General features: G+C 36.7%; 1 protein-coding gene across 1 annotated transcript; it reads right to left on the bottom strand.

The window, feature by feature from the left end:
- Positions 1-8,451: 8,451 nt before the first annotated feature.
- Positions 8,452-51,680, bottom strand: CASD1 (CAS1 domain containing 1). The gene is made up of 18 exons (XM_070424279.1): positions 51,419-51,680; positions 44,244-44,340; positions 43,242-43,362; positions 38,521-38,565; positions 37,063-37,125; positions 33,830-33,874; positions 33,265-33,388; positions 30,540-30,754; positions 28,394-28,816; positions 27,315-27,404; positions 20,301-20,420; positions 19,136-19,292; positions 17,701-17,780; positions 15,381-15,482; positions 13,885-14,025; positions 13,302-13,379; positions 11,994-12,086; positions 8,452-9,914 (listed from the first exon to the last, which is right to left on the bottom strand). The coding sequence occupies exons 1-18, from the start codon at positions 51,549-51,551 to the stop codon at positions 9,648-9,650; spliced, it is 2,394 nt and encodes a 797-aa protein (XP_070280380.1). The 5' UTR covers positions 51,552-51,680; the 3' UTR covers positions 8,452-9,647.
- Positions 51,681-60,948: the final 9,268 nt, after the last annotated feature.

Here is a 60,948-nt window from a genome sequence, read left to right as displayed (position 1 = left end):
AAAGAGGGCTAAATATTTTTAAAAATTCCAGATATAGAATCAAACTTTGTTTTTATTGTATGATGGCATAAGCCTTTAATACAACATAAGCATTTATACTATTGGAAACATTTTAAATTAAAATTAAAAAATAAAGGAAAAATAAATTTAGTTATGACATTTTTTTCTTCTTGGTTTATATTAAATTTGGAATAAATGTCTCAATACAAGTTTTTTACTAAGATGTAAGATGGTTGATTTTTCATTGACATGTTCAGTACAATTTTATCTTTGAATCCTTTAAAGATAAGGGGCATTTGATTTGTTTTGTAGTCCCCAAAATTCTTCATAATTATTACTTTTGAACCTCGATAAAATACCAGAATAACAGTTTTTATATTTTAAGGCAACTATTCCTAACATATATGTAGAATTCAGGTATTCCAATTTTGCCATATTCAGGGTCTGGTACTATTATCTATGGCATTTCCACAACTGCTACTATTCATTTTTACTATCACTATTCATATGAAAAGGTAAAACAAACAGTGTTATTAATTTTTTGTAAGAATTAAAATCAAAAATCTTTTCTAGAATTCAGTCTTCAACCCCACAATTTTGAAATGTAGTTGATACCACTTTCTTTTCTGGAAACCATTTTTCCCATGAGAAAGATGAACCAAAATACACTTTGCCAAATAAGTTTTCCCAAATAACAATTATCCTGAGAATGAAGAACAAATTAGGTCATATATTTTATTCAGTCATTTTGAATGTCTTTACAGACAAATATTCAAACTGGTAAGATGGGGCGTATTTTCAGTCAAAATCAACTCTATTTCAGTCTTTGCAGTTAAGCTAACAAGGTCATTTTCTCTTGATAGATGTGAAAAATTCAATCTCTCTCTATAGTTTCAAAAATCTGTAGGTACGGTGCCACCGAATCTCCTATCATACAGCAGGCTCCCATGTGGCACATCTAAATCATCATACAAAACATTGACCTGTCTGTAATACATGCCATAGAACACATTCGGCTTGCATCAATGACTATATCCAGAATGCATTCTACTTTTAAAGTTTTATCATAAAGTTATTCCCAGGGAAGGAAATGAGTAGACTTGAGTTCCTTGTCCTTGTGAAAAATCACTAATTTCAGTTTCATTTTATAAGTCCAGGAATCATCACAATAGTCCTTTCTGTTATATTTATTAGTTATTAACTTTATTAATATTAATATTAGCCTATATCAAACTTTAAGATTTTCACAACCCAATCAATCAATAAACCATTTCCTTATAATGAACCTGTCATAAGTGTGTTTCTGAGTTACATTAGAATTCTAGCTAAAAGCCTAAATAAATTTAACTAGGTGTTATTGTTAATATCTGGGGTCCCACAAATTATACTTTTAAAGTTCTCAGCCATATCTCCATATACTAAGGGAGATAACAGTTTTCCCAATTAGCCTTCTATTTTCAAAAGATTATTTATTTTTGGCATGTAATTTCTGGATCAATGGATATGTTTTTAAAACTTACCATCTGTTAAATGTTTTTATGCATTTCTTCCACTTAATATATATCTAAATTTCACAGCATTATGATTTTTAAAAATTTATTTAAATTCAAGTCTTGTTGAAATTTCAGGCTTTCATTTAATACATTAATATGATTTTACATAGCCCTAACCAGTTTGGCTCAGTGGATGGAGTGTTGGCCTGCAGACTGAAGAGTCCCAGGTTCGATTCTGGTCAAGGGCATGTACCTTGGCTGCAGGCACATCCCCAGTGGGGGGTGTGCAGGAGGCAGCTAATCGATGTTTCTCGCTCATCGATGTTTTTAACTCTCCCTCTCCCTTCCTCTCTGTAAAAAATCAATAAAATATATTTAAAAATATGATTTTACATATACTGGCACTCACATCTACATTTCTATGTGTTTAATGGCAATTGTTTTTAGTGTTTATTTCACAGTGTCTTTTTTTAAAGTAGTATTCGTTGACATAGTCATACTTAGACTGTTGAACACACGAGTATTTTTTGATTTCCACTAAAAGTACAATCTTTCTTTTTAATATACATGGTTTTGTTGGTTTATCCTTTTATTTTCCTTATGATGGTGACATGAGCCCAAAAAAGTAATTCTCTACTATAAAAAAAATAATAGTGTAAATGCAATGACACTTTCTTGAATAGAGCAAGAAAATAAGTAATGATAGGACCCACAGTGAGTGAAAGACTTATGCTCTACTTGGTATGGCTGGAGCTCAGCTCTGCTGGTAGTTACTATCAAGAGAGAAAGACCATCACCCTGCTGAGAGCCACTATTTACCTGGCTACATAAGTGGGTTAAAATTTTTAAATAACATTATGTAAATTAACATCCTAAATACTAAATAAAGTATATCTTTAGCCTCTTGTCCAAATGGCTAAGGGAAAGGAAAAGTATTTTCCCAATTGCCTTCTCATTTGCAGGGCTGCCAAACTGCCTTGAATGGTGTTGGTATTTGACATTTTTTGCAGTATACATTAATTTATTCATTACAGCAAATAATCGAGGCATTGTTTTAGAAGCTGGGGATACCATAGTGAATAAAACAGAAAGATTATATTCTAATGGGGGAGAAGATGAAAGATAAAAAGTATGTAAGTAAAAGTATAAGTATGTCAGAACTATGGAGACAAATAAAGCTATTACAATAATGCAGGAAAGAGCTGGTAGTCTTTTAGAACAGGGTGATCACATTGGAGCTGTGAAAAATGGTTGAATTATTGAATTATGGCTATATTATGAAGTTGAAGCTGACAAGATTTACTAAAATATAAGATGTTGGTGTAAGATAAAAGAGTCAAATTTTTAAAATCTGAGCAACATGAAGGATGTAATTGCCATTTATGGAGGAGAGATTGTGGGTGTTCTCATTTGTTTTGGCCAGTAGTAAGAAAGCTTAGTTTTGGTTTAGACTTGTTAAATTTGAGTTGTCTTTTAAATAGTCAAATAGTGATGTAAAGTAGGCAGGTGGTTATCGGAGTTTGAACTGTAGGGGAGGGGTTCAGGCTGAAGATATAAATTTTGTAGTCATCAGCATAAAGTCATCTGATTATCCGTGGTTGGCAAACTGCGGCTCACGAGCCACATGCGGCTCTTTGGCCCCTTCAATGTGGCTCTTCCTAAGCCTTAATTAGGAGTACCCTAATTAATTTAATAACAACATACCTACCTATATAGTTTAAGCTTTAAAAATTTGGCTCTCAAAAGAAATTTCAATCGTTGTACTGTTGATATTTGGCTCTGTTGACTAATGAGTTTGCCGACCACTGGATACCATGTAAGGTGCAAGTGTAGAGGTCTGAAGACTGGGCTTTGGGAATTTGCAGTTTAGAGGCCAGGGTGGGAAAAAGACCCAGGAAACAAGATCTTGAAGAAATGGCTACGGAGGTAGGGAGAAAACAGGAAATGGTGATGTCGGGAAGCACAGTGGAGGATGGTTGAGAAAGGAGGTAGTAAATGAACTGTGTCAAATACTGCTCACAGGTCAAGTAGGGTGAAGACTGAGAACTGGTCATTGGATTTAGCAATGTGGAGATGCTTGCTGATCTTGACAAGAGCAGTTCAGGTATGTGGAAGATAAATGAGGCAGCAGCGAGGGAAAGGCAAGAGAGAGGAATTTTGTTTTTAAGATGGGAGAAATAAAGCCAGAACTTCTTAACTGATGGTCAAGCTTCTCTGTATGGACTCTGTGTATAGCACATTACTATATCCCCAAAAAATGCCATCTTGACCCTGGGGTTGCAATCTTAAATAACAAAATAACAAAATAGTGAGAACAGGTAATTACCATTAGAATAGTTTAAGAGGATTATAAAGTATTGGTTTCACAGAGAAGGTGGAGTTTAAATTCTACTTAAAAATATAAATTGGATTTAGGTAGATGAAAAGAAATGGGACAAAGGGAAAAAACAGTATGACATTTGAGGAACAGCAAGATTGGCCTGGCTGAAATTCAAATTAAAAAGAGATGGGTGATAGACCCCCAGCTAAGTTCTGCCTTTATTATTTTGGTAATGAAGATTAAGAGAGTTAAATAATCCCATCTGTGGTAGCTCTAGAATTAACAATTAAAATCTTGTTAATAGTTTTGTGATTATTTTTAGCAATTTTCATTAGAAAATTCTCTCAAATGTCTTTTCAATAAGCACCACTAGGTATTAGTGAAGTTAGAGCTAAAACAACTAGATGAATTTAAATATAGTTACTTTTAAGCATGAAAAAAAAAAAAAGGTTGCCCTACACATGACAGAAACACTTCTTAGGAACCACAAATTTTTTTTAAAATGTTGATTTTATCCCATTTTTTGTGTGCTCTGGAATGGTATTTTATAAATACAAGATTTAAGTTATTTCTAACTAATCTATTAGATATTTTATAGCTCATAATATCCTCAACTCTAATTTTGGAAAATAGTCTTTTGTTTATACTACTTTATGGATGTAACTTTTAAGGAAGTTTTATGATATTTCTAATTCATATGACACTAGAAGAGATTTCATGAAAAGCAAATATAAATTTAAAGTGCTTTTCAAATATGAGTATCTTAAAAAGTTCTCACCAATCCTCAAAATCATCCTAAATATTACCAAGCTTAATATTTAGAATTCTTAAAACAGTTGTCAAGATCATGCCCTAACGGGTTTGGCTCAGCGGATAGAGCATCGGCCTGTGGACTGAAAGGTCCCAGGTTCGATTCCGGCCAAGGGCATGTGCCTTGGTAGCGGGCACATCCCCAGTAGGAGGTGTGCAAGAGGCAGCTGATCGATGTTTCTAACTCCCTATCCCCTCTCCCTTCCTCCTTGTAAAAAATCAATAAAATATATTTTTTAAAAAAATAGTTGTCAGGATCAATCCTGCAGGTAACTAACCAAGTGTTTTTTTCAACAAGAGAAGCTGTTAGGTTGAGCCATCTGAGCTGCCAACATTTCTATCACGTGTAGGTAAAAAATGGTAGATATTAGCGATGTAATGCTGTTCAACATAAAAAATTCCAACTGGGCTCTCCCAGGGTTTTCTAGATTGGTGGAAGTTCCTATCTAAAGGGGGAGGAACAATCTAAAGGGAGTGGCATTCTCCTAGGAAGTGCACATTCTTTGACAAATTGGCTTTTATTAAGTATCTATTACATAGAGGTTCTATCCTAGGTCCTATGGTTTATTTATTTAGCCTTAATGGTTCACAATCTAGTAAAGATATGAATATACATATCATTAAAGTTAATTTTACCAAGCTTAAAAGTTCCCTATGCTAACATTTGAAATGTTAAGCTTATTTGTGGAGGAAAATAATCTCCCATCTTTAAAGTTATAACTGGTCAACTTATTTCACAATGGAATGGTAGGGTATAAAGGTTATTTTATACCAGCACTTAAAGCAAATAATAGGATCTAGTTTGTAGGTATAGTGAATGGTTTTAGATGAAGGCTTTGGATTTTTAATGCTATGTAGCCTATCTATAAAAATGGGAAGGTCTGTCAGAGGAAACAGGGAAGGATTGGGGTAAATTTGAGGCAGGTGAGTACCTTTTGGGGCCAATAGTAGAGTTCTCAATGTGATTTATATTATAGAAAATCTGAGTTTAGAGAACCTCTGTGGCTTTATGTCAATTTCAGCATATCTAAATATTCTGTTAAACATCTTTTCCTGAAGAATGGTATGACTGAGTAAAGCATCTAGTCAGTATCTGAGTCAGTGCAGAAAAAATATTAAAACATACACCATAGCCATATACAGATGTTATCATTTGGCAACTTCTACCATATTTATCTCTTATCCATAAAAACTCATAAAGAAAACAAATAAAACATATTTTAATTACAATTGCATTATATTTTAACTATTTTATATAACTACTAGAGGCCTGATGCACGAAGATTCGTGCAAGAATGGGCCTTCCTTCCCCTGGCTGCCGGCACCGCCTTCGCTCTGGCCTGGAGCCACCCTTCCACCTTCCCACGCTGCCCAGAGGCCCTGAGCCGCTGGGACGGTGCGAAACACCTGTGTAGTCACCATGGCGACCAAGTGTCCTGCCCCGCCCCCACCACTTGGTGTCTGCATATGCAAATTAACCAATCTTTGGTTAATTTGCATACTCGCTCCTGATTGGTTGGTGGGTATTGCAAAGGTACGATCAATTTGCATCTTTCTCTTTTATTAGTGTAGACTAGAGGCCCGGTGCACAAAAATTTGTGCACTCGGGGGGGGGGTGAGGAGGGGGGTCCCCCAGCCCGGCCTGTGCCCTCTCGCAGTCTGGGACCCCGCGGGAGATAATGACCTGCTGGCTTAGGCCTGCTCCCAGGTGGCAGAGGACAGGCCCAATCCCTAGGTGCAGCCCCTGGTCAGGCTCAGAGCAGGGCCGATTGGGGAGTTCGGGCGCCGCCCCGTCATGCACAGAGCAGGGCGGATCGGGAGGTTGCGATGCCACCCTCAGTCACACTCAGGGTAGGGCCGATTGGGGGGTTGGGGCACCGCCCCCTGTCACACTCAAGGCAGGGTTGATGGGGAGGTTGCCGCGCCACCCCGTCACGCACAGAGCGGGGCCGATCAGGGGGTTGGGGCGCTGCCCCCTGTCACTCACAGAGCAGGGCTGATCAGGGGGTTGGGGAGCTCCCCCCTGTCACCCACAGAGCAGGGCCCATCAGGGGGTTGAGGAGCTCCTCCCTGTCATGCACAGAGCAGGGCCGATCAGGGGGTTGGGGCGCTGCACCCTGTCACACTCAGGGCAGAGCCAATGGAGAGGTTATGGCTCTACCCTGTCACACACAGAGCAAGGCCCGTGGAGGGGGGTTGGGGCGCCACCCTCTATCACCCACAGAGCAGGGCTGATCAGGGGGTTGGGGCACCGCCACTGTCACACTCAGGGCAGGGCCGATGGAGAGGTTATGGCTCTACCCTGTCAAACACAGAGCAGGGCCTGTGGGGGGTGGGGGTGCGTTGGGGTCCCATACCCTGTCACACACAGAGCAGGGCTGATCAGGGGGTTGGTGCGCTGCACCCTGTCAAACAGAGCTGCAGGGCAATCAGGGGGTTTGGGCGCTGCCCTCTGTCACGCTGATCCCGGTGCCGGGAGCCTCGCTGCTCCACTGATCCCGGTGCCGGGAGGCATGTTACCCTTTTACTATATAGGATAGAGGCCTGGTGCATGGGTAGGGGCTGGCTGGTTTGCCCTGAAGGGTGTCCTGGATCAGGGTGGGGGTCCTCACTGGGGTGCCTGGCCAGTCTGGGTGAGGGGCTGAGGGCTGTTTTCCGGTTGGCAAGTGACTGAAGCTCCCAACCGCTCCTTGTTTTCTTTTCTTTTTTTTTTTTTTTTTATTCTGGGCCAGCTTTAGCTCTGAGGCCTCACTGCTGAAAACATCGATACAATGTTGCGGTCGGCTGGCTGAACCTGGCTGACTGACAGCCAGTTTCTGGGGTTTTGTTTAGCTTCTTATTTGCAACATAGTACATAGTTGCTTAGAGTTGCAGCTGAGAGGCCGGCAAGTTAGGTGGGGAACGTTGGCGTCTGCAGTCACTGGAGCAGGCAAGCCTCCCTGCTCGTTTCAGTGCATGGCTGCCGGCCGCCATCTTGGCTGACAGTTAATTTGCATAAGGATATGCTGATTAGCCAATGGGAAGGGTAGCAGTTGTACGCTAATTACCATGTTTCTCTTTTATTAGTGTAGATATACAAAATAAAGCAGTGGGGGATATTAAATAAGAGCATGTGATGAAGAAGCAGGGTTTACCAGTTAAGTTTTAGGCTTGAGTTCAAAAAGGAGAGAAAACATATTCACTTTTAGGTATCAGTGTTGGAGACAAAAGTGCTTCCAAAACCAGAAATACTGGTCATCTTTCTTCTTCAATTGTTTCCTTAGGAAGAATCTTTTTCAGGTGACAATACTTACAAGCTAAATTAAAATGCACTCTACTCATTGGCAAGCCACACCAGCAAGAATAATGTGATCACAGTACTTGGAAGTTTTTGATTTATAACTATACTATTCTCTACTTATAAGGCTGCAGTCTAGGAGGCAGAGCAATGAATCATTACAATTGTCTATCTGGGAAATGTCAAAGATTAAGTAAGGGCAGAAGAAAAGAGAAAAGGAAAGAACACACATTTCGGTCTTAGAAATAGTCCTCAATTAATGAGAAGATATCACTAGCACATAAATCCAATGTTAAAGAAATATTAAATTTTTAAAATCTTCAAGTAAAACTACTAATATATCATAATGCTTAAACTTCCTGAACAGATTATTCTCCAAAGCTCTGATAACTAAGTTATTCCTTTTTCAACTATCACAGTGATCTACACTAAGTTTGAAAAAGCAAATTTAATTTGAGAAAATGAATTAGACATTTAAACCAATCATTAATGGGTCCAGCTTTTTAAAAAAAGCACACACACAGTTTAATTGATACTTTGCCATACAAAAATAAGCATCCACAGAATGTTTATTTACTGTTTAAATTACTCCATATTTCACACATGATGAACAGAAAATATATTTTACCCCGCACATAAGAGCAAACAAGTGCAATCTTTCAAACATTAAAAGTCGTAATAAAATCTGTACAACAGATAAATAAACTTATACCTCTAACAGCTGTAACAATACCAAACCAAACCAATCCAAAAAAAAAACATATATTGTCCAAAGTCACCAGTTTACTTAAAATTCTACTGAAGGTCATACATCTCAATCGTAACAACTTGAATCTTTGCTAGACTGCACAAGTTTAGATTGATAAGTATTTTTTAAAAATAGGAGGGAGTAATAAGAAATAAAATGATTATAAAGAACTTTCCAAACATTGGAAATAATATACAAAATTAGTCAGGGGAAAACATATTAAATGAATCCACAGGGTAACTGGTATTACACTGATATAGCTTAAGGAAAAGAAACAGGTGAATGTTTGAGTTGGAAAGAAAATTTGGCCTTTTTATAAAAAGAAGTAATAGCATCAACAATGACAAAACCCTGTAATGGAGCCTAGAACAACTCTGTGAGACCAAGTGTACAAAGATTTAAGCTTGTACTAGTATATCTGAAAACCACAGTTAGAAAGAAAACCATGTCAGGAAACACAGCAACAGAACAAGAACACATAAATTAAAGGCATACTGTTCATCATTCCACACCATTGCACATCTGGCAAGAAAACAATACTGTAGTCATTCTTGAGAAAGTTTTCAATGAAGTAGGAATTACCATGATGAATATTGGTACAGACAATCTTATTATCACAAATTTAGTAAATATCAAAACAGTGTGACACTAAGCTAACTAAATTATCTATATTTTTTACTGGAAAGGCAATTATTTCCCTGCCTTCATATGTTAACTTAAAATCACTTATAAATGGAAATATAGATCCAGTAGAAAAGACTTTTCACATGCAATCCTCTACAATGCACTCTGCTTCATCAATTTTTTTCAGTATTTCACATCGGATATGTACATTTCCTATATATACAACCACACATGTTCAACAGACATCACTGAGCTGTCCTCTTACTGCACAAATTTTTATTTACCTATACAATTATATCTCAAGATAGATGCTTTTCTCCTCTAAGCAGGCAACAGTTAGCTTGAAGAGTTTAAGTTTTTTAGAATTTTAGCAACTTAATATCTTGATTTATCTTGAATTGATGATAAGATGAGGAGTCCACAAAAAAATGCAGCTATACATGCTAACCTTTTCAACAGAGATGAGTTATCTTTAGGAATAATGATCTGTGCAAGATCATTAGTGATCTGAGAAATTTCATGTGCCACACAAACGAATATGAAAGTGCTGACAATGATGTTGAGCATGGGGTTTCCAGGTATGAGTACTAAGATGCCCCTTGTGTCTGCTGCCAGCCATATGTGATATTGGCAAGTAAATAGCTAGGAGGAAAAATATTTCAAGTTAGATATGTACAGAAGGTCCATGAATATAAAAGTTTGTTCTAATTTAAACATCTGATAGCATAATTATATTAGCAGACTTTTCCAAAACCTTTTAATTCTGTTTCACTGCTGGTTCTGAAAAGCCTACTGCAGAGTCCACTCTCCAGAACCCCTATTTGCGGAAGCACTGATTCAAAGTCCTCAAGAAACAAACCACAGAGACCCTCTAACTTTATAAAATTCTTTGTATGAGACCTGTCTTTGCAAGACAGTTGACAGATATCTGGACTCCCGTATTCAGACCTCAAGTAAAGAATGACTCCGTGTGTGTGTGTGTGTGTGTGTGTGTGTGTGTGTATCCAGCTACAAAACTATGTGTGTACTATGTGTCCATATATATATATATATATATATATATATATATATTTATGAAATGTTTATGTAGGTATAAATTTTGAATGGAAATAGCATAGTGTTTAAGATGTCCCCATGTTTGTTATGTATGGCCAAATGCTTTAGACCACATTCACATGTTTCTGAAGTGTATTTCAAGTTCTATGGGTATATATATATATTTGACGACACCACTATTTATTTTTATTGTAATTACAAATGTGGTTCTTTCATCACATTGCTTCAAAATATCAGAGTAGAAATATGCTTAAGCTACTTCAACAAATATGAAGACTATGATATTTCTATATTTTTAATAGAAACACTAAATAGTAAATTAATTCAAAGTTTATAAAACTCTCATGCTTTAAATATTAAGGGGCATGCAAAATAAATATTCTTTAGTCCACTGAATGACTTGGTAAGTCTTTCATGATCAAGATTTTTAAATTCTATGTAATCTGAGACTTAAAAAATAATAGAACATTTATTCAAGAACTCAAAAGGGACATTTATTTCCCTATTTTATTTTAGTTAATCCTCACAGGAGGATATTTTTTATGTTGATTTTTAGAGATTGGAAGGGAGGGAGGGGGAGAAAGAGGCGAGAGAGAGACACAGGGAAATAGAGAGATGTGAGAAAGAGAGACAAATTGATTGGTTGCCTCCCACACATATTCTGACCAGGGCAGGGGATCAAACCTGCAACCCAGGTACATGCCCTTGACCTGGAATTGAACTCTCAACTCTTATGTGCTCGGGGCTGGTGCTCTAACCACTTAGCCATGGGCCAGGGCTTATTTCCCTATTATAAAGACAACTTAATAAATCTTATACTAAAAAATGTATCTTTTAAATAAATCATATGCTCTAAAATTTATCTTTTATGATTACAATATGAATTGTTTTAAAATAGTTTCAAATACAGCTCAGAATACTCAGAATGTATTTCAAAACCTACTTTAAACTGATTTTATAGATTAATTTCATATTAGTATTACACACAAAATGTACTGAGTTTTAAAATTTCCCCAAAATTTCTAATTATAAGGATACATTTTATTATGATAAGCATTATAACTATATTTAATTATGGAGATGAACAAATTAAAATCCCCTCAGCTGATTTCATTTATATCTACTAGTATTATATCTACTTTTTCTCTCCTGATCTCAGCATCTTGGTTGTCCTTAAAAGCTTAAGACAGTAAAAAGGACATTGTGAAAGTTATCTATGTCCAGTCATTTAAATAAAGCTGTAAAAAATTATATAATATGTTACTGCTTTTGAAAGTACTGAATTTCCCCCCTTTATAATTCCGTAAGTAACATAGCTTTGATTAAAAAAATGTCAGGTTGCCCTGGCTGGGCTGAAATATCCTCCGGTACACCAAAAAGGTTGAAGGTGTGATTCCCAATTAGGTGTGTATGGGAGGCAACCGAATGATGTTTCTCTCTCACATCGATGTTTCTCCCCTCCCCTCTCTCTCTCCCTTCCTCTCTCTAAAAATCACTAAAAACATATACTTGGGTGAGAATTAAAAAATAAAAATAAAAACATGTCAGGTTTACACACAAACACATATATATATAAACGTACACATACACATGTATATGCACACAAGCATATCTGTAACACTTGACTGTTACATATATGACAGAGCAAAATATTAATGTACCAACCTCTAATGAAATTTTTCCAAACCAAGCAAAAAATGAACTGTAAACAGAACGGGCATATCCAGGAATATTCCTTATTAGAATAAAGGCTAAAATCTAAAGAAAAAAACCACAAAGGTAAATATTAATAATCTGTTTATTAAAAGCATTTTTGCTTTCCTTCAAGTCATAATTTATTCTTTATATTCTTAAACTTGATACATACAAAATACTTTCCCCCCCAATTGATTAACAAGTTATTTTTGTTCTAGAGTGTATACAAATTCGATTTCTCAAACATGTGGTTTGTAGACTGCATACGAGTGCAGGTATTAGGTAGTACATGGTTGAGCAGTTTTAATTTATGCTTATTAGAAAAAATATAAACCCACTCTGAGGCTTCTTATGAAGAAAGAGATGATATCATATTTATGTGGCAAAATTTATAAAACCTCATGATATAGTTTTGCTTTTTCCATAAGGATCCTCTAGAAACTCTCCCTGCTGCTCTTTGCTGGGCTACTTGTTTTTCAGGCCTTGGCTTAGACACTATTTTCTCCAAGAACCTTGCTGTGACATCAAGATGGGTTAGGAAGAAGTTTTGTGTGTTTCCAAAGCACCCTATTCATCACACTACCCACAATGTCCTATGATTACCTGCAACCAGAGGTGTCTGCAAAAATGTAAATATGACCTGAGTTGCCTCTAGCCTCTGCCTACCTCCCAGTCTCCACCACACACTTACGAATGTGTTGTATGCTCCTTCCCACCATAGCCTGCCTTCTTGCTGCCTGCTGTGCCTTCATCCCTCCAAATCAGCGGAGATTTCTCAGGGAAATCATCCCTGACCTACACTCCAACCCCAACTAGGTAATATCCCCTCATGACGGTCTATTATTGCATCATGTACTTCTCTTTATAATTACATGGTAATTACATGATTACTATCTGTAATGGAAGAATGTAGGCTCGATAAGGATATAAAGTTCTGATTTGGTAATCACTATATCCTTCAGCATAATATCTAGTACATACTGGCATCAAATATTTGGTAAATGATTAAAAATTTCTTAAAAGCAAATATGAGAAGTACAATGAACATTTTCTAAGTGCCTAGTAAGTGACAAATACTGATCATTTCCATACATTTAATATAACAACCCTTTAAAAGAGATTTTAATATCCCTGTTACAATAAAGGAAAGTAGGACTTAGAAAGTTTAAGTAAAATAACTATATTTTAAATAGTTTGATCTCAAATTTCTTTGCCGCTAAAGATGGTGGTGTCCTTATCAAGAATTAAGAAACACTTTCTTTAAATCAAGGTAATTACCTGCACCACAGAAACAGATGGGTGGAGCTCATTGCACTCTGCTTTGTTCTTACAACTGCTAGCCCAGATGGAATAGGTCTAAAACAAAAAAATACGTGAATAGGTTCACAAACGCAGTTACGCCCTAAAGAGTCAGCATTCTCAGGAAATGTTGACGTTTTCTTTATTTATCACATTATACTTCATTATGTGATGTAAAAGCTTCAGTAAAACTTCCCACAGGTTTGCTCATCACCGGGTGTCTCCACTGCCCAGACATAAAGCACAGAGAGGGGCTTCGGTCCATGCTGCTCTGGGAACAGTGATCCTGAGGCAGTGATGGCTCTTCGTGTCAAACACCTTACGTTATGTTTCTTCCCAAATTTATTACAATTTTTAAAATTCCTATCACTTAGATTTCAGTTATTCTTCATATTTAACTTGTATATGTATTCACTTCAGAATTTATGTTCAATTGGAAAATTAAAAAAAGAATTTTAAAATATTTTATTAAAAATAATAGGTTCAATTCCTATCTCTTAAAGGAAATTTTGTATACCAATTAGGATGTTGGAAAATTAGAAGATTACATTTTGAAACTTACCAAGAAAGAAACTACTGAAATAAACAATAGAACATTTGAAATTTTGTTTGAAAAAAGAGGTTCACCCTTTCCTTCAGAAAGTATTTGACGCTTCTGTAAAGTCAGATAAGTGAAAGCAAACAACATTCCATGAAAGACTACCTGAAAAATAAAGAGAGAAAAATTTGTTTTAAACAGCGTCTTTCCAATAAATAGCAACAAATGTGGTAAATGATAAAAACATGTATAAAAGTAATTAAGTTAAAAGCTTACTCGTAGTTTCAGAGTTTCTAGGACTTAAACTTCAAGAGTAAAACTTCAAGCAATGAAATAAAGCCCATGATTGTTACAAACTATCAGCAATGGAAAAGCCGTCTCTTGTAACAAAATGAGACAAACTGGCTCAAACTGAAGAAATAATGCAAGTGAAGAAATAATGACAATTTAAAAATATTAATAAAAAACTATTCTGAAGGCACATAAAATTTAATTGTACTCATCCAAGATAAAACATCTTATATTGGTACTTCTTTTAATTGAATAAAGCACAGAATGATTACAAGACCAAGTTCATATTTTCAAATAGGAGTATATGCACTTAAAGAGTGGAAAACACATGGTGGACCAGAGAGCTTTCTTTTTAAATAAAGACTTGATGTGAACTACCATATCATAGTAGAATGCTCTAGTGAGAAAGTTGAGAATTTAAAATTATTTGATGACAAGACCTTTGCAAAGCTTTTTATTAATAATTAATACATGGTTTTGAAATGCAATGCATTCATTGGAAAATGCACAGGTAATGGGAACCAAGCACTGGCCCAGAAATAGGCACTAAGAAAACATTTGTTGAATGAAAAATGGGATAAGTGAAAGAAGGGAGGAAAAGGGAAAAGAGTAAAGAAGGGTAATTATGCAGTGCCTATTATTTAATGAATGCTGTGCTGGACATTTTACATTTTGTTGGTCAACTGAATGAATCTTAACCATCCTTCAATATTAAATTCATGAAATCACCCATGCATGACACCGCTCTATCTTCTTTTCAAATTTCTACCTCCAATTTCATACTGCATACCTAACACCCAATTATAAGTAGTAATCTTGGGTTTTAAACTAGATTTTAGTATTTAGAATCCTGGAGGTATGTCTTCTTTCTCTAATATGTCTTTTTTCTTCTTTCTCTTCATCACACCAACAATAAAGCATATATTGGGGCTCAATACATATTGTGCCGAATGGCTGAAGCATACAAAGTATATGATGGGTCACCTATAAGTCAAAATTATGACTCAAACAAAGGCCACTTTATAGACAACATTTTTACAGTATTTTTCTGCTGATATACAGGCATACCCTTTCTCTGCTATAGAAATGCAGAGAAATAGGGCTGCTTTGACTTAACATATCAACATGTGTCCTTATTCTAAAACTAAGTAAAAATAGATTTAAAATTTTCCAAATAATTTTTAAGAGTACAATATGAAATGGCAAAAGATCAGAAGGTAAATACATACGTAACGGTCTAACCTCCATCTGAACCACCATTCATATACATTTCCTTTCAGTTCAAAACACTTAGACAATGGCCAAAGAGAAAAGATCTTCTCAAATGCACCCTAAAAAAAGGAATCCAGAAAATAAATTAAAATGGTACAAGTAAATACTTGTCTTGCAATTCATTAAAAATAATAATTTTTTAAAGTTAGAATTATATAAGGATCACTCACAGTTTTTAGGTTCTCCTTATTTAACTTAAAAATATCACGTCATTTGATATTCATTTGAAAAGAAATTTATTTTACTGATGGCTAATAAAGATGACAAAACATTTTTGTTACTTTACTTTTACTGCACACGGAAGGCTACTGAGACTGAAAATTTTGAAAAGAATAAGCTGGTAATTGTAAAATTATTCCATTTAAAAATTTAAATCTAGTACACAAAACAGCTAATATTTACTGATCAAAACACAAAAATATAAAAGGCTTCAACCAATATGCTATAAATAACCTAAGAAATGATGGTTAAGGTTAAAATATAGTTCTTCTTTCTCTAAATGTCCTTAATAATCTATAATTAACCAGTTGAGTTAAAAGAATCCTCTGAATTAGTCACCTTAATCAATCAACCGGCAAGTGCCATTACTAGTTTTTGAAACAAAGTTTACAATTTTATTCTGGTGAAGTTAGTGAATTGTGCCCCTTTATTAACCTGACAGCCTTGAAAATCTGAGAATGTAGAGGCAGAAGTCTTGCGCACATTCCTGCACATTAATGAAGTCTTTCAAAGAAGAGAACAAAAACCTCAATTTCCAGACCAAAGAATGACGACAAACTCTATTAAGGAAAACTCCATTACTAGACCTAATTCCACAGCATAAAAATGTCTAACATCACAATTTTTTAAAAGGCTAATAAAAATTAAGAAAAATATGGAAACAGTATTGTATTTTAGGTAATGCTGAATGCTTAGGTCAGAAAAACTTTATTATTTTAATAAAATGTAATATTCTCCTTTTAATGACAGATTTTAAAATGCTTATAGCTTGTTAAAAATAGGTCCTATTTATGCCTCAGAATATTAAGGATGATTCTTAACAAAATTTTCAATATAAAGTACTTATATATCATATATGCAAATTATATGAAATACAGAAATATGACTTAATAGGTATATAGCTATTAGATATGATCATATGTATCACATATATGATATATTTGTAATGTACAACTTTATTTCTGATTAAAATTTTGTTTCTTATGTGATCAACAAACAAGTGTTTATTGAGCATCCATTATGTGAAAGACACTGGGCTATATTGGACTATGTACTTTTTTTCTTGTGTAGTAGTAAACACTAATCCAGGGCAGGGGAAACCTCCTTAGTTCCTCTATTGAACCTCTGGTCCACCTTCCTTTCTCTTCCCCAGATGCACCACGAGAGTGTTGGGAATTTTAATGAATGACCATCAAGTAGTTGTTGCAATTACTTGGCTTATTTCTGTACACATTTGCCAGTCGTTTCTTTATTATTTCATAGATCTTCTGCAAAAAACCTTAGAGGTGGAGCAGTAATATAAATGCTTTATTTCTAAGTATGAAAATAAGTATGAAAGCCTACGAAACAAACAAGCCAGAAACCAGCTTTATAGAGAAACACACACACACACACACACACACACACACAGCTTATATGACATTTGTACCTGATGTGACCAGGTACAAGACAGAGAGTTTGGGAGACAGGAGCAAGTTGTACAGAATATGTCACAACTACAGGCATTCAAATTAAAATATTTTGTTTATTGTACTGCCTAAATGATATGTCGGTCTCATGGACTGACCAGCAGGTAGCTGAGAGAAAATGACTAAACTTTTAATTAAATTAAATGTACTACATATGTACAAATCCCGTTGCTCCTAAGTTGGTTTTACTAACTGCCAAAATTTTACTCTGCAGTTATGGAAAAATCAAGTAACATTTTGATGCAATGAATAATGCACAAACCAAGTTGCAAATTCTGTCAAGAGAATTTTGATCTCCACTTAGAGTAGTGTCTTAAAGAGGCATTCAATAAATGTTTGATTGATCAAGTAAAATGGGTTCTGAACAATTGCCAGAGGAAGAGCTTTAAATTGCTCTTACAACAAAACAGGGGTAACAAAAGTGGGTCTCAAAAGATCTACACTGAGTAGTCAACTACCGAGTGACACTTTTATTACAGTCATTAAAAAATGAAGCTAAAGAAAAGCTCTGAATCTTCTCACATACTTTAATAGATTTGAACTCTAAAATAAAATAGAACAAAATATAAACTAAAAAGACTGTACAAACCTGAGAATATGCCAAAAAACATATACATAACAGCAAGAAGGCTAGTTTCAAGAGTAAACCAAAATGCCAGAAACAACTTCCTAAGAGAGAAAATATTTAATTTATTAAAAATTGTGAATTTACATAAGAAAATATTAGATACTATTTAAAGTATTAATACCCTGCATAGTTCTTAACATAATTTAAGGCTGCTTTTAAGTTACACAAACTACATCTAAGCAGTGTAAGTTACAAGTAGAAAAAAAGGTAGAGGGTCCTTACTAGGAATGAGGCTACAACATATACCTGATAGCCTATATACCCGCTATTCATCCACTACAAATATATTTGAAAACTACTCCTGAATTCAATTATACTTATTCATTATTGAAAGTTACAACAAAATTTGGAACAATATGTTCAATGTAATTTTAACAAACATGTTGAATCTAACTTAGACTGCTTAAACATTAAACTTCTAAAGAGAAAGCTTAAGAACTCTCTAATGGACTAGGATTTAACCATAAAATATATTTTACATATACATGTTTTAAGTTATGTGCTCCCAGTTTATACACATTAATTATTCATTTGATTAATATTTTGAGTTTATGTCAAGCAGTTAAACTACAGAGGTGTCCAAAGACACTAATAGATTTTACTAAAGGCTGGAACTCAACTCTTTCCCTGAAAAATTATTCGATATTATAATGAAAGGCAACAGAAAATATTTTTGATATACAATACTTGGTTAAGTTAAATAATTAAAAATTTTAAATTATTTTTCCATAAAGGAAAAATATTTTAATTCTATGATCTTAAGGGTGAGGGGAAGCATTAAGGTAATGTCTGTGGCCTCACTTTGAACACTATAAGTGACTGGCTGTGTGAAATTTGAAGATGACAACCTTTTGGACACTTAGGTTTCCTTATATGTAAAACAGGTTGATAATAACTGCTTAAAGGGTTGTCTAGAAGATAAATTATATTAGCACTTTTTAAAATTGTCTGACATAGAAAGCCTTTTTTGCAAATAAATGTTTATTAAAAATCTCAATATATATAAGAAATCAATAAAGCAGAGTTATCAGGACTGAAGCAGGATGTAAGGGACAGGAGCCCTATTTGGCTTTCCTTTCTCATAGCTCTCTGCATTCTGGCTTTGTACTCTTTGAAACTGTTGCATTAGTTAATAGGTAAAATGGCTTTAAAAAATTTAAATGTAAAAAGAAAAGACATAATATAGATAAAACTATTATTCTGCACTATTATTTCATTTCAACTATTTATCTGCAACATTTTAGAAACAGTTTTTAAGACCAAACTTTCAAAATGTCAATACTACACATAAATTTTAACTGTTTACATGTCTCAAAAAATAGCCTTTACCAACTAAAAAGAAATTTAGTACATTGAAAGAACATATTTATTAACATAAATAAGAGAGTATATTTACCGTTTGCTTTTTTTTGGATTATTTGAGGCCATAGTGCTAAAGTAACATATATGACCATGAACCATACCGTGACCAAGGGGACAAAGTAATAGAATTGATAAGGTCGATCCATTACTATACATAACACCACTACCAGGAAATTGAGACGAAATAAGACCTATTAAAAAGGAGAAGAAAATGGTTTTCATTCAAGATACTCATGAACAGCAAAGACAGATTCTTTCTGACAAAGTATAAATGTTTGACACTAGAATAACAAATATACACGCATGTTTTACTAATCCCTAAAATTATATTTGTTCTACAGTCATTGTAAAGAGTTGGATATAAAATATTTATGCATCATTATATTAACTAAATCACAACAAAGCACAAGCCTGAGCTGTCCTCTGGCTGCAATTGCCATCGTGTTAAATGTAGGGAAAAATATCATAAATCTCCTTCCTAGAGCTCCAGTTTATAAGAGGAGATTAGATTACCTCAAGAAAAAGTATCCATTTCATCTCTATTTGATGTTGATTTACCCCATTTGGGATTAAATTGAGAGTTGTCATAGATACAAAATGATATTACTCAAATTAAAAAGTATCTTTGGGACTTATGTAACAGTCATTTCAGACAGTGTGATGTCATTCAAAGAACAAAGAATTTGAGAGGTTGATATTAGAGCTGCAGCACTTACTATGTTACTACAGGCAAATTATTTAACCTCTCTGAGCCTCAGTGTCCTTGTTTGTACATGAGAAGATCACAACTCAGGTTTGTAATGAGAGATAAGTAAAATAATGTTCATAAATTGCCTAGAATAAGGTAGAAACTTAATAAATATTAATCTCTTCTTAGAGAGAGAAAACAGGCTATAATAATAATTCCAGGTAACTATACATTTCTACAAAACTAAAGTAAACCAGCAATGTTTTCCCTTGTGTACCAGTGCTTTTATTATACATTCATCTAAATTATATTTCCCTTCCCTCAGTAATAAATTATTTATCTCTTAATTATTAATCATAGAACATAGAAATAACACAATTTTAAAGTGCTGTTTCAAAACTCAAATTATTCATGGTCTTATAATGACAATATTTATATTTTATTAACAGTTAGGCACAAAAGCATGTTGAAATGAAGAAAAAAAAAAGAAAAGAACTGAATGCATTCCTACCTGACATACTCTATGGATTCCAAAGTCTCCCTTGACCCAAAAATATGAGAAATGCCCATAGCCCGTCTGAAATAGATATGCAGCAACCAGAACTCGAACGTGCATGTACACAGGCAAAAACTGTTGACAAAAACAGATATGTAAAATATATGTTGGCACTAACTATACCTTGAATTGCCATAACCAGCACTTTTAACCAAGATAGTGGATCATCATTATCATTTGGCATTATCTCAATGAAAAGATTTATTCTCAAAAGTTACACATTATAGCAGGAGTTAAAAAATGTAGACTTTGGAATCAGATAGACCTAGATTCAAATTCTGGTTTCTGCCACTTACTAGTTATGTGACTTAAGTCAGAGTTTTCTAAACTGCAAAGTGTTTTTGTGAGGAATGCATAATTAATATAAAAGCACTTTGTATATTTCTTCCAGTTAGAACTAAATATATGATATCAAATTATTAATCACCACTATGGATTTCACATTTTCCCAATGATAAAAAACAAAATTTCCTAAATTTTTGGCCATGTTAAATATATTAGACCTGTAAATAAAATGGTCACATGACTACTTACAATATTAAACAAAACATACGTATTTAAAAATATATACAAACATATTTTAGAAATATTATTTCCCTACACTCTTATCTTATAGAATTTTATTTTATATGCCCACATAAACTGTTTCATTATGACTAAGATGCTTAGAATCACTTGCCATGGTTTTTCAGAGCATCACATCTTCACTTTAAGGTTGAATAAAAATACCGTATTTCTAATATATATTTTAGGGTGTCACTGGAAATATGATCTCATTTACAAAGTCCTGATTCTCATAAAACACTATCATTCCACTTATCCATTAACCATTAGTCCTTTAGATGCATATTCATGATCTCTACAATAGAACTAGTACAGTTTTAAAAAATTACCTTTTCAAGGCTTGTTCAATGACATTCAACACTTGCAATTACATTCTTTTAGGGCTAATTACTAAATCTACATAGATATTTTAAAAAATGTTTTATTGATTTCAGAGAGAGGAAGGGAGAGGAGGAGAGGGATAGAAACATCAATGATGAGAGAGAATCATCGATTGGAGAATGTTGCATGCCCCACACTGGGGATCAAGCCTGGAACCCAGGCATATGCCCTTCATTATTATTTTTAAATGTCTTATCCTTAGGTCAGAAATTTTTAATGAAGGTATAACATATTTGAATCACAGGGATGAAGGTGGAAAAGGTACTACTGAAATAACCTCAAGATTTATCTAATCTAAATCTGTGCTCTTACTTCATTCTTGAATGGTCTCTAAAATGTTCCCTTCAAATATCTGAGCACCTTTTTAGTAGCAGAAAACAACAAATTCCAAAGGCAGTCCATTCCATTTTCAGATGGTCCTTAACTGCTATTAAGCTGCTTTTCATGAAAAGTTGAAATCTAACTTTATGTACAACTACCAACTTCAGCGCTCTAGGGCAGTGCTGTGCAATAGAAATAAGAGTGAGCCACACAGTAAATTTTTAATGTGGCCACCAGAACATTTAAAAAAATTAAAAGAAACAAGTGAAACTAATTTTAATCAGTATATTTTATTTTTTACTCAATATATCTAAAATATTATCATTCCAAGATATAATTAGATATTTTACATTATTTTCATACTAAGTTTTTGAAGTTAGCATGCATTTATCATAATTAGTCATACTTAATATGGTTCGTGTTTTACTTTATGTAGTATAGCACATCTTAATTCTGACTGACTACATTTCAAGTGCTCAACAGTTACCTGTGGTAGTGGTTACCATAATGAAGAGTCTAGTTCTGGAGCCATATGCACAGGCTTAATCACTCTTACATCTAATAGTTCTAAAAGTATTTTAAAAAAACAGATGTCAAACCTAGGCTAACCATTACTAATTACTTTAACCACTCTCCATAAAATATCCTTTCAAGTCCCTTCAAGACTGGGGCTAGGCCTACAAAGTTGGGACTTGGTTCTTATACTTCAACAGCAAAAACTATTCATTTAAATGGTATTAAACACTATCACAACAATTTGCCACGTTCCAGATAATGCTAGATTATTACAAATTTCATGTAATAATTCTCTGAACTTTTTAAGATATTTTATACCAAGAGAAAAGTTGCGAGAATAGTACAATGTATATCTATATACATATTATGCTAAGCCATTTTTTAAAATTTCTTTCTTTATTGATTAAAGTACTACATATGTGTCCTTATCCTCCCACTGCCCCCCCTCCCCACTCATGCCTTCACCCCCCTGGTGTCTGTGTCCATTGATTAGGCTTATATGCATGCATCCAAGTCCTTTGGTTGATCTCTCCCCCTTACCCCCACCCTCCCCTACCTTCCCTCTGAGGTTTGACGGTCTGCTAAGTCATTTTAAAAGTATATTGCAACTCATACAACTTAACAAAAGGAAGATAAACAATCCAATAAAAAAATGGGCAAAGGACCTAAATGAACACTTTTCGAAAAAGGACATACCAGAAGGCCCAGAGACATATGAAAACATGCTCAAAGTCACTAATCATCTGAGAGATGCAAATCAAAACAACAATGAGGTACCATCTCACACCTGTCAGAATAGCTATCATCAACAAATCAACAAATAACAAGTGCTGGCAAGGAAGCTGAGAAAAAGGAACCCTTGTGTACTGCTGGTGGGAATGCAGACTGGTGTAGCCACTGTGGAGAACAGTATGGAGTTTCCTCAAAAATTTAAAAATGGAACTCCCATTTGACCCAGTCATTCCACTTCTAGGAATATATCCCAAGAAACTAGAAATACCAAGGACATGTGCATCCCTATGTTCATAGCAGCATAATTTACCATAGCTAAGATTTGGAAACAGACTAAGTGCCCATCAGCAGATGAGTGGATTAAAAAACTGTGGTACATCTACACAATGGAATACTACGCTGCTATAAAAAAGAAGGAAATTTTACCATTTGCCACAGCATGGATGGACCTGGAGAGCATTATGCTAAGTGAAGTAAGCCAGTCAGAGAAAGATAAATACACATGATCTCACTCATATGTGGGATATAATGAACATAAACTGATTAACAAAAATAGATCTAGAGACAAGGTAACACTGAACAGACCATCCAACCTCAGAGAGAAGATGGGGGGGGGGGGGGCGGTTTAGAGATCAACCAAAGGACTTGTATGCATGCATTTTAGCATAACAAATGGACACAGACACTGGGGCGGTGGGGGCTTGTCCTAGGGTGTGGGGTGGCCGGGGTGGAGTGGGAAGTCAATCGGGGAAAAAGGAGACATAGGTAATACTTTAAACCAGGGGTCGCCAACCTTTTGCACCTTATGGACCACCACTGCTTTAAACAATGAAATTTTTAAAAAAAATTTAAAAAGTATATTGCAGACCACATGACATCATCCCTACATATTTTAGTATCTTCTAAGCAGAAAAAATACCTGACCATATTTTATTATCATACGCAAGAAGTTTAATATGTGTATAACAGTATCTGCTGTACAATGTATAATCAAATTTCCCTGATTGTCCCAGTAATATTCCTTATGTTTAAAAAAATTTTTTTTTTTAAATTTAGAACCTGAATCAATGATCACACATGGCACTTAGTTATCATTCTTTTTTAGTCTCTTTTAATTTAAATTATTTCTTTTTTGTCTTTCATGAGTCAAATCTATATATATATATAAAAGGCTAATATGCTAAGTGTCCAACTGGCCGACCAGTTGCTATTACTCGCACTGACCACCAGGGGGCAGAAGCTCAACACAGGAGCTGCCGAGCTGCAGTGACTTGGCAGCGGCAGTTCTAGGGTGACGCACCCCAAAACCAGAGAGGAGGGAGCCCAATTCCTTGTGGGGCGCATGATTCTACCTTTGGCCATGGATTATGTTGTTGCTGGGGCACTGTCAGCAGCGAATCTGGTTTACTGCATAGTTGCATTTGCGTTCCACACCCTGTACGGCAGCAACTTTGCAGAGTGTCCTCTCTTACCCTGGGACCCCTTTGGGGGATATTGGAGAGCTGGTTTTGGCCTGATCCCCACAGGCCAGGCCGAGGGACCCCACCTGCCGGAGGGACTCTGCTCACTCCACAGATGCTGGGGAGGGACCGAGGGAGGTTGGCTCCAGGGCGTGTCTGGCCCGTCTTGCCCAGTCCTGCCCTGCCGGCCACCTTCTACTTAATTTCCTTTCAATGTGCACAAACCCGTGCATTGGTTCACTAGTATTATAATAAAATTTTAGTCATAAAAATATATTTTAAATTCCAACTACATTAAAATTAGTAGCTAAGCTGGGCTGACTTCTGGTTATTTTCTTTCTCTAGTCCCACAAATTTTCCCTCTAGACCTTTGATTCAGGTGTAACTACCATGCTATACCTTTTCATATTAAATTCATAGTATTTTATCCCTTAGATATAAATTATGTCTTAAAAGAATGTTTATACCAAGAATTGCAATCTACCAGACCATCTGTATTATTTTTAAATTTTTCCATTAATTTTTGATGTGGTATCTATCTATCTATCTATCCATCCATCCATCCATCCATCCTGGTATAAAAAAGCCTAAGCGACCATTACAACAGGTCAACCGAACAACCGGTAGCTATGATGAGCACTGACCACCAGGGGGCAGATGCTCAACACAGCAGTTGCCTCCTGGTGGTCAGTGCACTCCCACAGCCAACCTCCCATGGTCCCTCCCCCTGACCCAGCTGAGCTGGGCGAGATGGCCCTGATTGGCCCCGATCCCTGGCCAGGCAGAGGGACCCCCCCCACCTGTGCACGAATTTGTGCACAGAGCCTCTAGGTTTTAGTATAAAACATGGCACAACTAAAATTTTATATATTTTACTCAAAATAGAAAACATTAAGATTAGGTAATTAAAATCATTATGGCAGTTAAAAGGAGTTTTTAATTAAGTGAATCTCTTAAATATCCAAGAATCAAGTCCCCAAGTATGTTATAACCCATGCTAATAGTTCTTTGCTGGTGTAGATATAGGCAATTTCTAACTGCAAAAGCCTATAGTATAAAGCACAGGGATATGGTAATTAATCAGAACAAGTGATCTGTTAATGAAAAGTATGCCCTTCCAGAACAAGGATTTTTTTTTTAATTGTCATTTAGGATGTATTAGAATGTAGTCTAAGATGTATTAGAATGCTAGTTTGGCAAATGATTATAACAGAATGCCAAATTGCCTGCATCCATTTATGATCCAAGTCCTTTCTGGAATCACTAAATTGAGGAACTTAATCTGCCATTAATTCTTTCTATCTGACTTTTTTTTTACACTATTATCACCCTTTAATATGTCAGCAATTAATTATGTCCCTAAGTGGCATTTTCTTAACACCCTTTTTTCCTCTCAAATTAATTTAATCTTTATTCATATGTCAGAGATATTTTTAAGATTCAAGATGCATCTCCAGTTACTTTTTTAGAGAATTTGCCAAATTCATCCTATAAATTCTGAAATGGGCTTATAAACTAAGTTTAACTATCTTCGTCTCTCCTTGCTCAGGTCTCTGACTGTCCTGGCTCTCCCACGGCTATGTGATTTCAATTGGTCCCTTCAGCTGCAATGTCACAGGAATTTCACTGCTGCCACGAATAAACGTACCATAGTCACATAACTTCAGCAAAAATAATACTTCATTCCTCTGCCTTTTACTCTTCAAACAAATCATCCATAAAATTTTTGAAAAATAATAGACTTTATGAAGAATAACATTATTTTCAAAATGTTAGAGATATCTGAAAACCCCCAGTATTATTTACCTTAACTGCTATGAAAATTTTAAAACACTCCGTCCTGAGCAACAGTCTCCTGTCATCTTAATTTATCATTGATTCAAATACTGTTTAAAGATGTGCACTTTATATAATTAACACAATTAGAAAAACAGTTCAGTAGTTCCCAAATTTGAATGTTTCTTAAATTTTTAAAACATATTTTATAAAAGTCAGTTTGTATCTTCAGTATAAAAACTTATGTGAAAAGTGACAGACACTTAGGTTTACCCTCAAAAGTCTGTTTTAACTGTAATGTAGCTAAAGTGTTATAACTGATTTTTTTTTCCATCCTTGCCAAAACCAAGATGTCGTCAGACCACAAGAATCCTAGGGAGAAGGAAAAAATGATTTTGTCCAGGTAGAGGAGGCACTGAGTGAGCAAAGGAAGGGTCCCCATCTCACGGAGAAGGTATTACTTAGGAAGTATTGCATATCCCACATGGTCTACAGTCCATCAGTACCTGAGCTCTGAACACTGGAGCAAGAGAGTTTCAAGTTTTTTAAACTTTAGAAGTGTAAAAACAGTTGGTCAAACTCCCAAACTTCCTAAAATATGGTGATGGATAGAATATAAAATATAATCATCTAATTTGATTTCCTTTGATAGTCACTTGCCTATTCCAAATCTTTTATAATTAAGTGTCATCTACAAAGAGTTTTGATAACTTTAAATTAGTTGTTCAATAGGATGACATGAAATAATGCCCTTAGATTATCAGCTGCTTCTACTGCATTAAAATTAAGGCCAAGAAAATACAAATAACTTATTGCTCTCTTTTCAGAACAATGGATTTTGCTTTTAAAACTACACATTCTCAAAGTCAAATGGTAGGAGAAGAATGGGAAGGCAGAAAGATTGGGTTGAAAATAAATGACAGAGAATATAACACAAAAGAGTCCATGCCCTTAAAAAAACATTAAAGTGACGTTATTTCCTACTAGAGGCCTGGTGCACAAAATTTGTGCATGGGTGGGGTCCCTAGGCCTGGCCTGCGATCAGGACCTTCTGGCTGCTGGCCGGGGCCTTCCTTCGTTCCGCGCTGCTCCCTGGTGGTCAGCACACGTCGTAGTGAGCAATTGAACTCCCGGTCTCCTGGTCAAACTCCCAAGGGGACACTTTGCCTTTTATATATATAGAAGATAGAAGATATTTTCTGAATTTCAATATACTTACAGTACTTGCTCCAGAGATATGATAAATCAAAATCACAAGTTGCATCCAGCCTTTCCATTCATCTGTTTGTTCTCTATTTAATACTTTAGTCTGTGTAAAGAACCAAAATCTGTTTCAAATTTCACCATGAAGCTATTATTTGGACAATTTATACTAAGTATGTTAAAATTATTCTTATAGGATATAAAGCTAATGCTTTTGTTAAAAGAATTTGTGGGGGGAAATTAAAAATAGTCATTTTATTTCTTGATAAAAGATAGAATATGAATTTGAAAACTAATATAAACTAACAGATTTTAAATAGTGTTTAAGTTGATACCTATGGTTTTATATTAAGAGTACATTAAACTATGACAATGGTTTATAAATCTAAAAAATAGCATTTTCTAATTTTAAGAAAGTCTTAAGATTTCAGTTAAAAAATATCTTACAGTTCTCTTACACTTTAATGGGGGGGGGGGGGGGGAGAATATTCCCTTAGAATATTCTCACTGGAGATGAAGAACCGATTAATCATTCTCATATGAGTTATTTCTTACAATAGAATTTATTAATTCAAATAAATAATGTCTTATAATGGAATTATACTAACATTCTGAGCAACTACAGAAATGCTAAAATAGGTACTTCAGATATTATAAACATTTGCCCACATTATGTAAGTTCTAATTTGTGTGTACATGTCTGATTGTATTAATATAAAATGTTTGTGCATATAGGCATTTATTAATAAAATTATATATTTTTGCTCTGATGTATCATGTTTGAAGACCATTATAAAATTGGAAGCAGCTGCACTTTCTCCATCCCCATGCAGGCAAAATAACACAAAGTCATGACATTTTTTCACAGGTCATTATTTCTAACTTCTTAACAATCTTCACGAAACTCTTTGAACTTCCTCCAAAATGTTTCAAAAAGCAACAGAGTCTGCTAAGTGAAGTATAACCACAACATTCATTTATCCTCTCCAATATACATGCTTGTATATTTTGGCATGATAAATGGTATTTTTTTTTTAAATCTAGAGTTTATAATGAAATAAGGATAACATGAGCTAAAAAGAAAACAACTCTTACCTCTTTAGTGTTTTCATTGTAAAATACTCCCAAAACCAAGATATAGATAATTGGAATAAAGAAAGTTGAATGTGTATAAAATTTGTTTTCCTTCATAAATAGATTTGCACGGTCACACATATAGAAATAAGCCATAATCAGGCCAAGTTTGCACAAAGATTGTAAAAGTATTTCTAATGGAGACACGGGGGTATTGATAATATTTTTCTTTTCCTCTCCACTTTCCAAATCAGTACATGGCTTATTCTTCCGATGAGCATTACGATAAATTATATAAAAAATTAAATATCCGACAATAGATAAGGTGAAAAAACAAGCAGCTAGCTTCTGCATGAGAGTCAGAGGAGGCCGAGGCTGACAACAGGAACCATCTACAGGCTTCAGTATCTTATTGCAATACACGTTCATAAGGATCATTGCACTCTGTGAACAAATCAAGTTATTTGGTTATTATCTTGTCAGTAATATATTTCACATTAGATTTTCTCCTGTGAATACTACTGATTTTTCAGCACTGAAACCAAAAATGCTTTTGTACTTTTTACTACCATTTCCCAACCACTCATGCAAATAATGCTATTCCTTCAATCTGTAATAGCTAGTACAGGGCTTTTCAAACTTCTGGGGCTATGGTCTGTAATGAAAAATTCATTTTATAATATGATCCAGACACATATACGGAAACAATACCTACCCTTACTACTTATAATGCACTCTTACATTTTTGTATTATTTTTTCTTATGAACAATAAAAACACAAAAAACTAATTTCATGACTGCTAATGGGTTGTGGCTTTTACAATAGTGTGTTGAAGGCCTGGGGTGGGCTAGAAGGGGCAATGGGGGGGGAAAGAGGGACATATGTAATACTTCCAACAATAAAGATTAAAAAAAATAATGACTAATGTCAAAAATCAAAGAATTTTAATTATCAGCCTTTCAATATAGAAGATACCAGGACACTTAATATAGAGTTCCAGTTTTTAGATGTAAAAAAAAAAAAGAATGTAAAATAACTGTCACAAAAATAATTCTTAGCAAACAATATTTGTAATATGCCTTTCATTTGGTTTACAGTTTATGGGCCACTTAGGATTCTACAGTTTTAAGATTTCTAATGTTAAATAACATGTGGCATCTTGAACATGGTTTCGTTATAATAGAAATATTCTAGGCAAGCTATCAAGATCCTGTCTAGTTGAAGGTTCAGTCAAATATAGTTTTTAAAAAACTTTATAGTTTAGACATAATTGGAACTCTAAGATGATTATATTATTTAAGCCTAAGCATTCAAACTACTCAACTACATAGGAAATATCACCCTTTTAGCCCTGGGTTTTGTGCCTGGTACTCTTGCAGATACTAGCCTATGAACTCCATCCCGAAGTTCTTAACCAGTTCTAGGCGGTTCAAAAGCCCCTTAAAAGTATATGGAGAATCGTGTGTATATATACAAACATGCATTTTTCTGCAGGAGAGGAATGTAACCATTGCTTTTTACTGAACACTCAAAGGGGTTATGTGATCCTCAAAAAGGTTAAGCATCACTGCTTTATAAGAAAACAATAACTAAATAATATCTGTTGTACTAATTATGAAAATTCATAATTATCAGTTCTCTTTCATATTGAACTTAACAACCCTTTACATCTGTCAATCTGGATTTTTTTCAGTGTTTACTATGTACATTGAATAGTGTTTAGGGCATCAAAGGAAATCTGATTTATTTATAAGGAAATAAATCAAAACTATTCTACATATTAAAAAATGTACTCTTCATAGAGGCTTAATCTTGTTAGTTTAAGGCAGGACCATTAAGCTGTAGTTTTCAAACATGAGTATTCTACAAACTTATAAGCTTCTTGATTAGACAAAGTATAGTAAGAGTGACTAGCACTTAATAAATGAAGTTTCATTTCTTCCTCCCCGTAGCTTCTTTCCCTTTCAGAGTACACAAAAACTCTCATTTTATACACAGCTAGGTGATGAAATCAAAATTATTTCTAGATGTATGTTTAGGTAGAATAATTACAAGTAATTAAGACTGCAATAAAATAAATTATTTATTACCATTTATAGTGACATACAGTTACTATACAATTAGATATTATAGTCTCTATTTACTGATGGATATAAGAATTCTTACAGTTTCTCTGCTTGATTCTGGAAGATGTAAGCCATCCAAAGATTCCATGATAGTTTCTTGAGCAATTAATTTGGAAACACTGAACATCTTAACATGTGATTTAGAATTTCTGGTGCTACTATTCAAAACACTGACTGCAGCTTCATTGTAAGCATCTATCTTCTCATTAGTGATCATTTTCCTATTTTCACTTAATAGATCTTCATAAACAGGATCTGCACATGAAACACATTATTAAAAACACAAATGTTGGAAATACTGGACAGATATGTGCAAATAAATGAAATTAGACCAACTTCTTATACCATACACAGAATAAACTCAAAATGGATCAAATACTTAAATGATAAACTTAAAACCATAACAATCCTAGAAAAAAACATAGGCAGTAAAAATCTCAGACATTTCTCATAGCAATATTTTTTTTTTCTGATATATCACCTTGGGGGAAGGGAAACAAAAGAAAAAATAAACACATGGGACTACATCAAACTAAAAAGTTTTTGCACAGCTAAGGAAACCATCAACAAAATGAAAAGACAAAACACTGCACAGGAGAACATATTCGCAATGATATAATAAGAGATAAGGGGTTAATAGCCAAAATTTATAAAGAACTTAAATTCAACACCACACAAATAAACAATACAACTAAAAATGGGCAGAGGACACGAATAGACACTTCTCCAGAAGACATACAAATGGCTAGTAGACGTATGAAAAGATGCTCAACATCACTAATCATCAGAGAAATGCAAATTAAAACCGAAAAGAAATGTCACCTCACACCAGTCAGAATGGCTATCAATAAATCAACAAACAATAAGAGCTGGCAAGGATGTAGAGAAAGGGAACCCTCCTGCAGTGTTGGAGGGAATGCAGATTGGTGCAGCCACTGTGGAAAGCAGTATAAAGTTACCTGAAAAACTTAAAAATGGAACTGCCTTATGACCCAGTGGTTCTACTTCTGGGAATTTATCTGAATAAACCCGAGACATTAATTCGAAAAAATATATGCACCCCTATGTTCATAGCAGTGTTGTTTACAATAGCCAAGATTTGGAAGCAGCCCAATTGTCCATCCAGTAGATGAGTGGATAAAAAAGCTGTGGTACATTTACACAGCGGAATATTACTTGGCTGTAAAAAAGAAGGAAATCTTACCCTTTGCAACAACATGGATGGACCTGGAGAGCATTATGCTAAGTGAAATAAGCCAGTTAGAAAAAGACAAGTACCATATAATTTCACTCATAAGTGGAATCTAATGAACAAAATGAACTAACAAGCAAGATAGAGAGACTCATAGACAGAGAGCAGGCTGACAGCTATCAGGGAGGGAGCTGCTGGGGGCTGGAAGGATTGAGCAAAAAAGAAAAAAGAAAAACTCATGGACACAGATAACAGTATGGTGAATGCTGGGGGAAAGAGTAGTGGGGAGAGAAGAGAATATTGGGGGGATAAATAAATGGTGATGGAGGAGACTTGACTGGGGATGGTGAACACACAATACAGTGTACAGATGATGTGCTGTAGAATTGTGCACCTGAAATCTATATAATTTTGTTAACCAGTGTCACCCCAATAAATTCAATAAAAAAGAAAAAAAAAACACATTAAAAAAATCTTGTAGAAATTGTGATCATGCAAGTTAGCTGATTATATTTCATGTTTTGTTGTTAAAGTTCAGAGGATTCCAGGCATCTAGTAATTTATTTTAAAGTAAAGTTGGCCAATATTTGCAATAGACTTATCTTACATTCAGTTTTTAAATTAATCAGTCAATGTCTTCCTCATTTTATGTTCTGGCATGTCTTAGGAGTTTAAAGTTTTGGAATACTGGGTTATATTGGGTAATGGGAATTTAAAACTGGGTTGTAGAAAACTGCCTAATGAAGAATAGCAGACCGTCTTTTATTTCTTCTGTCACTGCTTAATTTGTAAATTTTGTTCACACAATTAAGAGGTTATATTATTGAAGATCAAGTTCTCATAAATAATTTAAATTTAACTTTTTTTTCATTTTGGTGAGAGAAAGGTTAACAATGAGGCTGTAAATAGAGATTGTGAAACAGATTATCACCAGCCCTTTTATTCTTCTCAGCTTGACATTCAACTTGGAAATAATCATAAGAGTTTCTGACAAACAACTTGAATTGCTAAAAAACCCAAGGCATTTCATATTGTGCTAGGCATTAAATAATGGACATTCAATAAACTCCTGAAATGAGTTGATCTAATGTCAATTTTCTCTTAAAGAATTTCATTACCAAGCATAACCTAGATGGTATGAATTTAAATATATTCTGTCAATTCCAAAGAGTATTTACGTACAATGACTCAATATTATGAAACAGACTTATTAGTAAATTTTTTCTTATATTTCCCAATCACAATAAATATACTTTGTAAGAAGTAAAAAATCAGAGGCAAACTTCTCATTTGCCTTTAGAATGTATTCTTTTTGTTATATTCACAGCCATTCTGCCTGCTGTGGCTCCTTGGAGAGTATTTTTATTTATTATTTTTTTTACTTATATTTATTAGTCTGTTCCTTAAGTTCAAAAGAGGAAAGCAAATAACTCAAATTTATTCTAATTTTGCAAATCTTATTTCAAACTTCATTCCCATAAAGCAATAATTTTGCTTCTTGAAATAGGAGATAATAAAAACCCATGACTCAAAATATATACAAAATGACATTTTTTCATTACTCATCCCTTACCTTGTAAGACCCAATAAACATCACTAGTCTTTGCCAATTTTTCTAGAAGTGGTGCTATGGAGGTAATGTTCATTTTATATTGAGACAGTGCTTCGTTGCTGCCATTGTGAATCTTGATAGACCACTAAAATGAAGTAAAAATTAAGCATTAATTCATTACTTATCACTGAAAAATTAAAGTATATAATTTACTCTATTGTAACAAAGGTTATTATTTTAAGATAATTTCCATTTTTATTCAATATCGGAATAAATTATGGTCACATTATTTCATGAAATATATGAAGGCAGTTAGAAAAAGTGGACATAAAATTAGACTTTCAATGTATTACATTCAAGAAGAATATCTTTTTAGATATAAAATAGTATTGACATTTAACACTAAGTTCTCTAAGTTCATCCATATCTTTTCATTAAAATTCATCAGTCTCATTAATTAGAATAGAAATAGGAATTAAAATTTAAGTACAATCAAGAATTTTATTTAACATAAGTTAACTTTTTCTTAGTATGTCCTTAAGTACGAAATGAAAACCATTATATAAGAACATAGATAATAACTTACTGTGGCAGCTCCTGCTACAATCACATGGGGCTTTGCAACAGAATCCTACAGAAAAAAAAAAATCTTTATAATAGTGTTATAGTTAGTTCAGAGAATACAACTAACATCACTTAATTCTTTTCCTTAAATTTAAGAAATTCTTTCTTCTAAATGCATTTTAATTTTCTAGAGTTTCTTACTGAATTCTTATTATAACAAGACTAGAGGCCTGGTGCACAAAATTTGTGCAGTGTGTGTGTGTGTGTGTGTGTGTGTGCGCGCGCATCCCTCAGCCCAGCCTGCGCCCTCTCGCAGTCCGGGACATCCCTCTCACAGTCTGGGGCTCTCAGTCTGGGACCCCTCGCTCCTTACTGCATGCCAGCAGCGGAGGCGGGAGAGGCTCCCATCACTGCTGCTGCACTCACCAGCCGTGAGCCTGGCTTCTGGCTGAGTGGCACTCCCCCTGCGGGAGTGCACTGACCACCAGGGGGGCAGCTCCTGTGTTGAGCATCTGCCCCCCTGGTGGTCAGTGCACGCCATAGCGACCAGTCATTCCACAGGTCGTCCCGCAGTTTGGTCAATTTGCATATTAGAGTTTTATTATATAGGATGGATTACCAATGCCTTTTATATAGGATGGCATGAGGCTTTTATGGATAATTCTTTGGTGTTCCTTACAAAAACACAAAAAATGCTACTGATATCTAATATGGTCTAATATTATTCTGAATAGTGAGTAAATTGCTCAAGAGTAAAGCTCTAGTATATTATGTCAGTCAATTAAAAAATATTCATGAAATACAGTTTAAATCTTAAATAAAATAAGATCAGTGTCCTAAAGAATCAATATTTTGGGGAAGCCAAATCCAATAAATATTTAACAAAATAAACTGGTGATTATTATAGACCACAATGTGGGGGGTGGCGGGGGGGGGAGAGGAGAAATTGGGTAGAAATCTTTACCAAATGCAAATTGTACTCTTAATAAACTACCAACTATGTAGTACTTTCTCTTAAATTAGTTCTTTTTAATATAGATTCTTGCTACCTGTGAGATAATGCAGGAATATATTATACAGATCTTATAAAACAAGAGTACTGACTCAGAAAGGTTTATAGGGTATTGCTGAAGCTTGACAGGACAAAGCCAGAACTTAAGTCTTTTGACTCCTGAGTTCAATGCACTTCCCAAAATATAAAAGACTTGATATTACAACCATGTGCACAAGAAACAATTAAAAATAAGAAATTAGAAACACATCTGACACAAATATAAAAATGAGTTAGTGTCTCATTATAAAGATAATACATACTTTCATAGAAAACTATGAAAGCAGAGAAAAATAACAAAATTAACCTATTTCCCTTCAGAGATATTTGTTTCCGGTCTAGCACCCTTAACCAACCTTTCTGAGTAAGTACCTTTGTTTTACAAGATATGTATAATGTCTTCCAGCCTATCTGACTGGTGGCAAGAATCTATATTAAACTGTGCTAACTTAGAGAAAAGAACATAGTGCTTCATTTTACCATGTTATTTTACTGAAACTTTTCCCTCATCTCTAGGTGGCTCCTTTTCTCGTTGTTCACAGTGGTAATCCCAAATCTTACTTGCCTTATACAGGTCCCTCTTATCATCCTCTTCACTTTCCAAATAAAGTCTAATTCTCAAATTCTGAAGAGAAAATAGACTTCATCTAGCTGTATGTTCTTGCCTTTCTCCATTTTTACAACTTCATCCATATACTCACCCAGCCTATCTTCCTCTGACAAGAGAGTAAAGAAAATCTGCCCAATTCCTTCTAATGGCTAACCTTTACTCTGTCTCTATCCCCTTCCTTTTTACTTCTGGGACTGTATCCATGTATTACTTCCTTTAACTCTCCTATTATAAGTTTCATCCCCTTTCTCCACTCTTCTGCCTTCTCTCAATCTCTAAATTATCATTCTCAGAAAAGATTTTTCCTTCAACCTTATCTCATTCTCAAATTCTTCCCCCTCCCACCCTTAACCAACAGATTACTTGAAAGAGCATTATGCCTTCACTATGCCGATTTCTTTCTCTCTCATTTATGCCTCAATTTATCATGTTTTGATTTGGGGCTTCACCATCCATTAAAACTGCCCTAAGAGTCCATTAATGAACTCTGGATTGCCAAGTCCTAAAGTGACACCACTGACCATCCACTTCTTAAAACTCTTTCCTGTGTTACATGACAGTTATTCTTCTCCTGCTTTTCCTCTTACCCCTTTCACTCCCCCTTCTCAGAATCTTTTGTACAGTTGTTCTTAAACTCTCTTCGTTAATTTCTAAATTCTCTGCCTATTCAATTTCTTCCAATACCACCTCACTCCATAGCAAAACTCTCCAAATCGATCTAAATAGCTCAGACTTCTTAATGACTACCATTCACCTATAGAATTCACTTTAAATTGCTGGTTTCTTCACAATTTAGTCTCATTTCCCACTGCTACCCCACTATATTTTCATGCCTGCCTTTACATCTAATTCACCTCTGAGCATACTAGGCTTGACTTTTGGGTCACAAATGTAATGATAAAAGGGAAGAAAACAGCCTATTGACATATTTGGGCATGAGTTTAAAGGAAAAAGTGGAAAAACGCTCAAAGGGATGTGCATTGTGATAGAAAGATTACCTGGATTTGAATTAACTGAGCTACAGCAGTTACTGCCTTAGGGTTAGAATGGTGATAGAAGAGATACTACATCAAAATACTTTCTTTTCTCAGTTAAGTAAGAGAAGCAATCCAGCACAGCTTAGTTGCTATCAACAAGGTTGTATAAAGTATAGGAGAGTGGGACAGCTGAGTAAGGGGAGAAAACAATGGATGCTCATGAACTTTAAAAATTTGGTTGTGCAAGCTGATTGATGTTGAGCTCTCACATCCATGCTTCTCTTTCTCTCCTCCTTTCTCTCTAAAAATCAATAAACTATTCTTTCTTTTTTATAAATATATTTTATTGATTTTTTACAGAGAGGAAGGGATAGGGATAGAGAGTTAGAAACATCGATGAGAGAGAAACATCGATCAGCTGCCTCCTGCACATCCCCCACCGGGGATGTGCCCACAACCCAGGTACATGCCCTTGACCGGAATCGAACCTGGGACCTTTCAGTCCGCAGGCCGACGCTCTATCCACTGAGCCAAACCGGTTTCGGCAATAAACTATTCTTTAAAAAATAAAATTTTGTTGTTCAAAACTAGAAAGAGCTACATTTTCAAATACAGACCTCAGCCCACACTTTGATACACTGTTTCATAGAACCATTAACTTCTGGATGCCACAGAAAATCCTAAGAGAAATGTAAGAAAAGAGAAAGTTAAAGAAATGTTATACCCACCATTCAAAATAAGGATTAACATATCTCTTACAAGGTATTTAAAAGTAAAACACCACCTTGTTGGTTTAAGAAGTACCAAATAGTCATGGATATAAATACAGCATATGAAACATAGGCAACAATACTGTAATAATTATGTATAGTGCTAGGTGGGTATTGGGAATATTGGGAGAACACAATGTAAAGTATATGACTGTCTAACCACTATGTTGTATACCTGAAACCAACACAAAATAATCTTGACAGTAAACTGTAATAGAAAAAAAATTACTAAAAACTTCTTAAAATAAATGTACCGTAAGACAAAGCTCAAAAACTAAAGCCAAATGGACTTTATTTAAAAGATGTGTACAACACATGTAATTCATTTCCTTATTAAATCTATCTCCAGCTACAAAAAAACCCAAAAACCAAAAACACCACCTTGTCTATGACATCTTCATCTCCCATATCAATCTGGCAAGAGTTTTACACAGATTTCCCTGTATTCACTGTTGCTTTTCTCCGAACTATTTTCCACATTTTAGTGAGAGTAATCTTTTGAAAATTTAAAATGTGATCTTGCCCCATTCCTGCTTAAATATTCCAGGAATTTCAACTGGCTTCAAAATAAATTTAAGTCCTTAAAGTAGGTAAGAAAGTACAAAATCTGGCCTCTGCCTAGACATTGTGCCTTTTCTCTTGCTACCTTCCCCCTGGTTCTACATACCCTTTTAGCTCTCATTCAGCTCCTGGAGTGCTCTCCGTGCTCACTTTCTCCAGGTCTTTGCACATACAGTTCCTTCTGCCTAAAAGGTGCATAAACTCTTCCACTGAGCTTCACACGCTCTTACTAATCTTTGAGGCCTCAGTTAAAATATCACTTCCTCAAAAAGAAAAACTACTTTTAACTTCTTGCTCTATACATTACTAATGTCCCACTTTTTCCTTTTTGACATCCTTGTCCCACATTTATTTGTATGTAAAGAACTATAATTGTTTGCAAGTCCCACTGGTCTAGGTCCTAGGATATTGTTTTCTTGATCCTCATTATATTTTCAATATCTAGGAGTCACTGTGACTGGAAATTCAGAAAATTCACATATATTCTTTGATGGACATTAATCTTGAACACATACTGATTTCAAATTAATGTATAAGATTATTTTTTTTTCCTGGATAAAAATCTGAAAGACCAAATTTTCTATTTTATTACACAAAACAGTACACATAAACATTTACTCAATTATGTTATCTACTCTCAATAGACTAAAATAGTATGTACAAAGTATTAGCTGCTGTAAATAAATTAACCAACGAATACAGTTTTGACATTATAACATTTACCTTACTATTATATGAACTTACCACTTTAACTGATGCAATCTTGTCTTCAAAAGGAATGTTTTCATGCTGCCATAAAAAAGGAGACAATAAAGCAATACTAATGTAGAAATTTTATGTAAATAATTCTCCCTTCAACTGTTTTTGTTGATTTACTTATGCATCACATCTCAATTCTCTATATTCAACCTCAAGGGGAAAAGATCTCATAGAATACAAAAAAGTAAGTGACACTAGCTAAATTGTTTATATGTGATTTTCCACATCAAAGATGTAGTTCAAAGATAAAACTTAACTACAAACAAGCAACATATATATGAACATGCTTATATACATTATCTTTTGCCAAGCTTGCCATGATTCCAATTTAGTCCTAGTACTATCTATGCCAGAGACAGACTGGTAGTGAGGGAAGTTGTGCATATAGGGAGCCTGAAACCTGGGCATGTGCCCTGACCAGGAATCCAACCAGCGACCTCTTAGTACATGGATGACACCCACACAACTCAGCCACACCTGCCAGGACACTGTATTTCTATTCTTAAGTGAGTTCTTAGAAAGTCCTTCAGCTAAATAGAGCATGTAGTTATAATTTTCATTTAAGAAATTAAGAAGATTCATCCACTATGAAAATACAAAATAATTTTTCAATGCTTTATGTAAATGATTATTCTACCAGTCTAATAGTGCATGTAATATATTTTAAATAATGTTTTTGAACTCTATATTCCTGACAAGTTGATATAAAATTTACAGCTTCTTCACATATAGATTTTTCATATACATATAATATATATAAACACAAACTTTTGCATGTACATCTAAATTTTTTGTATATCTATGTACATGTACAATTATATATGTATGTACAGTGGGGCTTTGACTTATGAGTGTCCCAACTAACGAGGTTTTTGAGATACCAGCTGTCTCTCGGCTGATTTTTTGCATTGAGTTGATAGAGTAATTTGAGTTAACAAGCTCCTTAACGAGCTCTTTAACGAGCTCGGTCTCGGAACGAATTAAACTCGTAAGGCAAGGCCCCACTGTATGTATAAAACACATTTGGCACATTAGATAAGTTTGGTTTGGTTTAGTTTTTCTTCTGCTGGTTTGGAATTTATACATCCTAATTCTATCCTTTTAATCTTTGCTCTTAAAGTTTTACTATTTATCTTTAAGTTAAGTTCTACCATAAGATAATAACTTAAAGAGTAAAGAGGACATTAGAATATTTTGCTTGTGATAATCTCCCTCTGGCTTATAAACGATTATTGGCCAATTCTTTAATACCTTCTTTTTATAGACATTATTATTTTATACAGGCACTATTTGAGTAAGCTTACACGTATGTTTAATTTTTCTTTAAGTACTGTTTCTTATATTTCACATCATTTAAAAAAATGTATTTCCATCCTCCCGAAGTTTATCCTTTAGAAAATTTTTAGACAAACCCTCACAGTTTTTATGTATCTGATAATGTCCTATATTTCAACAACAGAAAAATCTGTATGATAGGTATACAATTCTACATTGAAACTTATTTTCTCTCAGAATATTAAAGCTATTATTCCACTGTTCTCTGGCTTCCAATATTAATACTGAGAAATATGTTGGCCCAAAGCTTAGTGTTCTGCATACTGGGCATTGCAGCTACTGGCATCTGTCTTCAGGGTAATCCAAGTCTCTATTGAGTGCCTACTGTTATTGTTCCCATCTCTGGTTTTGCCTCATATGTGTTCCTTTTGGGGGAGTGTCTTCCATTTCTTCAAATCTAGAAATACAACACCAGTGGGGTTTTTTTAAATCTAGGATTTAGTTGGTTTGAGGTAGAAGGGGCCCCCAGTACCTAGCTGCCAGCTGGAAGGAATGCAAGCAGTTTTCTTTACTGTAAGACTTCTCAAGCTTTTAATATCCTCACCTAAATTAAAACCATCTAAGAGGGGGATATGATACCCAGCTCTGTCCAAACTTATTTGACCGGAGCGCCTTAAAGAATTTATCTTCCGCCAAAACCGGTTTGGCTCAGTGGATGGAGCGTCGGCCTGAGGACTGAAAGGTCCCGGGTTCGATTCCGGTCAAGGGCATGTACCTGGGTTGCGGGCACATCCCCAGTAGGAGGTGTGCAGGAGACAGCTAATCGATGTTTCTCTCTCATTGATATTTCTAACTCTCTATCTCTCTCCCTTCCTCTCTGTAAAAAATCGGTAAAATATATTTAAAAAAAAAAAAGAATTTATCTTCCACAAAATATAATTTGATAAAAGTCCTGCTCTATAAAGTTTCTTTTAAAAAAATTATTTTTCTCAACACAGAAAAGAAACATATTCAAAGAATTATCTTCAACACTCCTACTCTACCCAAACCCATACCAAAGCTAAAATAATGATGATGATAATCAGCTTTTATAATATGCCAGGATGTGCTAGGCACAAGAACTTTAAAAAATAATGATCTCTGTCTTCAAGTTGTCAGAGACCAGTGAACTAAGTGAAACACAATTTGGCAAATGCTCCACTAGCAGTTTGAACTAAATAGTTTCTTAATAGCTGCCTCTTTAAGACTGTGACAAACTGTCTTTTTTTTTAATGCATATAAATTTAAATATATCTTGCTTGAGAATTGTGAGATAACAATGTGCCTTAGAAAATAAAAATTGGAAACCTAGGTGTTATAACTAGGGCTCAGAAGAAATGTACCATATTGTACCTACTTTTGGCTATCCAGTGGTTGCCAACTGGTGGTCTGCAGACCACTGGTGGTCCTTGACATCAGAAAGGTTGGCGACCATTGGTTTAAGGAAACCTTTGGAGCAGCGGTCGCCAACTAAACCATTAGAGAGTTTTTCAATTAACTGTTGCCAAATCCATTATTCCAGTTTTCAGAAAGTCACAATATACTAAGCCTAGAAATATTAAAACTGTTTCTCTGAAATCAGAAATCTCTCTACTTTTAAAAAATATTTTTTTTATTGATTTCAAAGAGCAAGGAAAAAGATAGAAACATCAATGATGAGAGAGAATCATCAATTAGTTGCCTCCTGCAAGCCCCCTACTGGGGACTGAGCCAGTAACCCTTACCAGGAATCTAACCCTGATCTCCTGGTTCTTGGATCGGCCCTCAATTGGTCAAGCGGAATCTCTCTACTTTTTATAAGTTTACCAAAGTGTTTTTAGTTTAAACTGTGATAATCTCATGTCATTAAATAGTTCTAATTCTTCTGTATAATTTTGTGTGTATAAACACAAAAGGAGGCTACATTTATAGATACCAAATAAAATGAAAAGTTGACTTTATAATTTTCTATTATTCAGCTTTAAAATCTCTACTAGTCTTTTTTGGTGGACAAAACCTCTAATAGCCTAAGGATTCTTCTCATAAGAAATTGTTCCTAAAATTTAGTATCTACTACCATCATCACTATGTGTCTCTAGCTACTTGGGAAGTCCCTAATTTTTCAACTCCATAACACAGGGCAAGTTGATGTATACAGGCAGATTTTCATCATAAATTCATAAGATATTTCCCCTGTAATTCTGAACTTTCTTGTACTTCACTTTTCTCTCCTTGCCATTCCCCACTCCCAATCATATGCAGTTGAAGATAGGGATTAGAACCTTGGATCACTTAAAAATGGATAAACAAAATAACATGATGAGATAGTTAACAAAAAATTAATTAATTATTAACAAACATAAAGAGAGTTGTTCATACTTGTTAGTTTTCAGAGACACACACATACATATTCTCCTGCCTACATATTCTATTTTAAAAATAAGACTTTTTTAATATAAAGATCATGAATTTGTTGTTACATTGTTGTTTTAGTTATACATTGCTTATGTTATAAACTGAAAGAGTTTAACAATATAATCAATAATTTTTAAAGTATTGATATTCTTTAACCTAATATTTGCATGACAGAGATCCTATCCTAAGGAAATAAATTAAAAAGCAAAGTTTTCACATAAAGATTTAATTTAAAATGTCCTTCTTTAAAATTGCAAAATAAAAAATAGAAAACTACAAAAAAGTTAAGGAAAGGGAGGATTATATAAATATGCATTATATCCACTCAATAATTTGTTCACACTATGAAGATACTTATATTGATTATATAATAATATGGTGAATTATGACAAGTGGTGGGGAAAGAAGTGAGACATAACACTGTACATGCTAGATTACAATTATGTTTTAAAAAAGAGACTGAATCTCAGAGGGAATGTGGGGGTGGGTGGGATGTGATCAACCAAAGAACTTGTATGCATTATATGCATAACCCATGGACACAGATAACAGTGTGGTGAAGGTCTGGATGGGGGGCTGTGAGGGTTAGAAGGAGTCAATGGTGAAAAAAGGAGGACATATGTAATACTTTCAACAATAAATATGTGTGTGTTGTTTTTTAAAGAGACGGAAAGAAATATGGCAAATATTAAAAGGAGAATAAGGATATTTTCTTTGTTTTCCTTCTAAGAAATTTTGAAAATTTTTTTCCATGGAAAGACTTTATTTCTGAAAACTAAAAATTTAAGTTAATGAAAGGCTTGCCAATACCCACCACTTCTTTTTCTTATGCTGCCCATTATAGCAAATCATCATTTCTTTTTCCTTTACCTTTCCAAAACCAAAGTAAAGCTTTTATAGTTCCTTGCATTAATGTGGAGAGGTACATTCTTCCTAAAACTATTCAGTTGGTTAACTTCTAACACAATACCCTAATGAAGAGAACAGACAATTTTTACCTTATTGCCTTCTTCTTTGAACTGAGGATTAATTATTTTTACAAATGAATAAAACAATTGACGAATTCTGGAATCTCCAATAAATGCAATATGTTTATCTATAAGGCAGTTCTTTGCTTCACTGAAATCAACAAAGAAACATTAATTAAAATAAATAAAATCAGCATATTGGCACTTCAAAGCACATAGTTTGTGAAGAAAGTAGTACAGGATTGTTATACATATAATTACTACTTTGCTTTTAAAATAGGTGGCCATGTTTGTTTAACCTACCAGTTCCTGTATGATCAACTAACTCTCAATAATAACAGCCCCAATTTATTAAGTGTTTAAGATGAACTCTAACCATATTTAGAGTTTTATATCCATTATTTGAGAACTAGAGGCCGGGTGCACGAAATTCGTGCACAGGTAGGTTCCCTAGGCCTGGCCAGCGATCAGGGCAAATCTGTGGGGTGATTGTGGGGCTGGCACCCACTTTGGCTGGCCTGGCGCCACACACTTGCTGTCCCTGCCCCCTGCCGCTGCCCTGTCCCTCTGCAGGGTGACCAGCAGGGCAAATAGGGGGATCTCCTGCTGGCACAGGCCTTGGCTGGCCTGGGGCCTGCGGGCAGCTCCTGCAATGAGTGTCTGCCCCTTGGTGGTCAGTGCATGTCATAGCAACTGGTCGTTCCGCTGTTCAGTCGATTTGCATATTAGGTTTTTATTATATACGATAAGTCTATGCGGTAGCTATCCAACTCCCAAAGCAAAAGTTCTTTTCTCCAGGGCTATTGCCTTGGGTCTGCTTATCTCTTACCTGAGATAAAGCAGCTTGGCCAAAGCTCTCTCTTGGGGAGGAATCTTCATTTGGACTCTCACTTCTACTCCTACCCTCCTTTAGCAATTCTTACCATCATATATAGAAGTACCATATAGTACTTTCTTTGTTTCACCAACCCTTGTCCATTAAATATTACAACCCATAATAGGAAAAAAAACAACAAAATGGAGAAATCTTACTTGTATTTATATTTATGCATCATACAACTGTGAGGCTGCCAAACTTTCTCTCCAAGAAATCTGCCACTTGAAAGAAGGTACTCACATGAATCATTGCCTATGAAACACAACAGTATTGGAAACAATAGTTAAATTTTTATATGTTGGTTATCTGACCCCATGTAAGCTCTTTGAGATGAGAAAATACAGTCTTTATGCCTCGCTATACATTCTAGGTGCATATTACTCACCCACAAGAAACATAATAAATATCGAGACTCCCTAACTCCTAAATGCTACATTCACTGCTTTGGCAGTTCCTTCTGCTTCAGGTTTTCTTTGTGGGGACATCACCTCAGTCACAAACCAGCCTTTGTATCTGTTTATCACTCCTACTTCTAATAGGGAAAGAAAAGTTTAAGAAATAAAAGAGAAGACTTTAGAAATGACTTTCTACTACTCGACTATTATAATACATAGTGCATTAGCATATTTGGAAACCTAGTTAATATCGAGAAATATTATAAATCTACTCTCTGATTTCCACAACTTCCCTGTGAGTATGCTACCCCTATTCTGTAAAGGTGTGAACAGAGAAAGAGACATATTCAGGAACCTCTTAAAAAGCTTACTAAAACTTTTACAATCTTACAAAGATAAGACTTAAAACTAGCCACATCAGTATCAGTAACACATTGCAGTTTTAACTGTTATTAACATTCAGCCTCTCCACTTCTCTTGATATCTCTTGCTTTCCTTTAGGATGACCAACCAATTCCTCCCAGTAGGGTTGAGACTGTGAGTTTTACACAGAAAGTTCCACAACTGGGAAATCCTCCAGTCCTATGTAAACTGGGACAGGTAGTCACTCTTCTTCCTTTGGCCATTTTACTGTACATTAATTTAAATGAGTGAAGGAGTTAATAAGGGGGTTGGAGGCATTTAAAAAGTTCAAATATGTCAAATGGATGAGGGAAAAATGAGATGTTTAGATTAACTGTGGGGTTATAATAAAATATATGTATTATTTAATTTAATTTTGAGTTCTTTATTAATAGTCAACAGCACACTATTTGTTTTACAAACAGTTAAGTTCAGGACAAGGCATCTGATAAGAGGAATATCACAGAACAAGAATTGTACTAAACCATTCAGACTGGAGATAGGGAAAACCAAAGGTATTTAAATAGAACACATCTTTTTTCTCTCTCAATCCAGTTACCTATTTTTTTGGCCTACATATAGATAAAAGGAAATACAAATGCAAGATAGGTATATATAAATAATGAAAGTGTTGTTACGTCAGTGTCATAAATTTTAAAATAGAACAGGAAGAAAAAGTGAAAATACTGCACTACTGTGTCAGTGGAACACTGGATAAGGAAAGCAGAATATCAATTATTAAAATTTTGCAATTATATATGTAGTCTGTGTAGGTTTTCTGTATTTCAAAGACACCTCTTTTTTAAATAACACCTCTTTAAGGAAACTATAATCAGTTCTTAATTCTTTCCAATTATTAAAAACGAGTTCTAGTTCCAAAAAACAAAATTAAGCTATATAAATAATCCAGGAGTAAAGAAAGGACTTTAGGAACACATAATTATTTTCCTAAAAACAGCATTCTTTTATAATGGCCATACAGCAAAATCATAGTAAATGTTTAAAATTAGGATGAAAATTCCATATTTATAGCATTTCTACCTCTTCAGATACATCTATTAAACTAAGTAAAAAGTTAGCAACACATTTAATTTCTTAGAAAATTATAAGTTGCAAATAACTAGGTATTAATTCTGTGGAGTTTTCCTTTCCTCCTCCTTTTTATAAAGTTATTTGATTTTTGTTTTTTTAATAGAAACCTAAACAGAAATACACCTTGATCAATATTCACTGTGTGGAATTATGTTATTTGATAACCATCAATACGATTTTCTGAAGATAGATGTACCATAACCAGTCTTTCCCTATACCAGAAATTGTGTTTAAAAATGTGAAGTTCTTGGTTTCCTCTTCAAAACTACTACTCGCACATTCTTTTTCAGTAGTTCAGTTAATAGGAAACAATGGCTCTAATTTGATGAACCCATATCAAAAAAGCTCCACAGAAAAACAAATTTGAAGTTATCACTAACTAAAAAGCACTGTAAACTCAGAATTTTGAGACTACTGGTCTTTCCAGGGAAGTTCTTTCTTTCTTTTTTAAAAAGTATCTTTTTACTGATTTCAGAGAGGAAGGGAGAGGGAGAAAGAGATAGAAACATCAATGATGAGAGAGAATCATTGATTGGCCGCCTCCTGCATGCCCTCCATTGGGGATGGGGCCAGCAACCTGGGCAAGTGCCCTGACTGGGAATTGAACCCTGACCTCCTGGTTCATGGGTTGGTGCTCAACCACTGCGCCACACTGGTCCAGCAGGGAAGAAATGCTTAGTTTGCTAATGAATGCTAGTTGATGATGATTCTTCTTAAAATATTTTATGATGCAAAGTGTTTTTTTTATAAGCCTGTATCTGAACTTAATAGTCTCTGCATATCAGTTAAAGTCCTGTCAAATACAGAAACTATACAAGCTGTACTGATAGAGATAATGTAAAGTAACATGAAGAATTGTTAGAAAAGTAAAAGAACTGCTAACTAGACAACTGAAAAGATGAGATTGGCTTTTTATATTTCTCAGCAGAATAAGTTAACCTGATCTAGAAAGGAAAACTTTACAAAATTCCATACTGTAAAAGTTCTTTTTCTGGCGGGAAAAAATTTTTTTTTTGGGGGGGGGGGATCAAATCAGTAAATATAAACCTAGATGTAAAATAAGTTAATTTGACTTTTTAAATTATATGTATTACATATGTGTGTGTATATGCATATATATATTTGTGTGTGTGTGTGTGTATATATATATATATATATATATATATATATATATATGCTGGTGGCGTATTTTCCTTTCAAAATTTACTCAGAAAAATCCCAAACAAAAATACACAACAAAACCAGTCATTATTTTCATCTGCCTCATATAATTCTGATAAGCACTTTATAATACAACAAGCGTGAGATGAAAGATGCTCAGATAAATCAAGCTACACACACACACACACACACACACACACAAAATACCGAGCTACTAAAGGGACAGAATGATCTGCTTCAGCTATCTCCAATACTAAGGTTATCTTCTTGAATGGTTGTCTCACTCTTCATTCTGTTATCTTGAGCAAGCTTTCTGGTTTGCCAATCTAAAATTGCAGGTTTTTATGCATGACTTTTCTATAATAGAAAGACACTAAAAGCAAGCAAAATAAGTAAAAAGATAAACATGTTTTGAAAAAGCTGAAAAACAATATGTAACTACTGAAGAAAACATCTGCTTTGCTAAGTAAAGCACAGTTGATACTTTCTTTTGGATAGAATGCCTCTGGCACACTGCACACATTTAGTCGAGTCACCCTACTACCAAAGTTGTGTGTTTCTTACCACTAACCATGAAAATTGCAGATCATAAAGTTTACAGTATGATCTGTTAGTAATACTTTGTTTGCTTAAAATTCAGCAAGTTGTATTTTAGTTTGTGCTGAAAAATCACCATTTACATTTTTCTTTAGACAAGCTAGGAGAGCCTCGTTCCAAGTGGTGTCATACAGATCAGGATTTCCTAGCAGTCAAAGAAAGAAAAGGCTAAGAAATCTAGGGCTACTTCTTTCTTGCTTTGATTTCTGAAGCCTTGAGCTTAGTTTTCTCCAAAACATGTGCTATCTAACATTTGCATTTAGTACTCCTATTGATAGAAAGAATTCGGATTTCAACAAAATTAAAGCATTTGTAGCAACTTTATCAATTAAAAAACTGAAATATATCCAGATTGGAACTACTCTTAGGGCATTAGATACTGGCCTTTTGTCACAGAAATATTATTTTAAATTTGTAATCACAATATTATTAGAGATTGATAAAATTTTGAAAAAATAGTTAAAAGTTCAATTATTTAAAAAATGTCATTCTACTATATTATGTGAAATAATATTAATGCAAAAAAACCCCCTACTTTCTAAAATTGAGATCAGAACATGAAATTCAATTAAAAGCAGAAGAACCAAATGCAAGGAGGAAAATAGTAGGAAAAAGAACTCTAAAAATCTAATTATCTCTTAATTATTTATGAGGTTAAGCTCTGTGTGTTAAGTTTTGATGATTTAAAGGTAAATGAAATACTCATGGAAGCTCAAGGATGTTTTGTGGGGGGGGGAGACAGGTAAAAATTATTATAATACAACATGGTAAGTATGCACTAATTGCTGTAAAAACATTGAACTCCTAATTCTGACCTCTGTAGTAGTGACATCTGAACCAGGCCTTGAAGGAAAAATCTGTACTCTTTGCAGGAGAGAAAGACCATTGCAGGCACAGAAAATAAAATTATTGTGAGATACATAAAAGGTGCAAGCACGTTCAGATTGTGAGCCTGGAGTTAAGGAAGAAGAAAACAAGTAATAAAAAGTAGGCTGGGCAGAATTTGAAGTTCTACACATGCCACTTTTAAAAAGTCACTGTACTAGAACAAGAATAGGAAGACTCTTGCTGGTACTGTGAGGCTGCTTTAATGTTTCTAAATGTTTCATCCATGTCCCTCTGGAAATGCTTTCCAACTCCATCTTCTATACATTAGCACCATGTAAGAAGCTGCAGAAAGGCAGTCTATAACATAATGGCTGGAGGCTGACTTACTGGGTTCTCACTCCTACCTTAGTCACTAACTGAATAAATATCCTTAGGCAACTTAACCTCTCTTGACTCATCTTTAATATGTAAATAATACCTCAACTCGCAACTCGAAGAATCTAAGAATATTGATTATAAGACATTATTATTTTATATAACAGTAGTAAAATTGTATCAATTAAACTTTGACATGCAATCAAAGACTTTAAAAGTCATCCTGATTATAGAAACGTTACAGATCGGGCAGGGGAGGATCAAAGGTGGTAAGTTGTAACTACCTCACAGAATGGTTATAAATACAAAACGAATTAAAACGTGTAAAACCTGTTGGAACAGCACATTGTGTTTACCAAGCTTTACTTGCAGTGTGTAAGTCTTTTAATTTCTGCTTATAAATAAAGCAAGAGATACTGAATATGTGTATTCTACTGCATTCACTCTACCTTGCCTGTGGCAAACTCATACCCACACATTGGGGATTTTAATATATCTAGCCTACACCTCTATATCTGATATAAGGTCCTTTTTCATATTGTGATTCAAGTGCATCGTTATCTTTGTGTAAAGGGAACTGCATTTGACTCAGTTTTACACCGCCAAAGCATAAGGATGGCTAGAAAGTTCCTGGTAAGGTTATCTTTCCCAAACAGTCTCTGGCTCAAGTTGTTGACATTCAGTTTGGGCGAGTACACACACCAGGTGCTCTGCTTCACACTCAAGGACCTGCAGCACCTAGGGAAGCCGATGACGAGCTTCTGGAGGAGGCTTTACCAACAGCCCCAGATGCCACACTGACTCATAAATTCCATCTGACATTCTGTTTCCCCTGCTGATGACAGACCTTGAAAAGGATGCAATCCTCTAAATATAATCATTAGTATCCAAGCTTATCAAAAGATAAAAGCACAATTAAAAACCGGGAGGGGGAAGACTAGATTATTTTTACCTTTAGGAACACAGCACCAAAGTTACACAAAATTGAGTTCGGTTACTGTCATCTTATACCAAACCAGCATGTGATTAATAGTAGTTAGAAAATTTTCTCCCAAATTACCACACATTAATGCATCGAGATTGCTAGTTTTATTGTGCATGTGCTCTGTGACAGCAACTTCACATGCGCCCAAGCCCTCCCAGGTCACATGGCTGTGACCTGCGGGAGACTGGAGTGAGAAAGGCCAACGGGGTACAAAAACTTTTATCTTTTTAAATCGATTTAGTGTGTTTACATAAAAAGCGCTGCATCCAGGACAGTACTAGAACCTCCGGTGCTTAATCCTCAAGCACTGGAGAACACAAAGCGGCAAAGGGCACCCAAAACGTCCTCCACTTGGACAGACTTCCTGGGATGAGAAGAGCTCAGCTCCCAGAGCCCCACTCCCTGGGCGTTTGGCCAAAGCGGGTGTGAAATTCAGTGGCAGGAGCGGCCAATGCCCACCTGTCCGTGACCCACGACACCCTGACCAATGAATCTCACAGCCACCAAGGGCCGTCCTGATCATGACTTCCTTCACACCAAGAGCCAAAAAATGAGAGATCCCATCACTATGAATGCCCCTCGGCCTGGCAGCCTCTCTCCTCGTGGCATTTTTGGAGAGAAAAGGCACAACACTGCGAACCAACAAGGACAGGTCGGTATCCCCTGATTCTCGGAATTCCTTCTGCAATAAGGAGGTCACCCCCTGGCACCCATTGGCACCCGGGCCCGTGCCCACCTGCCTGCAGCTCGCGCTCCCTGCCCACCTGGACGCCTGGCGACTCCAACCCCCCCTCCGCCTACGTGCCCCGGGGCCGGGACGTGGTCAGAAGGTGCAGCCACAACCCCCGGGACGTGTCCGAATGTCCGAGTCGCCGAGGCCGAGGGGCGCCGCTTCCACTTGGCCGCGGGCATCGGGGCCAGCTGTCGCCCCCGGGGGGCCCAGGAAAACGGGGCGGCCCCCGTCGCCGTCCAACGACAGCTCAGCCCGCTGCTGGGGGCAGAGGCCGCAGGGAACAAAAGGCTCCAGAGCCGGACCCCCAAGCCGGGGACACGGCGACCCCCCCTCCGGGCGGCGGTGCCCCTGGCAGGCGGCCTCTGCCCCCACGCACCCCGGGCCGGACACTCAGGCCGCCGTCCGACCGCCTGCGCGCGACCCCCGGGCGGGGAGGGCGCGTCTCCCCGGGCCCCGCCGGCGCCGGGCCCCCCCGCAGCCCCTCGGCCGGGCCCGAGGAGGCGCCCCCGACCCCGGCGCGGGCGGCCGGAGGGGGGCGGGGGGCAGCACCGCGGGGCCGCCCGCGCCGGGGTCCGCTCGGTCGGGCAGGGGCGCCGGGCCCGCGGTCGGGGCGCCTGGGGGCACGTGGGGCCGCGCCTCCCCGGGCCGGGCGCGAGCGGGCAGGCGGGCGGGCGGCCGCGGAGCGTGGGCGTGTGTCGGCGAGGGGGGCGGCCTCCGCGCCGCCGCCTCCTCCCCCGGCCGGGCAGGGGGAGGGCCCCTCACCTCGGTAGCGGCGGGAGGCGAGGTGGCACCCCGCGAGCAGCAGCACGGCCGCCAGCGCCAGCACCTTGGCGCTCCTCACGCTGAAGTAGTGGTTGATCTCCCGCTTGCCCAGGGTGTAGGCCAGAGCCGCCATCTTGGTTCCTCCATGACAACAGAGCGCGGCCGAGCGGGGAAGGGGCGCCGCGCAGGGGCCGCGCTGGGGCTGCCGCCGCCGCAGCCAGGCCAGCAGCCGCCGCCAGGCCCCGCGGCCGCCCCCCGCGCCTCCCGCCGGCCCGCCCGGCCCCGCCGCCGCCGCGCCCCCGGCCTCCGGCCCCTCCTCGGCCCCGGCCGCCTCGGCCGCCTCCCCCCAGCCCCGTCTCCGCTGCTCCGCCGTGCCGGTTCCCGAGGCGCCCCGGACGCCTGTCTCCTCCCCTTCCTCCTCCTCCTCCTCCCCTGCAGCCTCCTGCCTTAAGAGCGGCTGCGTCTCCGAGGGGGGTCCGGATGCCCGGGGCTCCGGGGTCGCGGGCCCCCGACGGCCCTCCGGGGTCACCGGGTCACGGGCGGCGGCGGGCGGCGGCGGCGGCGGCGGCGACGCAGACATGGGGGTGAGGGGAGGGGACGGGGCCGGATGGCGCGGCTCGCAGCTTCCCCGGCTCCCTGGCCGCCACCTGGGCCAGGTTGGGGCAATGTCACCACAGTTCCGGGAGGAGAGTACACACCGTCCCACTTCCTCCCGGCCCCCAGCACAGCCCTCGGGGCGCGCTCCCCGAACCCGCCCGCCCCGACGCCGCCGGGGCGGCCCCAGGCACCGGGCGCCCCCCTGCCCCCCATGCCGGGCTGGGGCTGAGGCCGGGGGCACCACCAGGCTGGACTCTCAAGTCACAGCCTGGGCCCATGTCCCTGATAACTTTTTTATATATTTTTTAAAGGTCTGTTTGCCCAGTTCCAGTGGCGAAGAGAAGCCAAAGTACAGGGCAGAGGGTGCAGGGAGCCCAGCCGGCGGGGGTGTGGGCGCGCGGGCACCTCCCTCGCTGTTTGTACTGGCACCGGGAGCAGGTGCCAGGCGGGACGTGTGCGCCGGGCACCCATCCCCGCGGGCACCCAGCCCCGCGGCCACGGCGGGCTCATGTGTTTGCGGTTTCTCCATATCCTTTGCCCTCCTTGTAGCCTATTCTCTTTTCTGTTCCCTTCCTCCCGGCCCGGGGTGGCAGGAGCCATGGGCCAGCTGGGGTGTTCTCGGGCGCCCTTTGCCCCCAGCGTTCCCGCTCAGCCAGTCCCGAGCTCGTGTTTACAGGCCCCCGCTCAGCACTACAGAGCGTTAGCTCTGCAGGGACAGCAGAGATCTTGTCGTCCCAACTCTTTTCATTCCAAGGACTCTTTTTTTTTTAATTATTATTATTATGTTTTCATCCCAGGACCCCATATCGGGCAAGATTTTTGTCTCTTAAATGAAATCACATACATCACTGTCGTGGCTGCAATGCTAATAAGCAATAAAGTTAAGTAAGTGTCCACAAAGACCAGGCACTGTTCCCTGGAAGTGCTCGCTTAATTTTGGCTGTCACTCTTCTAATCCAGGGATAATCACCCGCGGAAGAGTGAAATCAGATATTGCAGAAATCAGATAAATAAGTCGGCTAACAATATAGGGTCTGCCAGTCACATCCCAGAAATTACTATGATGTCATCAACAGCAAATTAGGATTTCTGATAAGTGTGCGGCAACCAGGGTTAACCCACAGAGTTGATGGAATGCCTGCCAAAAGGAAGGAAACTTGACGTTTTGTCTAATGGCAGTTTCCAGAAGGCTTTCGGAAATACTGTAAACAGCTTGTGGCCCTCTCCCTTCCATCTGCCTCTGCTCTGAAGCTCTTCCTGTCCTCCTCTGTTGGAGGTGTTGAGGATTCCATCAGTCATCCCCGTGTCAATTACCTTCTCTTGGTCTTTTAAAAACTCTCCCTTGCTCCTGGCTGCCTCCTTTCCACCAATTAGTTTTCTCTTTTTAGTGAAACACATCCATGGACTGTGTGTCTGTGTGTTGACCTCTCGTCTCTCCTGCTCTGACAAGTGTCTAGAAAGAGTCGTGTTGACTTTGCAGTGCCTACTTGCTCCACTCCCATTCCCCCTTCTCCGTAACTCTCAAATATGTTGCCTCTTCTCATCCGCTTGCTGTCGTTGCCTTGGGTAAGTCATGTTTTCTTGCCTGACTTTCTTATCATTTTAACTCATCTTCCTCAAGTCCGGCTCAAAAATTCAGTCTCTACTGCCTCGCTGACATACTTCTGATCAGACTGAACTTTCTTCAGCTCAAATGTGGATGATGCTAAAAACTAGTTAGTGGCTCCACATTTATTTATCTACCCTTCCATGGTATAGAATGTTTACTAATGCTCAGCGGGTTACCTCACCTCCCCATGGTCTGATAAAGAGAAACCATCTGATAGGAACACTTTCAACCTGTTTTCTCAGCGTGTGTTATTTCAAAAAACAAAACAAAAAAACACCCTATCACACTTCATCTTCCTTTTATTTATTTGTAAACCAAATATATAGTTCCCACTGTACTACAGGAAGCCATGGGGATAAAACAGGACAGGATACGGACACTGACATGGAGCAGCAGGCTCAGTAAGAGGAGCGCAGTTCTGAAGCGAGAATCTTTTGGAACAAACAATTCCTGCTGTACTGTGTTCATTTATTGCTGTTTATACTGATGTGATTTTGTTTCACCAAGTATAATTGACATAGCATTAGTTTCAGATGTATAATGCAATGATTTTTGTATATATTGCAAAATGATTAACACAATAAGTCCAATTAATATAGTTAATACATTCATCACCATACAGTTATAGATTTTTTTTCTTATGATTACAAGTTTTAAAGTCTACTCTCTTAGCAACTTTGAAATATGAAATACAGTATTATTTTTTAATATATTTTATTGATTTTTTACAGAGAGGAAGGGAGAGGGATAGAGAGTTAGAAACATCGATGAGAGAGAAACATCGATCAGCCGCCCCCTGCACACTCTCCACTGGGTATGTGCCCACAACCAAGGTACATGCCCTTGACCGGAAGCGAACCTGGGACCCCTGAGTCCACAGGCTTCCAACCATTGAGCCAAACCGGCTAGGGCTGAAATACAATATTATTAACTGTAGTTTCCTCTGACTTGAACATTTTCTCTTCCCTCTTCCCAAGCTATCTCTTTCATCTGTGTCCTTGACTGCATCAATACCATTTCATTTGAGAACCTGGTCTCTTAAGATTCCTTCTTTATTTTTACTTTCAATTTATTCCTCTTCACTGTTTATGATATACTTCCCATATAAAGTACCTTCCTTAATTCACTACATTCTCTTCTCCCTTAACCATCAAACTTCTTGAGGTTCAGTCTTTGATTACTGTTCCTATTTTTTCCGACTACTTGTTGTTTCTTTAAACACTTGAAAATTGACTTCTGCTCCTATTATTTTACTTAAAGCACTCTTTCAAATGTCAGCCGAAACCTACGTGACCAAATCCAATGTCTTTATCTTAGCTTTATCTTTCTTGACTATGTAGCATAGTTGAAATATTTGCTTTCTTAAAATCTTCTCTTTGTGGCTTCCGTGCTGCTGCATCCTTCTGGCTCTCTTCTTTCCTTTCCCAGGCATTGCCAAGAAGAGCTCTCTTGCTTTTTCAAACCCCCTATATGAAAGTGATTGGCCTCAATTATCCAAGCGTGAACCTGGGTTCCTTTCATTTGCTCCAGAATTCTCTCACATAGGGATAGCCTTGTTGAGTATCTCATGGTACCTCAGACTCAGTGTGTTGGGAAATTAATTTTGTTTTCCTTGTAAGCCCACTCATCCTGTTATGCTTACCATTTAGTTCATTGATACCAATGTCCTTCATGTTATTCTTCTAATCTTTGACTCATCTTCTTTCTCCTCTGCCTTATTTAAAGTATGATTTTTAATGGGGATGAGGTGTGTTTACAAGATGAGCTACTGGACAGTCAGAACCAAGTAATAAAACTTCTATTTATAGTTAATTCCTGTTAAAAAATGATTAAAGAAAATAAAGTTTGTTTATATCATTTTTTGGAGAACTACAAAATAGGGTGACGGTAGAAAGCTTTTATTGGATAAAGAATAAAGAACAAGGAAGAGAAAGATAGAAAAGAGCTGGTTGGCTGGGCCACATAGTCAAACTTTTTTGGGCTGAGAAGAAATAGGGAAATAAGTACAGAGCCCAGAGTTTGCATGGCATTTGGGATTGGCTGACTGGATATACTGCATTCTGCTTAAGCAGAGTATTTACAGGGACAGGAAAGTTATCTAAGTTTTGGTTTTCTGATGTGGCACCCTGGGGGACAAGAAGCTTTTTCTTGGGTCTAGAAAGTTATTTCAACATTCCTCAGTATAATAAAATTAAGCTTCATTAATATTCCATATAAGGACTTCCCCTGGTCCTCTGATTTGGTCTTTATGTAGAGCCATGCCAAGTGTACTTGGAAAGGAATCCTCAGGGCAGGGCATATTGTGCCTATGAGCCTGTCAAGTGGATTCACAGATTATCTATTTTCACTTAAACACTCAAAATAGAAGGTGACTTTTAATATCCCTATGAGGAATGTGAATTGAAGATGATTCTAATTAATAAGCCCTAGTAAACAAGAAGAATATATAGAATTGGAATCTCCTAAAACAAGCTCTTCATCAGCTACATTATATAGTTTAAAATATATATATGCATAACCCATGGACACTGACAATAGTGTGTTGAAGACCTGGGTAGGTGGTAAAAGTAGAAGAGGTTAATGGGGGAGAAAGGGGGACACCTGTAATACTTTCAACAATAAAGATTTTTTAAAGTATGTGGATATATCAGATATATATAAACACAGGTTATATAGCATACATTTACATATGTGTGTATATATGTGTGTGTGTGTGTATATATATATATATATGTATATATATATATATATATACACACATATATATATATATATATATATAACTTCTGCAAAAAAAACCCCAAAATTTTGAAATTATCAAATTATTTGAAATAAGAATTTACATCCACTCATTGTAAACCATGGCTCTTGCTGTAAGTTTATGATACTTTGAGATGAGAGTTATTACTGATATGAAGCCATCATCAAAAATTGTCAAATTAAGCATCCAAACGTGAATTAAAGCTCTCCCTTTTGAGAGCAAAAAGAAGTTTGTGAGCATGTGTGTGCGAAGGTCCAGAAGAGTCCACCCCAAGATGTGCCTTGGTGATAAGCAGATTATTTTGAGCTAAAGGCAATTTTGGCTGCAGGCTCCAGAGAAACTTGCCTCTCCTCCCTGCCGCCCCTTAACTACCTAGAAGAATTTGAGTTGAGACCTTGCCTATAAGATAAGTTCTTTTAACTTATCTATAAAGCAGGGAAAAATTTTTATTAAAGGTCTTCTCTTATCATCTTGCAATGACTGTTTGAAGCCCCCAAGGCACCTACCCTCATCCCTAGCTAAGAATGTCTTAAACACATACCTCAGTCCCTCTGTTTATCTGACTCTCCTGTAGGTGAGGTGCACGTGTGCGTGATATTAAATCTGCCTCTTGTTGGTTTATTTGGCCAGCCAAAAAGAACCAGAGAAGGTTAAGGGGAACTTTTCCCCTTTCCCACATATGAATGTTTCAAATCATATGCATTTATATTAGTCTACTAGTAAAGGAGTACATATTTTATAACTAAATACATATGCCCATAGTTGGAGGGGTGTGTGCTCAAATTTTTAACTGGTATGAATGCATGGTCAAAAAACAAAAAATCACTTACATAATCAATCACTGTATCCTGTTCATTTCCACCTTCCTCAAAGCTCATTTCTTCTCCCCACAATGCTATGGTTTAGGCTCCAACCTGACTATGGCAATAGGTTTGGACTGGCTTCCTTATCTCTAACTTTTCACTTTCAAATCTCTTTTCTCCAATTGCTGCTAGAATTATTTGTCTTAGGCTTATATTGATCTTGTCATTTCCCTGCTTAAACACTTCGTTGGCTCCCTATTGGAACAAAAAGAATTCCCAGCCTTCTGACATGATTTGGCCTAAATCTCCATTTCTTCTGTTTAGCTTTCATTCTATCTAAACATGCTAAACTACAAGCCAGGAACATTAGTATATGTTGCTTTTCTCTTTCTATTCTCTTCACTTCTTTTTCCCTACACTTCATATTCTACTTATTTAAAAATATTTCTTCTTCCTCTCCAGCTTTATTGAAATATAATTGACAAGTAAAATTGCTTATATTATAGTGTACAATGTGGTAATTTGATATACACATAATTTGTGAAATGATTACCACAATCAGAAAAAATTTTCTCCTTTAAAGACCTGCTCTGTTTTGCCTCATCCATGAAGTTATCCCCATGGCTCTTTAACAGAATACAGTATAACTCTTTATCAGAATACAGTATAAAACTCTGATTTATCATAGTTCTTTGTTTCTGTCTATGCTTAAGTGTGTATTCAGCACAGGCACCATCCAGTCAGATCAGAGATCTTCCTTGTGAATATTGTGTGTAGTGGGAAATTATCAGTTTTGTCTTTTGGGATAAATGCCAATGTGCCTTAGAGTCTATTTAGTTATTATGTTTATCTTCCTCTTCTTCAGTCTCCTCCCTTCAGATTTTATGCACTGGGCCACAGGGCGTTAGTACTTTTTATATTATTTGTAGGGGAAAATTGTGAAAGACTTGGAAATGGACCAAGATATGGTTGTCCTCAATGGAAAACTGGGCATTGTCCAGATTCTCTGATTCTGTAGTGTCTCTGTATCTTTTATTGTCTTTGAATTATTTTACATTGCTTTAAGTTATATAATACATAAACTAATGCAAATTATTTTTGCCCATAGAAATGCAAATTGTATCTTGTTGGGATTCATTTGATTATTGCCCTGTGGATAGTGAGCAGTTTTGAAGTTTTATATTTGTTTAGCAAATTTATTTCACCATTCTTAATGTCCATGTATGTGAAGTTCTTTGAATTCTCCTTTGAACCAATTATAATCTTACTGGTTCCCTCACTAATTAATGAATTAAATAAAAGCATGTTCATTTATATCTATATGAAAGTCATGCTATATCCTCTTCTAAAAATTATCTTTTAGTACATGAATATGCCTTGAACTTAATAAATATTATTTCTTAAATTCAGATTAAATATCGTTTAATGAGGAACCCTGGAAGAAATTGAGACATTTTCTTCTTAGAATTTTTATGATTATGGAGTAGAGAAATATTTTCCTAGTTGAATTTTGGCTTGTCTAAACAAGTAAACAATTTCCTGTCAAAGATTGAAAACTTATTTTTATCACAATGAAATTGAACATTAGCCTTTGGATTCTTTGATCACGTTCAGTGTACACAAAACACAATAAAAACCAAATGTCCAAATTTTATTTACTCAAATATTCAAAAACTAAATCAAAAGAGTAAGAAATTCTAAAGTTTTATTCAGTTATTTTCTTATATGTTTTTAATCTGTATTTTTTTTTAATCTGGAGGATTTCATCTTGAAAAAAATTATATAGAAATCTTCTCATTTGGAAGTTGTGTAAAGTAAACATTTCATATATGATAAGTCTTTTTTTTAAAGGCTTCTTTTTTAAATATATTTTTATTGATTTCAGAGAGGAAGGGAGAGGGAGAGAGAGATAGAAACATCAATGATGAGAATCATTGATAGGTTGCCTCCTGAACGCCCTCTACTGGGGATTGAAGGCCCTCTACTGGGGATTGAGCCCGCAACCCAGGCATGTGCCCCTGCTGGAATCGAACCTGGGACCCTTCAGTCCGCAAGCCAACGCTCTATCCACAGAGCCAAACCAGCTAGGGCTATAATAAGTCTTAAAAATAAGAATCATATCCTGAATTCATCTCATATTCACACCTGTCCTTCTTGTCTTCAGACTGGGAAATGCTTGAGAGTCAACCTTGAGTCTCTGATTCTTTCTGTTTAAATTCTCTGCTTATCTCAATTGTATTCTGTTTCTCCCACCTTTTCAGCTTCTATCTCCTTTCCTTCTGTTAGCAATTGTTTTCCCAGATGTCTGTACTTTTGAGAAAGTGCTTTACTCTTACCCTGGTAGCCTCATTCACTTGACTGGTTTGGACCAAGGTAAAAGAAGAGGAAATGAGAAAAAAGTGGACAGATTGGAGGCAGATTTCAGAAGTAAAATCGATAGAACTTGATGGATTGCATGTGGGAGATAAGGGAGAGGGAGAATCAAGGATCACTTCTGTTTCTGGCTTGAACAACTGGTGGCTTCAAGGACCACTTACTTACATGGGAAAGACTGGATTGGGGGCAAGCTTGGGAAAGATTATCATACATTTCTTCAGTCTCTTTTTGTTTATATTGAAGTATGTTTAAAAATTAAAACCCAGAAAATACAATACATATTACATTTTCATGTGTGAAATTTGGCCCCACCTCACCACCTTCAATACCCATCCCACAAACCCCCAACTTTATTTTATTTATTTTATTTTTTAATATATTTTATTGATTTGTTACAGAGAGGAAAGGAGAGGGATAGAGAGTTAGAAACATCGATGAGAGAGAAACATCGATCAGCTGCCTCCTGCACACTCCCTACTGGGGGTGTGCCCGCAACCAAGGCACATGCCCTTGACTGGAATCGAACCTGGGACCGTTGAGTCCACAGGCTGACGTTCTATCCACTGAGCCAAACCAGTTAGGGCCTACCCCCCAACTTAAAAAAATATATTTTATTGTTGAGAGTATTACAGATGTCCCTAATTCCCCACCCCTTTTTGTCCCCCTCCACCTGGCTTCAGCCCCACCCCAGGCCTTTACTGGACTATTGTCTATGTCTATGGGTTATGCATATACGCTTATACCTTCTTTGGTTAATGCCTTCCCATCCCCCCACCCCCACACCTTCCCTCTCAGATCTGTCTATCTGTTCATGCTTCCATGTCTCTGGACTTATTTTGTTCATCAGTTTATATTGTTCATTAGATTCCACATATAAGTGAGATCATGTGATATTTGACTTTCTCTAACTGGCTTATTTTGCTTAGCATAATAATCTCTAGGTATATCCATTGTGTCTCACAGGGTAAGATGCCCCTTTTTATAGCTGCATAGTATTCCACTGTGCCTTTAATACCCCTTTGTAGGAAAGAAAATTGCTCCTCCTGCTCCCAAGTTGCACATTTCTCTTTTAAGGTGAAAGCAGCTTGCCAGTTAAAGAAATAAAGGGGGAGAGGGATGGTCGTGTAACAATTATTTTGCCCTAGGTCTTCCTCAATGGCTAAGACAAATTCTCCTTTCTGTAGGATAGTTGTTTTATTATTTTTTAAATATATGTTTTTATTGATTTTACAGAGAGAGGCAAGGAGGGAGGGGAAAGGGAGAGAGGGAGGGAGGAGGAAGGGAGAGAGGGAGGGAGGAAGAAGGAAGGAGAGAGAGAGAGAGAGAGAGAGAGAGAGAGAGAGAGAGAGAGAGACTGGTTGCCTCCCAGAGAGAGAGAGAGAGA

This window comes from Myotis yumanensis, unplaced genomic scaffold (assembly GCF_028538775.1).
Source record: "Myotis yumanensis isolate MYYU_CA2020_CCGP unplaced genomic scaffold, mMyoYum1.0.hap1 SCAF_9, whole genome shotgun sequence".
NCBI classification, from domain to species: Eukaryota; Metazoa; Chordata; class Mammalia; order Chiroptera; family Vespertilionidae; genus Myotis; species Myotis yumanensis.
This window is presented reverse-complemented; position numbering and strand designations above follow the sequence as displayed.

Bases quoted from the DNA above. Each gene is read 5' to 3' on its own strand.
- CASD1 (XM_070424279.1), bottom strand. From the start codon at position 51,551: ATGGCGGCTCTGGCCTACACCCTGGGCAAGCGGGAGATCAACCACTAC. The intron at 28,817-30,539 runs GTAAGAATTCTT...ATTTGTTCACAG, and splicing joins CAGAATCAAGCAGAGAAACT to AGTGCAATGATCCTTATGAA. The intron at 15,483-17,700 runs GTTTGTACAGTC...TCCTTTTTTTAG, and splicing joins GTTTTTTGGCATATTCTCAG to GGTGCATTTGAGAAGATCTT.